Raw genomic sequence first — 72,089 nt, forward strand, 5'->3', positions numbered from 1 at the left:
CCACTTGATCTTGATAATAATTAGGGCGTCCTCTACCCCTGCCTCTGCCGGCATACACAACGCTTGCCTCGCCTTCTTTTCTTTGCTGACCGTTACCAGCAAACGGTCTCTTGGGACCTGATGAGTTGGAAGCACTATTGTCTTGAATTCGGCCCATCTTCAACAGACTCTCGATTCTTTCTCCAGCAATTACTATCTCTGCAAAGCTGATTGACGGGCAAGCAGCCAATCTCTCAATATAATTGCCTTAAAGAGTGTTCATGAACATGTCTGCCATCTCCCTTTCAGACATAGGGGGTTGGACGGACGCAGCAATCTGTCTCCAACGCTGAGCATACTCTCTAAAGGTTTCCTTGGCAGTCTGAGACATACCTTGCAACAAGGTCCGATTTGGAGCCATGTCCAAGTTGTATTGATATTGCTTGACAAAAGCCTCTACCAAGTCTTTCCAGCTCTTGATGGTAGTACGAGACAAATGAGAATACCATTCACGAGAAGCTCCAGTTAGACTGTCTTCAAAATAGTACATCCACAACTTTTCATCTTCCGTGTGAGCTCCCAACCTTCCCAGATAAGATTGGAGATGAGTGCGTGGGCAAGAAGCCCCATTGTATTTCTCAAAAGTAGGGGGTTTGAACTTGTGAGGAATCCTTACTCCCTGAACCAGACCAAGATTTGTGACATCAAAGCCTAAGGAATTTTGAGACTCCAAAGATTTGAGCTTCTCAGCAAGCTCATCCATACGGCGAGTGGTCTCGAGGGCCTCGTCGTGCAAAGAAAATTGATCATACTGATAATCTTCAGTAACGGGGCGCCCGTCAATCCGAATTCCTTGATTCACATTGTACCTTCCGCCAATACCATTTCCAACATTCCCTGTGTTGCCAACATTACCCGGGTTTCCATCAGCATTTGCGTTACCCGCGTTACCAGTGTTCACAGGGTCATCAGCGTTCCCAGGGTTACCAGGGTTTCCCTCAGCATTTGGTATCTCCACCTCCGGATCGGGTCTCGGTTGCTCAACCAATTCCCTCAGCTTTTCCTGGCCTTCTGCCATACCAGTCATCAATGTCATGAACTGATCCATCCTTTCACGCATATCAGCCAGCTCTTTCTGTACTTGGTCCATCGCTAGCTGCGGACGATTTTCCTTTGTCGGGTACCTGTGGACTCGCTTGGGACCAATAACTGCCTGATACAGGGAACAAACATTAGACACTCCGGTGACACCTACAAAACAGACAAGGGTTAATATGCATGGTATGCGATGCACTGCTTGTTCAGTTTTAAGGCACCCCCGTTTTGAAAGGGAATACCCTGCAAATGAATAAGCATGAGATGTTGGATGCAAATATGCAGATGATGTTATGCAATGCAAAGGCATGTCAATCAGAATTGATGGATCCGCTTGAACATCTGTCAGGTTGCACTGCCTGGAGAGAAATTCACTGAGGAATATGATACGAGACCAAAACTCTGCTCCAGAAAATCGGGTTGGTTGGAGGTTAAGGTTTCCTGAATTTAGCCCGCCCCTCACTGGTAGGTTCTAAGAACAGAAGTTCGTCAGCTTCAGCCCTTCAGTCGCGAATAATACGTTTACCACTGAAGGTTTGGTATTATTATGGGACAAAAGACCTCCATTGACTCCCCTCAACAGGACATCCTAATAGCAAGTTCCCAGTCTCGGGATCCTCGGATTGAGCAGCGAGAATGCGCCCACCAGAGCTAACATAATCACGTCTCGGAGGAGAGGCCTCGACTGAGTTCTCGGGAAATGGTCACCAGAGTCGACGATTTCTAGAGGAACATCCTGCCGTTACGGAACACCCGTAAGACATAATATATCCAAAAGAAACCTCGTCTGGGTGTGGTTCTTCACGAACGACTTAACGTAGCAACACGCCACACAAGCCTCATGATTATCCACTCTAAAACCTGTGTACACTCAAGCCTGGGTAATGGGCTTATCTCTCATAGAACACCCCATCCCAACAAACAAACAAACAAATAGATCCAACAGATACAACAGATGCATGCAAGCAGGTAAGCAAATAAAGGTACAAAAGCATGAACACCCAATAAACAAGAAATCACACAAGCTAGGAGGGACTCGCTTAGGGAAGATGGACCAGCAAGAGGTCAACTTCTTTCAATCCCCAGCAGAGTCGCCAGCTGTCGCAACCTGAAAAATACAGTGCGCGAAAAAACAATCGGCGAAAGAAAATGACAGAAGAGTCGCCACCGTGTGTTATTCATCCCAAAGGAGGGAAAGGAAACGCTCAAAGTAAACCTGAAAAAAGGAAAGGACAAGACGGGGTCTCGCAACCAAATCTTGGGTTCGGGAGTCGGTTATGCGAAGGGAAGGTAGTAGCACCCCTACGCATCCGTAGTACTCTACGGGATCCACTTGTGTAGTTCTTGTCTAAAGGGTGTGAGTTTATCTTGTGCTGTTTACCAAAAAAAAAAGGGTTAAATGAAAATGACTCGCGCGGATGTCGCATCCACTGCATACGTATCTCATCTGAATATGAGAATCAGAGTCTTCGTAGCTCGGCTGACCTATGGGTTGGGGGGATGTGTGCTCGCTAAGACATCGCGTCTTATGCCTACGTATCTCATCTGGAATGAGAATCAGAGCAAGCCGTAGTTCGGCTAACTACGGGGTTATGGAGTGGGTTTTGGACGAACGACGTTACTACGCAATCTACTGGATGCTCGACCTTTAGAGACTTACTCGCCTGTAGTAGAAGGAGTTAACGTGTTGCTTTGGGTTTTAGGGTTTGGGATGCTCAAGGGCAAAAAGGCAGTCCTTGACGAAGGAACCGCGCTACCTGCAGGGATACGAACACATACAAAACAAACATGTATAAAGTAAATGTGCCAACAAGGGGCTCAGAAGTAAATAAACAAAAGAAAACAAATGCCTCCTATCGAGGTCTTCCAGCTAAGAAAGCGATAAAATGCGGAAAAGAGGTCAAAGTACCACACGGATAAAGATCCGAAGTAACAGCAATTAAAGGAGTAAGAAACCCAGGGATCTCCCAAGCTAATGCCATCAAAGAAAGGTGAGTCAGTACAGGTAATCGGAATGAACCTCCAGGGGGTATCCCACAAATAAAGTGGGAAACCACGCAGGTTATCCCTGCAAAAGTCACGCGAGCCCTCACAAAAACTCAACAAACAGGTTAGAGACAAAAAAAATAGGTTAATCAAGGGTTGCCCCCAAATCAAAATGTAACCACATGAATCATGCTCTTTCAATTCACAAAAAAGCTCACAAAAAGCAACCAAGGGTAGGAGGCCTAAACCTCTTGTCAAACACATGCATCAAAAGGGTATCAAATTCACCCATAATACCTCATACATTTAGAGCATTCAAATTAAAGGCATAAAGATGATGGATATAGGGCAAACCTGATTGGAGAGTGTCGCACCTCAAAAAATGATGATAATGCGATCCCTCGCGATAGGACGCGGAAAAAATGTTCGAAACAGAGTCGCCACCGAACTTTATTCATTCCGATGAAGGAATAGGAAAATATCGAGAAAACCTCTAAAAAATAGAATAATGGTCGTCGCAACCATATTCGGGTTCGGGAGTCGATTACGCAAGGGGAAGGTATTAGCACCCCTCACGTCCGTTGTACTCAACGGGAACCTCTTAGTCTGATTTTGCTATTTGACTGTTAATTGACTGTTTATCTGTTTGCTTCGAGTGATTAGAATTTATGATAGATATGGATGAAGACCTCAGGAGGGGGAAATGGGAAGTTTTTTATTAGTGTGCTCGCGAAGATACAGTAATCTCCTGCCTATGTATCCTTATGGTGCAATAAGGAAATCAGAGCATTCGTAGTTCGGGCTACTACGAATATTTGGGTGTGTTTTGTTTTGATGAACGACTGTGTAGGTCGGCGTTCTAACGGCTAAACGCTGGCATGTCTACTCTCGGGGGAGGCTCTAGCACTGGTTTGTTGTGCGCATTAGAAAGGATTGACAGTGTTCTTTTTGAAAGGGTTTTGGTCACGCGGGGGTGACAAGTTGGATTGATGTGTTTGAGATGTTTTGGAGAACGACGAAAGATTGAGCAATGTGGTGTTCACCAATCGTCCAATTCTTTCGAGGAGTAATAAGGCGTCCGCCTTCTACTCCTTTTTCGTTCAAATTATTTTGAAAGTTTGTTTGTGGATGTTGAATATGCACGGTAGTGAGGCGTACGCCTCCTACTTGCTTATTCAAAGAATAATGAGGCGTACGCCACCTATTCTCTTATCCAAGTTTATTTAACGTGTTTTAGTCGGAAGTCGATAATTTGTGCAATATGGCGTACGCCAATTATTCAAATAATCGAGAGAGGGTGAGGCGTACGCCTCCCCTCCTTTATCATCCGAAGTTTAAATAGTAAAAGACATGTTTAGATGTCGTATTCGATTGCGTTTATAACTTGAATTTTGGTAGGCTTTAATTTGATGACGAAGATTCGAGCAATATGGCGTACGCCAATTATTCGAATAATCGAGAGATAATGAAGCGGATGCTCACTATTCTCCTTTTCATCTGAAATGTGGAATTAAAAGGATTTGGGATTTGTAGTTGATTTAGAAGATGTGATTTGAATTTGTAAGATTATTAGGGTTTTATTTGAATGACGAAAATCCGAGCAATATGGCGTACGCCAATTATTCGTATAATCGAGAGATAATGAAGCGGATGCTCACTATTCTCCTTTTCATCCCAAGATTAATTAAGAGGATTTTGTAGAAATGATTTAAAATATCATGATTTGAAGTCTTTGGTTTGAATGATTTGAATTTGGAAATTATATATGATTTTGAAAAATGATTTGAAATTGTGGTTTAAGATTTAAACGGGTGACAAGAACTCGCGCAATATGGCGTACGCCAATTATTCGAGTAATTGAGAAATAGTAAGGCGTACGCCTTCTATCTCCTTTTCATCCCAAATTTATATTTGAAAGAGAAAAAACTTTAGAAATTGAGTTGATTGGAAAATGATTTGAATTTGTGCTGATTGAATAAATGAATTTTATTTTGTGTATTATTTCATCTACTCGATTAATCAATAACCAAGTAGGTTTCATTGTAAGGAAGCCCAAGAGTAAGCTATGTGAGGTTGATGGCGATGCTAAGAGCAATCGACTTACAAGGGTGTTTGAAAGAGGACTCGACTTTGAATCGAGAATTGTATGATTTGTGCTTTTTGAAATTGGTTTGTATTGATAATGAAATTGAATTGGAAATGAATCGAAAGCGATTATGAAAAGATGGTTTGGATTTGGAATGAAATGGTTTTCTAATTAACCAAATTAATTTCTCAAAATTTGATTGAATTAATTAATTGATTTAACTAAAACTAATCACTAAAATTATTTACTAAAAAAATAAAATAATCATGTTAATTAAAATTAATTAATGTTAATTAATTAATTAAACAACATTTAAATTAATTAATAATAAAAAAAAAATATATGATAACATTGATTTACAAAACTCGAATCATGGTAGTCACAAAATGTGCTAAAAACCAGTTATGGCGAGATGACAATATTGTCGATGTCATACGCGAGGTCGTAACGCGGTGAAAAAATTTAATTAATATATTGAAGCTTGACGGCATATCGACATGAGATTGCCGAATCTGTAAATCAAAAAACTAACTTTCATCGCGATAAATAAAAATACAGCAGCAACTCAGCATTATTATTTCAATAATCATTCCAAAAACTATTAATTCATAATTATTGTAATCGAACTGAAAAAAAACTTATGAGAATCATCTTTAAACAATAACGGAAAAAACCATGGGGTGCCAACAATAATGTCTCAATGGGCCTAATATTCCTCAGCCAAAACAGCCCAAACGTAACAGGATTCACGGCTGACAAGCATGACATACATCTTAATACTTCAAAAATAAATCACCCTAAAAAACTCTTATAGGATAATAACTACAGCCCGATAAATACATACGATTTTCCTAAACAATAATCACTTGGTTTGATTCACATAAACACGACAAACCAACAACCAAAATATTTGTATTTATTCAAAGATTAATGCGAAATACCCTGCGTCTCAAATACTCAAACACTGAACTTCACAGTACTTATAACAACAAAATTTAACAATGATATGCATAATACTTCACACAGACAATTGACAATATGTGAGGCAAAATCAGATTTTGTACAGTCCAAAGATCAAATTAAAAATTAAAACTTGAAATGAAGAGGTTACCAATGCTGAAACAGGTCAATGTTGTTATTGTGCTTTTGTTTACCGTCTAGGTGGACCTCGTGAAGACTACAAACTGAAAGAGCCCCCATCTCCACTTGTGGCCGGTAGTTTTCATTACATCGGATGCACACATTATGTCTGAAATGCAATCCCCATGTGCTTCAAATGAATTTCAACGCGAAGATCCTCTGCTATCCTAACCTTAAAAACAACCATCGCCATCTCCAGAATCAATCGGTTGGCTCGGAATCTGGAAATGAAGGGATGGATAGTGAAATGGAGGCGTAAGGGTTTGTAGATGAGGGACAAACGGCGAGGGTTTTTTGGTGGCGAGGAAGGGTTTGGTGTTGCTTGGAAATCGCAGGTTACGGAGAGGGGGTTTGTTGAAGATGGAAGGTTGGAATCGAGTGAGGTTTGAGTTGGTGGTAGGCGGTGGTTTGAAGGAGTGTGAGAGATTTGAAGGTGGTGGTCGCGAGGTGATGGAGGTCGATGCGCGGTGAAGCCGGTTTGTGAAGCGGAGGGTTTTGTGAGTGAAGATGAAGGTGACGGTGGCGAGAGCGATGGTCGAGGGTTTGCGATGAAACCGAAGGAGCTTGCGGAGGGTTTATGATGAAGAACGGCGGCGGCTGAAGGTTGAAGGGGGTTAACGGCGGAGTTTCGTGTGGGTTTTGAGTGTGGGTTGCTTCTGTTGAGAGGTTACGGTAAGGGCGATGAAGGAGGGTTTTGTGGGTTGTGCGAGCTTGAGCTCGTGGCGGTGGAGATCGTGGATTCGCCGGTAGATTCGCGGCGGCTGAGGGTTTGAAGCGGTTTGAAGATGATTGACGGTGGAGGAGGGTTGTTTATGGTGTGTGGCCGCGTGATTTTGTGAGGAAGAGAGGGAATTGTGAAGGGTTTTTGGAGAGTGAATGAAGGAGTGTTCGTGAATCAGAGAGGAGAGGGAATTTAGAGGGAGAGAACATGTGAGTGGTTTTTGAGCAAGAAATCAGAGAGTGGGAAATACGTCTGTGAGGATAAGAGGACACGTGGAGGAGATAGACGTGAGATTTGTGAGAGAGTGAATAGTGAGTGTGTGAGCGTTATGAAGACGTTGGGGAGCCAGATGGAAGAGATCTTTTTAGATCTTTTTTTTTATTTTTTTTTCTTGTAGTCGTTAGAGGAGAGAGATATAAAGAGATTTTTTTTGTTTTTTATGCAAAGAAGGAATCCAATGCACACAATATATACATTTATTAATACACTTGTTATTTATTTAAACAAACTAAAATCAACAAAGAAAAAACTAATTACTATTTGATTCTAATTAATATCTAAGAAAAACTAACTAATATTTAATTAAATACCATTCTAATTTCTTTAATTAAATATCAAAAAATATTTGACCAATTAAAAAAAAATCGGATGTACATTTTATTCGGAAAAATTAAACCAATCACACTAAAATTGTCAGCACAAAACCTATTATTAAAAAATACACTACTTCCTCAAATTTTGACGATTCGACCGATTTGTCTGTATTCTCAAATAAATTCAATCTGACTGACATTTCAGGCGTTGTTCATGATGCAAATGTATGTCATGTTATGCATATGATGCTAAATTAAAAATTGAAATTAATTCTACGAAAATTCAAATATGCCCGGACAAAATTGGGGTATGACAGCTGCCCCTATTTAATTAACTTGAACCAGAAAGTAAGAATGACAACAGTCTTCAGACATTCGTGGTGGAAGATAATTAAATACGAAAAGATCCAAATTTTGTCCTTCGGAATGCAATGGAGAAATGCAGAAAGAAAATGCAATGGATTCTAACAGCACCAAGGTAATAGGGGTAGAATGTCCGATCAATGTCAACCCTCGAGTCAACATTCAAATCTTGCAAAGGTCGTTTCTGATGTAAAGACAAAACTGTACAAGTTTTCTGGCACCAAAAGGATGACATTAGGACTTGCTATTACCAAAAGGATGATAGTAGTTCACCATGATTGTCAGGATTGTCATCACCAAAAGGATGATGGATAAACCGAGCTTCAAAAGTAGTCATCACCAAAAGGATGATGGTTATAGTGGCTATAACAAAGATCTCCATCACCAAAAGGATGATGGTAGGATCAACAACAAATCTCGCTATCACCAAAAGGATGAAAGCTAGACACAATCCAAAGATTCCCATCACCCAAAGGATGATGTCCGTCACCAAAAGGATGATGGTTATTCTGATAGAGTTTCCATTAATAGAGAGTATAATATCAAGGCTATCACCAAAAGGATGATAGTTGACTCATCAACTTCAAAGATCACCGTCACCAAAAGGATGAAGGTAAGATCCAACAACAAAACTTGTTATCACCAAAAGGATGATAATAAGTCAAATATCTTCAATGATCACCATTCACCAAAAGGATGAAGGAATAGTCATACAATAAACTTGTTATCACCAAAAGGATGATAATAAGTCGAAACAATTGATCACCATCACCAAAAGGATGAAGGTAGGATCAAGACACAAACTTGTTATCACCAAAAGGATGATAATAAGTTAACAATCACCATCACCAAAAGGATGAAGGTATTGTCAAACGACCAAACTTATTACCACCAAAAGGATGATAATAAGTACACACGCAATTGATCATCATCACCAAAAGGATGAAGGTAGGATCAAGACACAAACTTGTTATCACCAAAAGGACGATAATAAGTCAACAGTCACCATCACCAAAAGGATGAAGGTATTGCCAAACGACGAAACTTGTTACCACCAAAAGGATGATAATAAGTACACAACGCAATTGATCACCATCACCAAAAGGATGAAGGTAAGACCAAGACAAACTCGTTATCACCAAAAGGATGATAATAAGTCAACAATCACCATCACCAAAAGGATGAAGGTATAATTAAAAGACACAACTTGTTATCGCCAAAAGGACGATAATAAGTCACACAACGCAATTGATCACCATCACCAAAAGGATGAAGGTAAGATCAAGACAAACTTGTTATCACCAAAAGGATGATAATAAGTCAACAATCACCATCACCAAAAGGATGAAGGTATTGTCAAACGACAAAACTTGTTACCACCAAAAGGATGATAATAAGTACACACGCAATTGATCACCATCACCAAAAGGATGAAGGTAGGATCAAGACACAAACTTGTTATCACCAAAAGGATGATAATAAGTCAACAATCACCATCACCAAAAGGATGAAGGTATAATTAAAAGACACAACTTGTTACCACCAAAAGGATGATAATAAGTTAACAATCACCATCACCAAAAGGATGAAGGCATTGTCAAACGACAAAACTTGTTACCACCAAAAGGGTGATAATAAGCACACACACAATTGATCACCATCACCAAAAGGATGAAGGTAGGATCAAGACACAAACTTGTTACCACCAAAAGGATGATGATAAGTCGACAATTACCATCACCAAAAGGATGAAGGTATTGTCAAACGACAAAACTTGTTACCACCAAAAGGATGATAATAAGTACACACGCAGTTGATTACCATCACCAAAAGGATGAAGGTAGGATCAACAATAGAACTTGTTACCACCAAAAGGATGATAATAAGTCAATAACCTTAAACATCACTGACACCAAAAGGATGACAGTAAGATCAAACAAACCGAACTTGTTATCACCAAAAGGATGATAATAAGGACAGAACTTCAAAACTTGTTATCACCAAAAGGATGATAATAAGCTGAAACAGACTCAATGATCACCATTACCAAAAGGATGAGGGTAACATCAAAACAAAACTCGTTATCACCAAAAGGATGATAATGAGTCAACAAACACCATCACCAAAAGGATGAAGGGGGGATTATAACTTCGAAACTCGTTACCACCAAAAGGATGATAATAAGTTATAATAACTTCAAGTATTGCTAACACCAAAAGGATGACAATGGGATTGGACTTTCCAAATGTCACCATCACCAAAAGGATGATAGCTTAAACCAAACTCCGTAATCTCTATCACCAAAAGGATGATATTTAGATTGAACTGGACGACATCACCAAAAGGATGATGGTTGAACCAGAATGACAAGGATTTCTTATCACCACAAGGATCGCCGACACCAAAAGGATGACGGTGATCGTAAACAGGGTGATGATTAATATTATTTCTCAATGAACTTTCACCAAAAGGATGATAGTGAGAAAATACTGGAAAAATAAGGCTACTGTCAAAGTTCAGTATCTGATTTACTGGGTAGTGTTGGAACATTACTGGGTAAGATTTGCCTGGGGTATCAACAACAAAAGGTTGCAGAACCAATATTCTCTGGGGAGATGTAGTTTCTGTCAACAAAAGGTTACAGGAAACGACTCATTGAGGGACGCTCAACGTGAAAAGAGGTAAGTGTTTGGAGAAACATTGTTTAACTTAGCTGAGGATAACATCTTATCAACAAAAGGTTGAAGGATGTAGCTCAATGGGGAACGCCCAATGGTAGGGTAGGAACTCATTTAGAGGAAAACAATGACTCAACTGAGGGTTGGCCTGAATGCCTACGACTAAACCTTGGATTTTGATTCGTGTTATGCACATGAATGATATGTATGTGTTATGTAATGAGGTGATGCATATGATGCATGTGATGCATGTTTGAATGCAAAGGATGCTTGGTTTGTTTGGGATTGGCCCCCCTTTCATAGGCGATGTGTTTTCTGGAAACCAGTGTTGGTTGTATTTGTTTTTTGTGAGAATGCCAGCAAAGTGGACTTTGGGTCGTTTGGTAATTGTCAACATGACTTGGACTACTGATTTGATGGAAGGATCTGACTTCCCGACACTCGGTAGTTGATGATGTGATGAACACGCAATGGATGTGGATACTCCTGGTGCCCCAAGTTTGATCTCTTGCTAATACGTTGTGTATTTGTCTTCGAGAAGATCCTGATTTCTTCTTCAGACGCATTTGGCCAGCCTGTAACTGAGCATAGCGACGTGATCAACGCATGTTGGTTATGCCTTTGATGTGCCCCAAGGATTCTTGTCAAGATATGATGTTGCCCTAGTATGAACTTTTGACATTTTGGTTGTGAATTCAAGCAGTTACTAGTGTCTGATGCAATCTGTTTGACTGACTTGAAGATATGAAGGGAATTTGCCCCTTGCAACTTGTCTTGCCCCTGACTAGCCTTTGCGGGATTTGCCCCAGACTAACTGAGTATTGAAGTGTTTTTCCTCCCTGATCGACCGATGCTTGGAGATTTGTCTTATACTGACTTCTTCTTAAGTCAATATGATCAAAAAGATGCCATGCCCCTGATTCATAGGATGGTCTCAATTTGTGTCAGCACCAACGATCAAGTGCCTCTTGAATTACCCCTTGTTGGAATTTTCTCGATGTCAAGTACTGACTGACAATTAAGATTTGTCATTCAAGAAATGGTGATTTTAATGCAACAGTTATGCAAGTTTTGAAAAACAATCATTCATTTGGAGTGTCGTGGTAGTGTGTGGCGAATGGATTACGTGTCCAATCGCGGTGCTTGATTTAGCTAGCGCGTGAGTGATATAGTGAGAAGAGAATATTAGCAAATCTTTCGGAGTCAGTTTACTCAACCTTGCTATAGTATGCTTTCAGAACAAACCTTACTTCAATTAGGTCTTTTGAAGGTTGTAACGTGGCTTGGTTCATGGTTATTGAAACAAAAGGATATAAGGCTCAAAGTTTATTTTAACCCACCCCTTCTTCATGATGATCTCCAATCCTACGTTCAGTTAATTCCCACACATTCGTCTTTTGCAGGTGTAAGGATAAAGATGGTAATTCAAGGTCTCTTGGAGTGGCAGCCACCTTATTTCGTTTTTTTTTTATGTCGGTGACCCTTTGATTTTGGTATGGTGGTCACTGAATCTTGTTTTGTTTTGTTGGAGACTTTCATTGTCTCTTTTGATTTTGTTTTGATCCCTAACTTTTGCATGGACTGCTTTGTTTGAAGCTTTAATCCATCGGGATTGCCCCTGTTTTTGCCTAAGTCTCCTTTTAGGGTGTTGGACTTAGCGGGCTCTTTCTTTGAATGATTTTTTTTTTAAATTGTGACTGCCAAGTCATTGGTCACTGAAGAACAACTGACATAGATTTTGGATTCGTATGGTTCCTTCGACACTTCAGGATGTGTGCGAAGAATGTCATATGGTTGACCCTTGTATGGGATGTTTCATCTTTGTAATTCGTATGTGTAGTTAAATCAACTGAACACTACCCTGCCCCAGGATAAGCGTAAGGGTTTTGTAGATCCGAAAGAAACTCCTACTTCTAGGCTCGAAGTGGTTGACTAGGGATTAACTCCTTATCTCTCCAGTGTTTGGGGATTTGAAACAATGCCTGTACATCATCAGCAAGGTTTTATCCGAAAGCATTCAATCAGCAATTATGAGTATTTCGTTTTCGTCATCCTCCTTCCAAAATTTACTAACAATAGTGAGATAAAGGAGGTGAAGTGGAAAAGTGTGTTTGTGATTTGCAAATGTGATAGATGAGTGAAGATGAAAGATTGATTCAAAGCATGCATAATCATCCCATTAATAAGACCAAATGCAGATAACAATGTTTAAAGCATACAGTACTTAAACAGACAAGAACAAATTACAAAAGTGCGGAATGGTAAAAATGGCATAATGATTGCCTTCATTCTAAGAAATCAGGTTTGACAGGTTGTGGCATGAAGAAAGCGTCATACGGATCTTCAACACCCATCATGGATCCATGGCGAGCAGATGCAGCAGAATGCTCATGGGGGTTCATGTTGTCCATGGGAACAGGAATAGGGATCGGTCCTCCTTCAGGATGGACATGATTACCATCGAGATCAGTTGCTCCAGGGATACTTAGCGATGGTGATCCAAACTGGGCAGCAACTTTCCTGGCTTCAGCGTTAGTCTCAGCATCCTTTTCCTTATGGGCCAAGAGTAACATGGTCTCAAGCAGACGGTCCATCTTTGCCTGCATGGAGTCAATGTCCGTTCTCATCGAAACCTGGTTAGCTTCAAGCTGTTCAAGTGTCATCTTGTAGTTGCGGCGGGTCTCGTACCGGTGTCGAGTAGTCAGCGTTTACTGGACAAAGGGTAGACTATGGTGTAAGTTTTTTTGTTCTGGACAATGATATGCAATGCATGTTGATGATGTGCAAATGCATGAAATTCTGCCATGTTTTTCGCAGAGGAATACAGACTCAAAATCATTCACATGTCGAGTACATCAGGATAACAGGAAGAAGTAAAGGTTTCTCTGATCACAAGAAATTCCCAAAGGTAGGTTCTAAAGTTATGTTTTCAAGGAAGGAACTTAGACTCACGGATCAAGTTCAAAACTTCCTCGCAATGGTGGGCTAGCCACATCGTGATGGGAGTTCTGAAATGATCTAATCTAAGTGGGATTCTCGTATTGTACGAACAGGGTGTAGACCCTTCGGTTCAATACTACATAATCGCCAATTATGAAAACAAAACTTGGGTTTAAGGCGAGGTCCCTAGAGTCACGGATCGTATTTAGAACCTCCCCGCAATAATGGGCTAGCCATATTGTGATGGAAACTCTAAACAGATCTACTCTAGGTGGAGTCTTCGTATTGTCCCAATGAGGTGTACACCCCCCGGTTCAATACTACACAACTCCGGGTTCTAAGTTTTTTTCTCGAAGCTCGGGTATGGAGCTTATCTCACAGCAAACATTAAGCCCCATATCATAATATCAAAATACATTACATATAACACAAGTAATCATAATAAAATACAGAGAGATAAACATGGAAAGAAAGGATATCTTCCAACAGTCATAGCAAAACCAGACTAAGTTAGGCTAGACTCTCTCTTGCTTAGAGCTTTCCCCAGCAGAGTCGCCAGTCTGTCGCACCTCAAAAAATGATGATAATGCGATCCCTCGCGATAGGACGCGGAAAAAATGTTCGAAACAGAGTCGCCACCGAACTTTATTCATTCCGATGAAGGAATAGGAAAATATCGAGAAAACCTCTAAAAAAATAGAATAATGGTCGTCGCAACCATATTCGGGTTTGGGAGTCGATTACGTAAGGGGAAGGTATTAGCACCCCTCACGTCCGTTGTACTCAACGGGAACCTCTTAGTCTGATTTTGCTATTTGACTGTTAATTGATTGTTTATCTGTTTGCTTCGAGTGATTAGAATTGATGATAGATATGGATGAAGACCTCAGGAGGGGGAAATGGGAGGTTTTTTATTAGTGTGCTCGCGAAGATACAGTAATCTCCTGCCTACGTATCCTTATGGTGCAATAAGGAAATCAGAGCATTCGTAGTTCGGGCTACTACGAATATTTGGGTGTGTTTTGTTTTGATGAACGACTGTGTAGGTCGGCGTTCTAACGGCTAAACGCTGGCATGTCTACTCTCGGGGGAGGCTCTAGCACTGGTTTGTTGTGCGCATTAGAAAGGATTGACAGTGTTCTTTTTGAAAGGGTTTTGGTCACGCGGGGGTGACAAGTTGGATTGATGTGTTTGAGATGTTTTGGAGAACGACGAAAGATTGAGCAATGTGGTGTTCACCAATCGTCCAATTCTTTCGAGGAGTAATAAGGCGTCCGCCTTCTACTCCTTTTTCGTTCAAATTATTTTGAAAGTTTGTTTGTGGATGTTGAATATGCACGGTAGTGAGGCGTACGCCTCCTACTTGCTTATTCAAAGAATAATGAGGCGTACGCCACCTATTCTCTTATCCAAGTTTATTTAACGTGTTTTAGTCGGAAGTCGATAATTTGTGCAATATGGCGTACGCCAATTATTCAAATAATCGAGAGAGGGTGAGGCGTACGCCTCCCCTCCTTTATCATCCGAAGTTTAAATAGTAAAAGACATGTTTAGATGTCGTATTCAATTGCGTTTATAACTTGAATTTTGGTAGGCTTTAATTTGATGACGAAGATTCGAGCAATATGGCGTACGCCAATTATTCGAATAATCGAGAGATAATGAAGCGGATGCTCACTATTCTCCTTTTCATCTGAAATGTGGAATTAAAAGGATTTGGGATTTGTAGTTGATTTAGAAGATGTGATTTGAATTTGTAAGATTATTAGGGTTTTATTTGAATGACGAAAATCCGAGCAATATGGCGTACGCCAATTATTCGTATAATCGAGAGATAATGAAGCAGATGCTCACTATTCTCCTTTTCATCCAAAGATTAATTAAGAGGATTTTGTAGAAATGATTTAAAATATTATGATTTGAAGTCTTTGGTTTGAATGATTTGAATTTGGAAATTATATTTGATTTTGAAAAATGATTTGAAATTGTGGTTTAAGATTTAAACGGGTGACAAGAACTCGCGCAATATGGCGTACGCCAATTATTCGAGTAATTGAGAAATAGTAAGGCGTACGCCTTCTATCTCCTTTTCATCCCAAATTTATATTTGAAAGAGAAAAAACTTTAGAAATTGAGTTGATTGGAAAATGATTTGAATTTGTGCTGATTGAATAAATGAATTTTATTTTGTGTATTATTTCATCTACTCGATTAATCAATAACCAAGTAGGTTTCATTGTAAGGAAGCCCAAGAGTAAGCTATGTGAGGTTGATGGCGATGCTAAGAGCAATCGACTTACAAGGGTGTTTGAAAGAGGACTCGACTTTGAATCGAGAATTGTATGATTTGTGCTTTTTGAAATTGGTTTGTATTGATAATGAAATTGAATTGGAAATGAATCGAAAGTGATTATGAAAAGATGGTTTGGATTTGGAATGAAATGGTTTTCTAATTAACCAAATTAATTTCTCAAAATTTGATTGAATTAATTAATTGATTTAACTAAAACTAATCACTAAAATTATTTACTAAAAAAATAAAATAATCATGTTAATTAAAATTAATTAATGTTAATTAATTAATTAAACAACATTTAAATTGATTAATAAAAAAAAAAGAAATATATGATAACATTGATTTACAAAACTCGAATCATGGTAGTCACAAAATGTGCTAAAAACCGGTTATGGCGAGATGACAATATTGTCGATGTCATACGCGAGGTCGTAACGCGGTGAAAAAATTTAATTAATATATTGAAGCTTGACGGCATATCGACATGAGATTGTCGAATCCGTAAATCAAAAAACTAACTTTCATCGCGATAAATTAAAATACAGCAGGAACTCAGCATTATTATTTCAATAATCATTCCAAAAACTATTAATTCATAATTATTGTAATCGAACTGAAAAAAAAACTTATGAGAATCATCTTTAAACAATAACGGAAAAAACCATGGGGTGCCAACAATAATGTCTCAATGGGCCTAATATTCCTCAGCCAAAACAGCCCAAACGTAGCAGGATTCACGGCTGACAAGCATGACATACATCTTAATACTTCAAAAATAAATCACCCTAAAAAACTCTTACAGGATAATAACTACAGCCCGATAAATACATACGATTTTCCTAAACAACAATCACTTGGTTTGATTCACATAAACACGACAAATCAACAACCAAAATATTTGTATTTATTCAAAGATTAATGCGAAATACCCTGCGTCTCAAATACTCAAACACTGAACTTCACAGTACTTATAACAACAAAATTTAACAATGATATGCATAATACTTCACACAGACAATTGACAATATGTGAGGCAAAATCAGATTTTGTACAGTCCAAAGATCAAATTAAAAATTAAAACTTGAAATGAAGAGGTTACCAATGCTGAAACAGGTCAATGTTGTTGCTGTGCTTTTGTTTACCGTCTAGGTGGACCTCGTGAAGACTACAAACTGAAAGAGCCCCCATCTCCACTTGTGGCCGGTAGTTTTCATTACATCGGATGCACACATTATGTCTGAAATGCAATCCCCATGTGCTTCAAATGAATTTCAACGCGAAGATCCTCTGCTATCCTAACCTTAAAAACAACCATCGCCATCTCCAGAATCAATCGGTTGGCTCGGAATCTGGAAATGAAGGGATGGATAGTGAAATGGAGGCGTAAGGGTTTGTAGATGAGGGACAAACGGCGAGGGTTTTTTGGTGGCGAGGAAGGGTTTGGTGTTGCTTGGAAATCGCAGGTTACGGAGAGGGGGTTTGTTGAAGATGGAAGGTTGGAATCGAGTGAGGTTTGAGTTGGTGGTAGGCGGTGGTTTGAAGGAGTGTGAGAGATTTGAAGGTGGTGGTCGCGAGGTGATGGAGGTCGATGCGCGGTGAAGCGGGTTTGCGAAGCGGAGGGTTTTGTGAGTGAAAATGAAGGTGACGGTGGCGAGAGCAATGGTCGAGGGTTTGCGATGAAACTGAAGGAGCTTGCGGAGGGTTTATGATGAAGAACGGCGGCGGATGAAGGTTGAAGGGGGTTAACGGCGGAGTTTCGTGTGGGTTTTGAGTGTGGGTTGCTTCTGTTGAGAGGTTACGGTAAGGGCGATGAAGGAGGGTTTTGTGGGTTGTGCGAGCTTGAGCTCGTGGCGGTGGAGATCGTGGATTCGCCGGTAGATTCGCGGCGGCTGAGGGTTTGAAGCGGTTTGAAGATGATTGACGGTGGAGGAGGGTTGTTTATGGTGTGTGGCCGCGTGATTTTGTGAGGAAGAGAGGGAATTGTGAAGGCTTTTTGGAGAGTGAATGAAGGAGTGTTCGTGAATCAGAGAGGAGAGGGAATTTAGAGGGAGAGAACATGTGAGTGGTTTTTGAGCAAGAAATCAGAGAGTGGGAAATACGTCTGTGAGGATAAGAGGACGCGTGGAGGAGATAGACGTGAGATTTGTGAGAGAGTGAATAGTGAGTGTGTGAGCGTTATGAAGACGTTGGGGAGCCAGATGGAAGAGATCTTTTTAGATCTTTTTTTTTATTTTTTTTCTTGTAGTCGTTAGAGGAGAGAGATATAAAGAGATTTTTTTTGTTTTTTATGCAAAGAAGGAATCCAATGCACACAATATATACATTTATTAATACACTTGTTATTTATTTAAACAAACTAAAATCAACAAAGAAAAAACTAATTACTATTTGATTCTAATTAATATCTAAGAAAAACTAACTAATATTTAATTAAATACCATTCTAATTTCTTTAATTAAATATCAAAAAATATTTGACCAATTAAAAAAAAAATCGGATGTACATTTTATTCGGAAAAATTAAACCAATCACACTAAAATTGTCAGCACAAAACCTATTATTAAAAAATACACTACTTCCTCAAATTTTGACGATTCGACCGATTTGTCTGTATTCTCAAATAAATTCAATCTGACTGACATTTCAGGCGTTGTTCATGATGCAAATGTATGTCATGTTATGCATATGATGCTAAATTAAAAATTGAAATTAATTCTACGAAAATTCAAATATGCCCGGACAAAATTGGGGTATGACAGAGAGCTTGATTGAAATTGAGTTGCACCCGTGAGGTTTACAAAACAACCTTTAGGGTTTATGTGAGGCAAATGTGATTCTGTGCAGTTGAGTTCCCTTCAGGGTTTGGAGGCTGCTCTGAACTTTGTTAGCTCTTCTCTCACTATCTTTTTCCTCAGGGTTTTGTTCCAAGGAAACCTCAGAGTATTTTAGCTTCTCTTTTTTTTCTCAAGTGAAGCCTTGGTATTTATAGACTGAATTTCATGGTTTTGTGGGCTCAAATGAGAGAGGCCCAAGTCCAAAAAAATTTGTTATATTTTATTTATTTTTTTATTATTATTTTTATTTATTTATTTTTATTTATTTATTTATTTATTTATTTATTTATTCGTTTTTTTTTTTTAAGTTTCTAATTCTGATTGACATGATGAAATGCAATATGAAATGCTAAATGAATGCATGAATGAGGAGGGCAAATTTTGGGGTGTTACAGTCTTGAACTTTGGTCTTCAAAGGGTAGCGATTCTCCACGTCGTGACCGGGAGCACCAGAATGGAAAACACAGTGTAATTCGGGCTTATACCACCACTGGGGGTTAGTAGGTATAGCCGGTGGGTCTCGCGGAGTAATCAACTTCCTCTCTATCAAAGAGGGATATAGCTCTGCATACGTCATCGGAATAGGATCGAAGGTGACCCTTTTCCTCTCGTAACTTATGCTGGTTTGATTATTGTTTCGAGGCTGGTAGGCCTGCTGTTGTGAACGGTGTTGTTGTTGTTGATATTGCGGATGTGGTGGTTGCTGATTGTTGTTGTGATGCTGAAATTGTTGATTATCTCTGAAGACAGGTGCTATATGAGCCACCTGGTGCTGGTTACCGTCGGGACGCCATATCCACATTGTACTTGTATTGCTTGACGAAGGCCTCGCCAAGATCGTTGAAGGATCGGATGTTCGTACTGTCTAAACCCATGTACCAACGCAAAGCAGCACCGGACAAACTGTCCTGAAAGTAGTGGATGAGCAGTTGGTCATTGTCGGTCTGAGTCGACATTTTCCTGGCATACATGACCAGGTGGCTGAAAGGGCAAGTATTTCCTTTGTATTTTTCAAAGTCAGGGACCTTGAATTTCACAGGGATCTTCACATTAGGAACCAAGAAGAGTTCGACAGCAGACTTGCCGAAAAGATCCTTTCCTCTGAGAGTTTTCAATTCCTTGCGAAGCTCAAGAAATTGATCGTTCATAGCGTCCATCTTCTCATAGACATCTGGGCCCTCTGACGGCTCAGAATGATAGATGGTGTCGTCTACTCTAGGCAGAGTATGCACGACAGGAGGAGGAACAACAAGGACCGAGCTAGATGCCGACATAGAAGCAAAGGTAGGAGCAGGACCCTAGGGCATGAAATTGGGAGGCATCCCCCACGGGAATCCGGCTGGCATGGCCGTTGGAGAAAAGTATGCACTGGCTGTGGGCATAGTCGAGGAGATAATCTCAGAGATGACTGTCCTTTGGGGAGGAGTTGAAGGTGTCGGAGAAGACTGGCTCTGGGAAGCCATGAATGACTCCATTAAGGCACTTAATCTGGCCACTTCCTCTTTCAGCTCGCGGTTCTCTTGTTCCAAATGATCCATCAGTCTTGAAATGTTGGCTCTGGTGTAGTACCGGTGAGTCAGCTTGTCTTCAAAATAAATGAAGAACACAGAGTTAGACCACAGGACAAAAAGTCGGGAACAAAACCTGCTTATGCACATGATGCATGCAATGCTTGTGCACATGATTTGTTTTTTTCTTTCAAAGGAACTTTAGGGTTCTATTTGCAAAGTTTAGAAGTATTAAACATTTATCACATATGGAAATATCTCATTAAATAATATCTGGAAACATTTTTACACTAAAGAAGTACAGTTTTGGTAACCAGATACAAGAGAGAAGGGAAATAAACATCTTATGGATCTCTAGAAGCAATCGTCCAAAGCTCTGGACACAGGAAGATAAGATGCACGAAGCCTCTTCACCTCCCTCTCGTAGGCTGCCTCCATATCTGCCTTCTCCTTGGCGAGTCGATCGTACTTCCTCTTCCAGAACTTGGAAGACTGAGGAAGTAGATAAGTTCATGTATCATCAGGATCATCAATAACCTGATGTTTGAGGAACTCTATCAAAGCATCCTTCTCCTTGATCTGTTGAAGCAACTTCTCTCTTTCACGGATCCAAGCACGTGATCGGTCTTCGTCTCTCAACTCCTCTACTCCTTGGTCAGGGAGGGTTGAAGGCCCAGCCATAACCAAAGGTGTAGGTCTTGGATACTCGTAAGGCATGAGATACTCAAACGCTCTCTTCTTAACCCAAGCAGTGTAAGGCTCCATAGCAACACAATTCTTAGGACCCAATTCTTTCCTTCCTTTCCTATGAATCTTGCGCCAAGCACGGACCATTCTGCCCTTCAGGTCTTGGGGATCTTTACCCTCCTGAAAGAACACACCCTCTAACAGAATGTTATTAGGGTTATCCTTTAGGGGGAACCCAAGCTGACGACGTGCCAAAACAGGGTTGTAGTTAATCCCACCACATATACCAAGAAAAGGTACATTTGAGAATTCACCATAAGAGTCGATAATCTGCACACCATCATACACACGGTTGTACCAAGAGATATCATCATTAGTGAGAGACATAAGTCTCGTGGACCACCGTAGACATCCTTTGTTCTCCTTGAAGGCGACCGTCTGCGGTAAGTGAGAAATAAACCACTTATACAACAAAGGAAAATAGCACACAATGGCGCCACCACCCTTTGCATTCCTCATATGCAAAGAAAAATAAGTGTCACCCAACAGAGTCGGAACGGGATTAAGAGTAGAGAAGATCCTAATAGCATTCATATCCACAAACTTGTCGATGTTGGGGAACAACACTAACCCATAAATGAGAAGCACAAATATGGCCTCAAAGGCGTCCTCACTCATGGCCTTCCCATACACAGTAGCTTGAGCGATGAGGAACTCAGAAGGGAGACCTTGAATTCCACCATTGGTAGTCATATGAGCACTAACCAGAGATTCATCTATATGCAACATGTCTGCTATCTCTTGAAAAGTAGGAACATTCTCCAAGCCACTGAACGACAACTGGTCTAGAATAGGTATGCCCACAAGATAGGCATACTCCTCAAGCGTGGGCAAAAGCTGAAAATCCGGAAACGTGAACGATACAAAGGATCATAAAACTGCACCAATACACTCATCAACCCTTCATCCACCTGAGTAGTCAGAAGCGGAAGAAGCTTCCCAAAACGAGCCTTGAAACCCAAGGGATCTAATACATAAGATGTCAAATTCCTTAACTCTTTCAAGTCTGGTTGTCTGAAACTGTACTTCTTTGTATTCCTTCTTTGTCTTTCCATGTCTGAAAATTTTGAAAATAGACCTCTTAAGTTCCTTGAAAATTTTCTTATTATTTTGATGATATGAATGCAAATGGGTACATGAATGCATGAATGCAACAATCACACTCAAGGATCAAGCAAAGCACACCAAACAAAGGTCATGGGATGGATCATGTTATCCTTAATATCAACCATCCATTTTGGTGGATTATGGTTTACACCTTATCAACACCCAAGTTCCATTGATATTAAGGATACCTGAACGGATCAACCATGAATCAAGGGTTTGTTGCAAGTCACGAGCATGGAGTTTAGGTTAAGAACCACCCAAAGGGAGTGTACTAAGGTTTAAACCTGCCAAACATGTTCTACAAAAGGTTCCCATAGTCATCATCCCATCTTTTGGATATTATCGGAGAAACGACTACTCGTATTCCAAAAATATTCTCAAGAGAGACTCTTATGAGTGTAGTATCGCGTAACAATCGTATCAAATCTTACACTTGAACGACTTTCGCACTACATCCTACGAGGCTAAGATGGGTTTGGTAAACTAAGGTCCTTGGCTTCTAAGGTCTATATTGGAAAGAGTAATGTCTAACCACAACTACTTGTGTGACATTATTGATCCCAACATAACCTCCACCATGTGAATGGACTTGCAAGTCAACTTGCTAAGGAATAACTCCACACAAGTCAACAAGACTACGCCATTCTCCTATCCTAAGTGCACTCGAGTCCGGGTATAGAACTCATTTCACAAAGATCACCAAGCATACAAGGAATTAATATTCAAACAATTCAATCATTACATACAATACAGTAATCCCAAATTGCACAAAAATATGTCACAAAAAAAATAAAAAATAAACCCCTTAAGTATTCCTTAACTCTTTCAAATCTGGTTGTCTGAAACTGTACTTCTTTGTATTCCTTCTTTGTCTTTCCATGTCTGAAAATTTGCAAATAGACCCCTTAAGTTCCTTGAAAAGTTTCTTCGTTATTGATGATTTGGATGCAAATGGGTGCATGAATGCATGAATGCAACAATCACACTCAAGGATCAAGCAAAGCACACCAAACAAAGGTCATGGGATGGATCATATCATCCCTAATATCAATCATCTATTTTGGTGGATTATGGTTTACACCTTATCAACACCCAAGTTCCATTGATATTAAGGATCTATGAACGGATCAACCACGAATCAAGGGTTTGTTGCGAGTCACGAGCATGGAGTCTCGGTTAAGAACCACCCAAAGGGAGTGTACTAGAGTTTAAACCTGCCAAACATGTTCTACAAGAGGTTCCCATAGTCATCATCCCATCTTTCGGATATTATCGGAGAAACGACTACTCGTATTCCAAAAATATTCTCAAGAGAGACTCTTATGAGTGTAGTATCGCGTAACAATCGTATCAAATCTTACACTTGAACGACTTTCGCACTACATCCTAAGAATAGGCCAAGATGGGCTTGGTAAACTAAGGTTCTTGGCTTCTAAGGTCTATACTGGAAAGAGTAATGTCTAACCACAACTACTTGTGTGACATTATTGATCCCAACATGACCTCCACCAAGTGAATGGACTTGCAAGTCAACTTGCTAAGGAATAACTCCACACAAGTCAACAAGAATATGTCATTCTCCTATCCTAAGTGCACTCGAGTCCGGGTATAGAACTCATCTCACAAAGATCACCAAGCATACACGAAATTAATATTCAAGCAATTCAATCATTACATACAATACAGTAATCCCAAATTGCATAAAAATATGTCACAAAACAGTACAACAAGTATGAAAAGTAGGCAAAACCCACTAGGCAAAGTGTCCCCAGCAGAGTCGCCACTTTTCTGTAGCGGGGTATTCGTTACCATTAGAGATATTGACTAAATCCAAGGTAAATCATACAAGTTGAGTCGCCACCGCACTTCTATTTATCCAAAGGAATGGTTAGAAAGCGAACAAAAACCTAAAAGTTTTATCGAATCAAAAACTAGTGAAAAAGAGACAGAGATCTGGGTAAGGGGGTTGGTAATGCAATGGGAAGGTATTAGGCACCCAAAACATCCTAGGTACTCCTAGGGAGCCCTTTTCACACTTGTGGTAAGGTTGCTGTTTTTTTTTGTGAAAATTTGTTTGTGCAAACATGATTGAAGAGATGAGAAGAGAATATACAAGTTATTTACATTTTGTGTTTGGATGGATGAACCCATTGCCTACATACCATCTTAAAAAAGATTAGGTTCAAAACCTCGTAGTTCGGGGTAAAAATCTCAAAATGAGTTGGTGAATTGATTGGTCCAAAAGCCTTAAGGTCTTTTGTTATCCAAGGGAGAAAACTCAACCTAAAACCACAAGTCCACCATGTGAGGATAGCTTGGACATGCTAGTGAGGGGTTAACCCTATAATAAGCATGGAAGACTCATTGTCCATCACTAAGGATATAGGTGAGTATTACATCTACCACAAAGATAACTCAAACCTAATAGCTAAAGGTTATGAAAGATTTGATTAAGGAAGTGGCCATTGGAACCACAAAAAAGACATTTGAATGTGTTATATTTACCAATTAGAAGTATATACAAAATGGTCAAAGTTGACTTAAAGATTCAATCCAAAATAAGTGTTATGAAAAGAAGGTTTGAAAATCAAAAGCATAAGGCTTAGGCTTCTAATGTTGAAAACAAATGTTAGATGTTTGCACAAAAGTTTTGGCTTGGGTTAGATTGGGAAGAAGAAGAAGAAGGGCTAAAGTCCTAAGCATGTAAGAGGGTAAGGGAAAATAAACAAAACCAAAATTGAGTTCCTCTCTTGAGATCATATTGATGATCCAAGTAGCTCTCATCCTTTGGAATAAGCAAGCAAATAAGCATAAACTCAAGCAATCAACAATCAAATGAACTTGGAAAAGCTCCTCAATGCATCTTGGATCTCTCTCACTTGGAAGCTCATGGTAATGGTTCCTTAATTAAGCTCAAGTTGGAACTCCTAACACAAGAAAACACACATTAAAAGGTTCTATAATACAATCAAAGAATGGACAAGAGGGAGTTTAGAATATGGTCCTTTCAATGTTCATCTTCAAGCTTAAGCATTCTAAAGGCCCAATGCCTAGTTGCTCTCTGACTTTTTATAGCACTCTAAAGGCCCAATGTCTAGTTGCTCTTTGACTCCAAATTTGCATAGGGAATGTCCTAGAAACTAAGTTCATTTTGTCCAATTCTTTGCATTTGGTTCACAACAAACAGACAAACACAAACACAAAAGATATATACACAATTATGTGCTCAAATGAGCAAAAAGCAAATGGCATTAACATAAACATGTGCTCAAGTGAGCAAAGAGAAAAGCAAATGGATAATATGTGCAAGAATATTAAATTGCATAAAAGTAAAGAGCAAAAAGTAAATGTTAATGGTTAATGGTTAGTGTTAGTAGTTAGTGTGCCATAAGGCAAATTTAGCGCTATGTTAAGCAATCGTAATTGGACTTATGTAGAAGTCACAACTATCTGAGGCCGGTCAATAATAATGTAGGCAACAACACAAGTTAGAAATCTTGATTAGTGAACCAAGTTCCAACAACTTGCCATGCCAAAAAGAAAAAAAGAGAATTGATCTTGTATTGGTTTAAGTCTTTTGTATGTTTAGGAAATAACCTATCCTTAATGCAAAGCCATTCACTTGATCAATTGATCAAGATGAATTAGATTTGAATCAAGGAAGATTAAGCCTCCCTAATCAATGCTAACTTATCAACCTTTAACTCATTGATCAAAAAGAAAGAAGAAGAAGAAGAAGAAGAAGAAGAAGAATGGATTATGAAATGGAAAGATTAAAATGCATAAGGTGAAATAAAAATGTACCAATCCATGTGTATTGACCAAATGACATTGAAAGTCAAAGTCAAACAATAAGAAATCAGAAATGAAATGAAGATTGGAGGTCAAACAATAAGCAAAATATTTTTGGCATTTTTAATATTAAAATAAACTTGAATTAAAAATAAAAGAAAAGGTCAAACTTCAAAATCACTTCAAATCAACCTTGAAAGGTCCAAGTGATTTATCCCAAGCTCAACAAGGTCAAACAAAGTTTGACAAAAAATTTCAGCATTTTTAAAAGTCAGAAACTATTTTTAATCAATTAAAAATGAATAAAAATAACCTAATTGAACTAAAATCTCAAATAAATCTCAAATCAATTAAAAAATTGATGAGAATATTTTTCATAGATTCATCATCATTCAAATAGGTTAGGAAAATATTTTTGTATTTTTTGAATATCAAAAACTATTTAAAATGAATTAAAAATAACCAGAAAAGAGAAAATTCACAAAAAATATCAAATGGTGAAATAAAAAATATTAAAAATCAAAATCAGAAACTAGAATTTATTTGGAGAAGAATGCAATTGGTCCCATATTTTTTGGATTTAAAATGAAGAAGATATGAATTTTTGAAAATAATGGAAATAAAAGAAATAAAATCAGAAAATAAGAAATAAGAAAAATCAGGAAGCGTTGGATTGGAATTCATTAATTGACGTGGCGCATTAGAGGGTTGGGAGACGCGCGCGCATGGTGTACTTGAGTCAACAACATCACACATGGCATTAAATGAAGTCAATCAAACGGAGCGTTGAGATTAGATCAGAGTCAAAGGATCTAATGGCCATGGACTCATCCACGTGGGGACGGTGGTGGAAACCACCGTCTTCTCCGGTGAGACTCACCGTCCGACCAAAATTTGCAGGTTTTTAAAACTCAATTAAAATGCACGATTCATACATCGTTGGAAAGCTGAGATGATGTACATCATCCCTATACCACTCAATTCCACTCTAGATCTCTATATTGAGAGAAATCAGAGATGGAAATTCTATGGTGTTCATGTGAACTTCATGGATTTCAACAATTAAGCACTCAAAACAATTGCCTATATGAAGAGGACTTCAACCAACACAATATCCAATCAAATAGATCAATAAATGGTGAGTTTCGAAGAGAAAACCAGTTGAAGAACAACCTTGAATTCTGGAGATTTGAGCTTGCTTCCTTTGGCCAAACAAAAGATCAATGGAGTGTGAGAGAGAGGTCTAGGAACTTTAGATCTAGAAATTCAACCTGATTTAGTTGAATTTCAGATATGAGAAATTGAAGAAAATTGAAAGAGTTCCTTTAGGTGTGGCTCGGTTTTCAGTTCAGCAGCATTTCAGGTTAATTCATGGATGAAATTTGAATGGAGTGAGGCTCTTATTTATAGATGGAAAGGCAAGGTAAGTGTGATCAAAGTCGTGTGCATGAAATTGGATATTCATTGCATGGGCTTGCATGATCATTCAAAAGGCCCAAATTCAATGCCAAATGCACTCTGAAGCATAATTGAGCTGAAATGGTCGTGGAATTGGCAATGCACAAGCTTGTATAATGAGTTCCATCATGTTATGCATAATCATGCCTAAAACTTCTCCTCTTCGAATATGCCACTTGCCAAATCCAAACATGAGCATGTGAGTAATGGTTGGAAAGGTTTTGATGTAAGGAACAATTGTTATGTTGGGAAAAAATCCATTTGAAGTGTGGAAATTGGTGAAATTTGAGTTTAAAGTGCAAGGTGCAAAACATGTAAAGGCAAAGTTTCTAAATTTGGCCAATGTTCAAGCCCTTCTGTTTTGATGATGCAAGCCCCAAATGAAAAAACCTCCAACATCAAAGTTGTATATCTATTCAAGACAATCAAAATGGACTTAAATTTTGAAGCATTTGGATTTTTGATGAAAGAGTTATGGGCACTTGAAGTTGGACTTTTTTGCCTTTCAATGCATTTGGTCCAAAGTGACCTATAATGTTTTGCATTATAACATGTATTTCATTTGAGATTTTGAAATTTTGTTCAACATAACATTTGAAGTAGACATCTTAAGATTTCCAATTAATTTGATCCCACCTTAAAATCATAAAAAATGAATGAGTTATGTCCTTGGGAAGTTGACCCATAATTAGGGTTTCAGTCAAAATGCCCTATAATGTCTTGGAATGGGAGATGACCTTCCCAGCTTCAAATAAATTTTTGATGAACATGAAAGTTGTTCATATTGTCCTTAAGAACATGTTTTCTTTTGGTATCATCTCCATTTGACCAACACATAAAAAGTTAGGTCTCAGTGCATTCCAAAATAGTCAGATGAATTGACTGATCAACTTCTCAAGTCCACCACTCATATCTTGATGAATTGATGATTGAGGATACTCAAATAAGTTCAAATATGCATGAAATGATGAATTAAAGAACTTCCCTTAATTGTATTTGATCATGGGCTGAGGTTGCTTCAAGAGCAAGGCATTGTGGTGCACAAATGAATTGGGGTTTCTTTGGGGGACAAACCTCAAACCCTTTGACTTACTTTGATCAAAATGATGAATTGAGATGCTAGGGAGGCATTTTTGATGGAGGAGAGCTTTGGGAACCATTACCATGCTTGATTTCATCTCCTCTTGACCTTATCATTGCACAAAAGATCTCCTAGAAGTTTTGGACCTTGTGATTGCTCAAGCTACAAACAAAAGATATTAGTGACATATTTTTGTGCTTTTTGTTAGTAAAAAAAGTGAGAAAAGCAATAATATACAATTCAAGCATGCTTGGTGATCTCAAACCACTACAAGAGGTCCCACCCAAAGGCAAAGGGAACCAAGATGCTTATGATCCTTGAGGCAATGCAAATGCAATGTTATGATGCCATGAGGGATCTTAGGGACAAAATTAGGGTCTTACAATAGGGTTGACTATGATGAAACCTTTTCACCAGTTGCAATGTTTAAATCTGTTTGGATTTTACTTGCTATCGCTGCATATGATGATTATGAAATATGGAAGATGGATGTCAAAACTGCTTTCCTTAATGGGAATCTTCTTAAGGATGTGTACATGACCCAGCCTGAAGGATTTGACATACCAGAAGAAGACCAAAAGATATGTAAGTTACAAAGATCAATCTATGGATTGAAGCAAGCTTCCAGAAGCTAGAATCTTCATTTTGATGAAACAGTAAAACAATACGGATTCATCAAGAATGAAGATGAGCCTTGTGTCTACAAGAAGGTTAGTGGGAGCATGATCGTCTTCCTGGTATTATATGTAGATGACATATTACTCATTGGAAACGATGTCCCTATCCTACAACAAGTAAAGTCTTGGTTGGGGAAATGCTTTTCTATGAAGGACCTGGGTGAAGCAACCTATATATTAGGAATCAGGATCTATAGAGATAGATCATAAAAACTGCTTGGCCTAAGTCAGAGTACATACATAGACAAAGTGCTGAGACGCTTTAATATGCATGATTCCAAGAAAGGATTCATACCTATGCAACATGGCCTATGTCTATCAAAAACACAATCCCCTTCAACTAAGGAAGAAAGGGATCGCATGAATAAGATTCCATATGCATCTGCAATAGGACCTATCATGTATGCCATGTTATGTACTCGACCAGATGTCTCGTATGCTTTAAGTGCAACGAGTAGGTACCAATCTGATCCCGGTGATGCTCATTGGGTAGCCGTCAAGAATATCCTTAAGTATTTGAGAAGGACTAAGGACTCATTCTTGATATATGGAGGTCAGGAAGAGCTTGTTGTAATTGGATACACCGATGCTAGCTTCCAGACAGATAAGGATGACTTTAGATCGCAATCTGGTTATGTGTTTTGCTTAAACGGTGGCGCTGTGAGCTGGAAAAGTTCAAAGCAAGATACAGTTGTTGATTCTACAATCGAGGCCGAGTATATTATTGCCTCAAGTGCAACAAAGGAAGTTGTTTGGATCAAAAAGTTCATTAATGAACTTGGCATAGTTCCTAGCATTGTGGATCCCATTGGTCTCTATTGTGATAACAATGGTGCTATCACACGAGCTAAGGAGCCTAGATCTCACCAACGATCCAAACACATACTTAGGCGTTATCACCTCATTCGAGAGATAATAGATAGAGGAGATGTGAAAATATGTAGAGTACCTACACTTGACAATATTATTGACGCACTGACAAAGCTTCTTGCGCAGCAGAAGCATGATGACAATACTATATCTATGGGCATTAGGGGTATGCCTGATTGGCTCTAGTGCTAGTGGGAGATTGTTGGTGTAAGCCCTAGAGGCCAATACTTTTGATACTTGTATCGAATTATTTATTAATAATAAAAGGCTTTTTCTTTATTATGTTTGTTTAATAAAGTCCCTAGAATAGCTAGTCCGTTTAATGTATCAAGTGTGACTTAATCATGATATCACATTAAACATAAGGACATTATTCTTAAAGTATCTGTAGTCGAGCTTTATTGTGAAGTGGGATAACATTAAAGCATTAAGACTACTATGTATATAGACTGATGATCACATCTCATGGATCATGGATAAGGAGTTATCAACTCTTAAACACAGGTATGAATATTAATAGTAATATTTATACTGGATTGACCCGCTATGAGAATACTATATAGAATGTTATGCAAAGTGTCATAAGTTATTCTCATGGTGATAATGGTGTATACCACCCTTCGATCTGAAACCACTATAGACCCTAAATGTAGAGTCGAGTGCCTTATTGCTGATCAAACGTTGTCCGTAACTGGATGACTATAAAGACAGTTGATGGGTACTCCACGAAGCATGCTGAGGGACATGAGTGACCTAGATGGAATTTGCCCATCATGCGTAACAGGATAAATGTCTATGGGCCCAATATTGAACTGGACAAGGATGCCACGGTTTATGCCTTGTGTTCAATATAGACATAAGGGCAAAAGGGTAATTGCACACATAAGTATTATCACAAAAGGATTTGTCAGATCACATGACATTTTCGTGTCTTGGATAGCAGTGATGTGTTGCTAGATACCACTCACTGTTTATTATGTTAAATATGTGATTTAATATAATTGTCAATGTCGCGAAAACCTACAGGGTCACACACAAAAGGACGGATTGATGAGAGATGGAGTAACTAAGGAACACTGTAAGGTACGGTGCACTTAAGTGAATTGTAGAACATCGTAAGGTACGGTGTACTTAAGTAGAATACGAAATATGGTAAGGTACAATGCACTTAAGTGATTTTGGCATAATATAAGATATGGGCCACATACACTTAAGTGGGTTTTTTAGCTTGCAGCCCACACAAGTGGTTCTATAAATAGAACCCTTGCGCAGAAGCATTTGTGCAGTTGAAATTTCGTTTCTCTCTCTATCTCTCTCACTCAAAGCCTTCATTCGTAGTAGATAGCACTGAGATTGAAAGAATTCGTTCGTGTGGACTGAGTATAGGCGTTGTCACCATTCAACGTTCGTGATCGCTCCGTAGATCTGCATCAAAGGTTTCAATCGCCACAAGAGGTAACGATTCTATCACTGATCATGCTCATTCGTAAGGATCACTAAAGGAGAAATTTTTAAATTCCGCTGCATTTTGGATCGCTCTTCTCCTTCACAAACCAATCTATATTCCAAAGTCGAATCTTTATCGGAGGTGTGACGGCTGAAAAAATTAAATCGGCATTTCTCTTGTGAATGTATTCAAACATGATTAAAGAACAAAAAAATGAAAGAGATTGAAGTAGAATGAAAGAAAATGGGGTTGGAAGGTAAGAAGTTGTGTGAAAAAATATGGGAGATGCGCATGGTATTTATAGATGAACCATGAAATGCATGCGCCAAAGGCCTAGGCGTCACACGCACATGGCACAAGCACATGCATGCATGCGTCGGATGCATGGGCGCATGTGCTAAACTACACATGCATACGCCAGCAACCATGGTGTCTCCATGCAATGTCATTGGAAGCATGCGTCAATGGAGTTGGCGCCTCCTTTGAAAGTTTAATGGATGCACCAGTTCAACTGACGCATCTCTTTAGAAAGGTGGTTATTTTGATTATTTTTTTTGAAAAAATGATTATTTAGGGATTTAATTTGAAAAACATGATTATTTAAAAAAATCATTTTTTTACCTAACATATTTTTATTTAATTTTTGACTTTCAGAATAAAAAATTCACATTCATTTCGAACAATATCCTAAACAAATATTCATATACTTTACGATTTTTGCCTAATTTTTAATAATATATTCATAACAATAATATTATTCAATTAATTTAAAATATACAATTTTAGTTAAATATATTATTTTGATTAATTATAGGTAAATATATAATGATATTAAAATTTGTTTTTCGAAAAACATAGTGGGGACACATGCCCTATTACCAATACATGTGTCTCCGTCCTTACCCTAATCCAATATAATTTTTGAGTTCTTCCATTTTAAGGGTTTTTTTATTGTAAGAGCACCTTTTTTTTTTCTTTTCTCCATCACAGATTTACAATAACAAGTAAATATGGCTAGAACCTCAACCAAAAATACACGTAGTAGTAATAACTAAAAAATATATGAAGTGGTGAAAACCCCAGATGGTTCTCCATTTTGCACTTCATTGAACTTCTTCCACCAAAAACAACCACCACCCATGTAAAAAGTTTGTGAAACTTTCAAATTCATTATACTTTTAACATTGAGATTATAGAACCATAACTTGAATATCATAATCATAACTAACAATGATTTCCTAGATTTACAACCCCCCCGTATGCTCGGTTTGTCCTAAAAGAATCAGAAAAAACTATATATACTTAGATAACAATCCAGTAACTCATCAATGCACACACTACAAACATCATTTATATAAGACTATAACATATCAACACTACAAATTAAAGCCTGCACCAGTGGCATTAACTATTGCCCATCATTTCAGATTTCACCTGTCCCAAGAGGTTGTCTTGAGGCATTTCCAGAGGCCCAGGCTTGATAATCTTTCACAAGCTGTTCAAGAAAAATAACTCGCATAAAATAAATCAAGTTTAATAATTTGCTAAGTATCTAAAATTAGTTACAAAATTTCAAGTAGCAAGCAATCTATTGTAGAATCATAGTCAGCATGCCAGAATCGGTAGCAGCAATAGAAAACCAAAAGACTGAGGAAATAAAAGTTTAACTCAGCATTTTTACTTTGTTATATAGAAACATTGTACATAATACATTAGTAGTATATATTTATATAACTCTTAAGATATTTTAAAGAATATATTAGAACTAATCAGGTTGAGATTTTATAGTTATTTATAAAACATTCATACGGTACTGTACATCGTCTGTACAGTCATTATTCATCACCCGCTGTGGCTCGATAAGGTTGTAGAATAAAAAATTCACACCTTTCTTTAGATTGCTCGTGCCCTCCTCATTGATGTCAGTCTCAGACTCATATCCGGGGGGAAGTTGTAATGAATGTTGTCTGTATTTTCAATCGAATGTTGTCTCGTGTTCCAGTTAATGCTAGTCCTATACAGCTTATGATCTCAGTTTTCTTTTGTTCCTATCATTTTGAATATGGAGCCCAGATTCTTTGGGCGATGCTTTTGTTCGTGTACATAAACAATACCGGACTATGTTATGTTGGACACTGGTGTTGTGAGGAGTATCTTTTTGGATTATCCACGTAACAAAAAGGGTATAAAATGCTATAATCTTCCGAGTCATTGATACCTATTCTTTCCATAGATGTTACTATCTTTCATGAACATGTGTCCTTAGTTCTATAGATATGATTTAGAATCTGAGCCCGAGTTTCTCCTCCTTGGTTCTTTCTTTTTAGGGTTAACATATGAGTCATGTGTTTCCATTTGTTCCTCCTTTTCCTCCCTTTTAATGTGTGAAGAAAAAGTGTATGAGCACCAAAGAGGAGAATATCAAGGTTGACAAGGGTCAATATCAGAGATTAGTGAGAAGTTGATTGAATCAACAACACTCAATAGACCGGACTTGGTATATGCATTCAGTTCATGCATTATCGAAGGACGGGAGACTTGGAAGTTGTAAATCGTGCTTTGCAACATTTCAAAGTCTCTCCAAAAAGAGGACTCTAGTTCAAAAGAGGCGGAAGCTTGACTGTGGAGGCTTATATTAATATAGATTATACAGGCTCAATGAGTGATAGAAATTCCACTCCAGCTACTGTACTTTTTAAGGGGGGATCTTGTTGCTCGGAGGAATAAGAAACAAAGTGTAGTCTCTCAATCAAATGTTGATGTAGAATTTAAAGCTACGACACAGAATATGTGAGCTATTGTAAATGAAAATTGTGCTTGAACTTGATGACAAAGTATGAAAGTCCTATAAAGTTATTGTGGCAATAAATCAAATATTTATATTGCTTATAGTCTTGTTTAACATGACATGATAAAAACATCATGAGGTAGACCGGCACTTTATCAAGGAAAACGTGATACCTTATGGGAACTAGTAAAAAATGTGTGAACAAAGGCTTGCAAACAGAACAAATTAGAAATCTTGCAAACTATGAACAATAAATATCCACCCACCAGCTTGAGGGCAAGTATTATAAATATGTAATTATTATTAGGTCTATTATTTAGACCCATAAGTTAAGTTAGAGTTTGTCAATATATTTTCATTAGTGCTTGTACTTGTAATACAATAATATTCAAAATATTTTTTCCACAACATGTGAAACATACTAACAAGTTAATGCAAAGTTGTATTGATGCCTGTCAAACTTCAAATTTTACACAAAGTTTGTTAAGTGCCAATTGATAGCTTCGTCCAAATTTATGGCATGCCTTCCTATCACACCCTCAGGCAAGAAGCAACTAGCAATCTAAGAAACAACTAGCATCATGAATAGCATAGTAACATACATGCTAATTGATCATTGAGCAAAAGCAAAACCTTTAGACAAGCATATAACTAGTTGAGCAAACAAACAAATCATGGATCAAATTTTTAAGATGCATTCAGAAATCGTCAATATATGTGGCAATAAAGTTAACAATTGGTTCAAAATTGTTAGAGCTCCATAATATAACCCTCACACATTTCCATTCTAACTAACCATCCACTTGGCCAGTTTGTTACAAATTTCATCCCATCCTCTCACGAGCTAGACAAGTGGAGTCTATTAAAGTGATTTTGCAGAGAGATGCATAGAATAAAATATTGCAGAAGGTAATGTGAGACACAAAAGAGCCAAATGGTTTTAATGATAAGCTTTCTAAGGTTTTCTATATAAAACCCAAGGATATTATAGTGTATTTGAATAATTTTGGGCAACTGGCCTAACCACATAGATGAGGGACGAGACCTCGAAACACCTCTCTCTAGTAATAATGTTTGATAGGTTTCACATTTTAGACTGCAATTAATACACCATGCTACTTTGTTGGAACAAATTACAATATTGCAAAACAAAATCTTCTATCTTTCCCACTCTCTCTATAAACTCTGATACAGGTAGCTCGGCTGAGCTAAACACCTGCAATATGAATACATATATAAGGACTGCCCATGAAATGTAGCTTTTAAACTTAAATTTGCAGAAACACCCACTCTTTCATTCATTTAAATATTTGTGTAAAATCTGGCAGAATAATCTAACTGAATCATTTTCTTCTGTATTTTTTCACTATGTGACTTTGTCTGTGAACAGTTCAACTCTACCAAAATTTTCAATTTGATGCAGGTCAAAATCTGTAAGGAGAGGCTACTGGTCATGTACATGAAATCTAAAAGATAAAGAAATCAGAGATGCTTTGATAGAACTGGAACTAGGGATTGATCAAGAAGCAATATCACAGTAGGGAAATTCCCTTTGTGTAAGTATGAAACTTTTATTGATTTTTATTGAAAACACTTTACAGATTTTCGAGGAATATGAAACCTCTCAAATACAATTCTAATTTATCAAAATGGATTCTTAATATCTACAATATATTCTCTTATTTATAGACTGATTTCCTATTAACAGTGTCACTTCTACCTACTTACTGACAATTACAGCCGTCAGTTACACTAACCTCCTAACTACTAACTGCCTAAAGACAGTTATACAGATGCCAGTTAAAGGATAAATATGTTATGGCCCTTTATATGGCTTCTTCCTCACATAAACTTGTTTGATAGGAGGCTGCTGTACTCTATCATGCTTCTCAGAGGCCAGGTTTACAGTTATTTGTCTTCCTAGATTATGTTATGTTATTGTCAGAGTTGAAGTTATGTAGATTAGGTTAATAAAGTCACATACTAATTCCCTTCCCTGTAAATATTTTCAGGTTTAATATGTCAAAGTGGAGATAAATACCTTCCCCCAGAGGACGACAGAAATAGCACAGTCAAATTTTGTTGTTCTTTCTAGGTTGAGTATTGATATCTCATTATGGTGCATCTATTGGATGGGATATGATGACTATACTTATGAGATAGGATACCTTGGCTAAAAATAAAGTTAGATTTATGTAGGATAAACAATTTTGGCTATTGAGTCTATGTTAGAACTTAAGTCCACAAGGAGAATCCAATCCAACAGACTAGTCCATTAGGTGGCAGAGCCTCATGGCTTGTAGTGAATACAATAAACGTTACCCTGCCTGCGATAAGATGTGCAAGGGGCTTTTGGATTCTGATATGTGTAAAAATACGATCCTCTGACCTAACTATTAAGTTAGGTATTTGTAATACAGGTTCCTCCCTGAGGGAATCTGTTTCCTTTGCCTATTATTTCAGCCGTATGAGGCAAGCTTGACCAAATAGTGAGTGTACTGGATGAGTCATCCATTTTAATATAGAAAGACGTGGTTAGTCAATCAGCTTTGACCAGGAAAGTCCTCTCAATTGTTGGAACATGTTTCGTAAGTCACCCCTTATAAAGCAGGGGACGTGGATGACTCGCCCCACGTCTGACATGTCATCGACCTTACAAGATGATGGGCTAATGGGCCGAACCCTTTGACACTTGTTGGATCTGAGTTATAACATAACGGTCCACAGTCTCTTAAGCACGAGGTCTGTAAGGGCGAAGTGGTCAAGTGAGAGACATGACAGTCCACAGTTCTTCAAGCACAAGGCCTGTAAGAGCGAAATGGTAGCAAGTGACATGACAATCCACAGCACATCAAGCACACAGTTTGTAAGGGAAAAATGCTTAAAGAGTCATTTAAAATACTTCATTTATTGTAAATCCTAACGGTCTATGCATGACAATCAACAGCCCATCAAGCACACGCTTTGTAAGGGAAAAATGCTTAATGAGTCATTTAAAATACTTCATTTATTTTCATTTTCAGAGTAATAATGTTTTCATTTAAAGACGATCATCTACGTGTTTGGGATTGAAACTAAAGCAACTCTGGTCAGTTGTACCACAAACTTATCTTCACAATATTTTATGCTGCAGGGACATCAACTCAGACGACAACTATGTAACTTAATAGCATGGACATTAGGCGGAGGAGATTTACTGTCTAATTTATGATACTAAGCAGTATGATGAATATACTGAAGTATGTGTAGAGAAATAGTATTACGTTATAATACAATAAAGAAAAATAATTAAATCTACAGGTATTTTGAATTGTCAAATTATGTAACTTGAACTCAATTTTTCTATACTTGTAACTTCACAGTTCACAGACCCTCAAGTGAGTAAACGTTCAAACTTCTATACTTATTCTGGTTTCTTCTGATACATGTGATAATTTATCGATCTTTTGTACTTGGAAACTTTGTAGGATATTGTGATGTGCCCTTGAGGCCTGGACACATTTATGCTTATTAGATTTCATGGATATGGTTGAGTGAAGATGCAACAGTGCAAAATTTCTGTGCCAAAGTGCAAGTGCAAGTGCAACCTGTTACACTTTGGTGCATTTGGTTAGAGCATAAGTTACTTATGAAGCAAAAGTTGATTTGGAATAAGATTAGCCTGTTTTGATTGACTTATTTGAACTTATCTACTTACATAAGTTTTCTAACACTGTTTGGGAGACCTTATCAAAACAGTTTGACATTTTTATCTAAACTTGTTTATCTTATTTTTATAAGTTCTCCAAGATTTCTTATGAAAACAACTTACACAATATATAAAACTTATGCAAGCTTATCCATAAGCGCTTCTGCTATAAGTTGTTTATCAACTAGGTCCTAGGTGCCTCACTTTTGGATTCGCACATGTCCTTTTAAATGGGGTTTCTAGCAGATACGGATTGGGAGCAAGGTAGTCAAGCACTAGATTTTAAGTAGGATTGGACGGCCTATAAAAGATCGTAAAACTAGATTCGTAGCATGACACTTAAGATATTACCGAAGGGCAAAGCGGTAATTTGACATACATATACACACAAAAAAACATGAAAATTATAATACATGGACAAAATAACCTATAAATGACAAAATTCAATCAATTTAATTAATAATACATAACCATCATTTCATAATTTAACAAGTTTCAAAAGACTTTGTTCAAAATAAGCAGCTCAAAAACATAAATCTAACTAACAAGTCTAATCATCTAAGATATTATGTAATTCCCATATCAACATAGTCATGTAAAAGGCAACTTCGGCACGTAAGATCGTAAGATTTTAAGACCCAGCACTCAATCTTGACCACAAAGTGCACGAAAAAAGTTTTTTCTCAAATCGTAGCACTAAAAGGCAATTTCAGCACGTAAGATCGTAAGATTGTAAGATCTTAAGACACAACACTCGATCTTGACTATACACTAATTAGGAGTATGTTTTTCTCTTATGTTAAGGAGCTACTCCTTTGTAATCTGTTCTTTGTCAAAGTAAATCTCTTCTTTCATCCAAAAATAGAAACACATCTTAAAATCAGAGTTGAATATAATAAATTAAGCTTCAACAAACCTGTGACATAAAACGGGGAAGCATAATCTTGAGTATCTGTTCAAGGACTTGAGTCCCAGCTGATTCAATTGCTTGCTTTGGTATTGCTTTGAACGCAAAAGGAATTTCAATGCTTACCTGAATTCAACATAGCAATGAAAAGAAAGTTTTAACCGAACCGCCGCAAATCAAAAATCACAAGAAAACATTAGGAAACTTAAAAGTACTACGACCTCAATTACAGTGTCGGATGAGAGTTGCTGCACCAGTGACTCATTTGAGTCGCTATCACACGATATCCGGTTCACCATTATAGCTGCATTACCATTTACCATTACCATATTAAAGTATTGAAAAGGAATTCCTGAAATTGTATATCATGACAGTTACAAAGGAAACAAACAATCCTCACCATCAAACTTATCGTTCTGCGCGGCAACCATCGGCGAGCCCTCAAGCTGTAAAGTAAGAAACGATAAGAAAGGGGAAACAAACAGATAAAGGTTAAAAAAACAGTGAGATAAGGAAATGTGAGAGTGAGAGTGACCTTGCAGGATAAGAGCTTAATGCAACAGCCATGAGGTTGCTGTTCAACCTTGACGAGCAAAACGGGACAAACCTCAAAGGTGAAAAACTTAATTGTGTAAACATAACACCTGAATGTATCTTCACTGACACGCACAATCCTCTCCGCATCCAACACTGAATATTGACTCGCCGGTAACTTCATGTATTCAACTACACAAGCAAAATAAATCAAACTATCACTCTATCTGTGTATCTATGAATGATTCAAAATCGATTACCTTAGGACTTACTTAGGGGACGTTGGAGTTGTTGAACTGAAACGGATTCCTTACGGCGAGCAACGAAGCGGGCTTTCTGGGACGGAGGAAGAGGAGTTGCGGAAGCACGAATCGGTTGAAAACAGGAAATGGGAAGAATGGTACAGTAAGCCATACAATTCCGACTGTCGTGGGAAGGTATGGATAGCTCGCCAGTCTCTTGTGGATATGGTCAGTCTGGTCATGCGCACGTCACTGCTAACTTGTTTCAAATATTTCACTTTTATTATTATTTCAATTAAATCCTATTATTATTATTATTACTAGCGTTCAGACGGGCACGGGAGTGCCCGTCTGCCCGCTTTTTTTAATGCGCACAACAGAGAAAAATAACTGCAGTTTTTCTTTTTATGAGGTTTCTATTGTAGGTCACATTAAAAATACTATTATTACATTTTGAAAATGGTAAACAAAGATATTAAAAATTATATCGAAGCATGCAAAATAATATTGATACTATGTAATCAATGACGTTCTTTAAGAGGAATGTCGAACATGATATCTTTACTCGAAGTATTTTCTTTTTTCCTGCAATTGTTTTCCGTAGTAAAGAGAAAATGTAAGATTCTCAAATTAGAATTTTTTTTAGAGAAAAAGATAGTAAAATTAATAGTAAGTAGTGTAATATAGTTTTTTTTACCTTATAAAGATTCGAATCAATTCTTCGTACATCCCTTTATCAATGCGCTATTGAGATTTAAAAAACTACAAATATATGACGGAATGTCATATCATCATAGAAATACATTTAAAACATTTGACTCGCTTGAATATAATATGGGTTATTGTGACAAAAAAAATGTATACCTGGAGAATAAAGATACTTTGTTTTAGTCTAGATTTGGTAGAACAACAACTATGACTTGTTTATGAATTACTTGAATTCAAGATCTAAAACTCAAAAATGCAATAACTCTCCCGCCCAAAAGTGCACGTAACAACTTGTTAGTGTATAATATATAAATATTAAAAGAAAGTTTACTAAAATCGATGTGGGACTTGGATTCTACATAAATATCACTAAAATAATTCTCCTAGCTTCTTCTCCGTAATATTGTTACCGATAGTTGGCAATGCAATTAAACATGCATGAGCTATCATATTTTTCATCAAAATAGAACCATATCTTTACATGTTAAGTTAACTCTATAATCATTACTTCCAATATTATGTTGCTAACAACTAATATCCAACTTTATTTGTTGTCATATCCAACTTTTAACAACTCGCCCATAAATGATGAATGATGAACTTTAATTTTTCATCACGCCCTTATATTCTAGTGCTACAAGATTGAACTTGATAGAACCACTTGGAGCAGCATTGTTGCAGCATCAAGTTGTTCTTATTGTTGAAGTTATATTAGAAAAATGGATGAATCGTGATGTTGAGGAAGCTTGTCAAACTATGCATCTTCTAGATACTGTGCAAGGTTACCATGGTTACTTGTTTTTAAGATTGTTTTCATCATAGAAGATGATCATGTGCTTTTGCTATAGAAGGTGAAATGTGTGTTTATGCTATGAAATAAGCTCTAATTAATTTTTTTGTGAAATATTTTTGTTGACAGTAAGGCAAAAACAACGATTATGATTGGTCTTTCTACATGCATGACAAGCACTTTGATAAAATGGTATTTGTCTTGTTGTAGATACGTTACTTTCAATGTACTCCCTCCGTCTCATAAAAAATGTCTCATTTGCACTTTTTCTTCGTCTCAAAATAATTTTCCATTTACATTACCAATATAGCATTTATTATTATTTTTCCACTACTATACCCCTATTCATTAACTTTCATTTTATTCAACTACTTTATTAACTACATTTAATAGGGGTATTTTAGTAAATGACATTAACTTTTTTACTAAAACCAACACTTCTAATCATTTTTTTAAGAACCGCGCATTGCTCAAATAAGACACATTTTATGAGACGGAGGAAGTATATTGTAATTGTAATTGTTGTATTGATGGTTTTTCTATCATGAATTTAGTTGTTGCTTTTTGGAGGTTTTGTAGAATTCATGGCTTACCGAGTACATATAAGAATTAATTATTTGCGTTTATGTTTATATAAGTGGCATTATTGCTTTTTTGCTGCTGAGGAAATCCTCGATTGATTATTTATCATGTCTGCAGAGAATCTCAAAGTCTATTGTAGAATTTGTATTTCGTACACCTGCAATTTCAGAGGATGAAGTTGTTATACTTGCACCTTTTAGTGATGCTAGGCAGAGTGTTAGAAATATCATGAGTGCGAATCATAAGGATTTAGCTGATCCAATCATCATATATTTGAGGATGAAAGAAATGGTGGTGTTGAATAAAATTGAATCGGAGGAATGGAATGGAATTGAATGGAAGGAGACATAGCAACAACAAATGAACATCAATTAAATATTTTTTTATATTTTTGTCTCACATCGAATTTTTAACTAATAATAAAGTGTTTATATATCTCGTATATACATGATATGTTCAAGTGATGTTGAAGCGGTATTGTAAGTAAATGGGCTTAGGCCCAAAAGTTTCTTTTCAATATTTTAATTAATTAATTTCAAAAACTTAATTAATATTATTAAATATTAATTTAGTTAAAAATATTATTAAATATTAACTTAGTTAAAAATATATTAATTAATAAAATATTTTAGTCATCCTTTTCAGCTAATTAAAAACAATTTTTTATTTTAATCACCACTCTCATGTATGCAAAAATGGAGGGAGACAAAAAAATTCAAAGACCATCAAAATTAAGGGATCAGAATCGTTGTTTTTGTAATATGAGGCTAATTGTTTAAAATGTCCAAACTAAGGGGACCAAAAGTGCACTTAAGCCAATTGTTTAATTTCAAAATAGTCTTTTTGTTCCGTACTGAACTTAGAATTGTGTTAGATTCTTGATGTGGTGATATGGATTTCTGACGTAATATCGTGAGAGTGGATCTGTAAGGTTAACACTCCAACGTCCAAGTTAGTTACAAAGTTCAAAATGAGTAAAAATGTAAGTCTGAGATGAGAGTGTATCTTATGTCTTACATATTCCAATTATATATGATGGATAATTTAATGGGCTTTGTCTTTTTTGGATTTAGCACTTGGGCCTCAACTGAATTTGACCTTTAGTCGGCCAAAAACACTTACTCTCTAGGCTTGATGGATGTTTTATCAGTCGGGAAGCCATTCACAATTGAGTTTGACATCTTATCATTAAAGTCAACCATATAGAGAAGTGGGAATGACATAAGACAATTGTAGAAGAAATGGGGAACAAGCACAGTAAATGCACGCCACATCATTGAGACGTTTCACTGAGTTTCAAACACATGACCTTAGCTTCACAAGCTAAGGCGTGGTGCTATTCTCTAGAGTATTCGAGTGTACTCAAGTGTGGATGTATTCCCAATGTATGATCTAGCCTTCGCTTTTTGTGTTCTCATTTTTCTCTAATCTATACTATTTGTTGTTATTCGTTCAGCTATAAAGAGATGAACTAGTTTTCAAATGTTCTTTTTGCTCTCTGAGTTTGTACTAATATGTATTCCTTCGGTCAGATTTCTCCATAACTGGATGAACTACCTCAAGTAACAAAATGATGGTCTCCTGAAAATGCGCGTGCTAAAATTTAATTTAAATATGATGTAATGATAATGCAAGCATCATGGGTTCACAAGTGCCACATGTTCTGGATAAACGGTAAATATTACTCTGCATAGGTTCAAAAGTCTGACATTGCACGAGAACAAAGGTATATAGGGTCTTGGTTTCCTGTAAAAGAACCCAATATCCCACTCACATGTGTGTACTAGTCTTCAAAGGTAACCCTAAAAATATCCCTAGAGTCATGGATCCCCATTGAGAAACCATTGTCTGAAATGAATGACTCGTCAGACAATGATGCTCTCAAAAGGTTCTACTCCAGGTGTGACGTCTCATGTCAACCATGAACGAGGACTAACTCCAAGTAGGTCTCCACGACTATAGTCACGACATTATCATGTGTTTATGCTCAAGTTCGGGTATAGATCTCCTCTCATGGAATATCAGCGCCAACCCACAAAGAGTACAACAGTAAAATCCAGAACACGGTTAGCAAAAATGAAAATTTAAAACAATAAAGATAAATGCAATAAATAACATAAAAGCTAAAATCGGTAAAACACAAAAGTAAACACCCAAGCAAACAAGGAACAAACAAAACTAGGCTCGACTCCTTCTAGCAACTAGGTTGATATATGTCCCTAGCAAAGTCACCAACTGAAGCTAGTTAAAATATGACCACCGAACACATCGCACGCTCGAAGGTACAACATAGTCGCCACTGAACTTTATTTATCCCAAAAGAGGGAAAGGAAAACATCAAGAAAACCCAAGGGAAAAGAAACAGAGAAATGGATAAGGGAATCAGTTATGTGAGGGGAAGGTATTAGCACCCCTCACATCCATGGTACTCCATGGTAACCATTCTGAATGCTCTTGATTGGATGGATGTTGCTACATTCATGTACCTGCAAAATAGAAAAAGGGTTAGAGAAAATGGGTGCTCAAGGAGGATTGTGGGCCTCATCCCTACGTATTCTCATGGTACAATGAGAAAGTCAGAGCCTCGTAGTTCGGAACCAAAGAAAGAAAAAGGGGAAAAAGAAAGAGAAGTGATCGCCAAGGATTCAAATCCTCGTGCCTACGTATCCTTATAGTGCAATAAGAAAGTTAAAGCTCCGTAGTTCGGAGAACAAAGACTGAGAAAAGATAATATTGGGGGTGGTGTTCAACCAAAAGGAAAGGAATGGGGTTAACCATAAATGTGTGTCCCTGAAAAAGGAAAAGAAATTGCAATGGTGTTTAAACCAACAAAGATGAAACTTGTCAAATCTGGAGACTTATATGACAAGGGTCTTACCAAAGCATTGGGTCTAACATGGTAAGGAAGAAAAGCAGGAACTTGTCAAAGCCTGAGAATGACATGACAAACCAAAGCACTAAGACTGATATGGTAATGAGGAAAGAAGGGACTTGTCAAACTGCGGGGACTGACATGACAAGGGTCTTACCAAGGCGCATGGACTGATATGGTAATAAGGAAAGCATGAACTTGTCAAAGCGCAGGGAATGACATGAAAATGGTCTTACCAAGGCACATGGACTAATATGGTAAGGGAGTGGTGTCAAAACCAAGAAAATGAGAATGACCATAAGGTGTATCTCAAAAATAAAAGTGGTGTCAAAACCAAGAGATGGGAATGACCATGAAGGTGTATCCCTGAATAGTGGTGTCATAACCAAGAAAATGAGAATGACCATAAGGTGTATCTCAAAAAGAAAGTGTAGGGGTTTAACCATGAAGGTGTTTCCCAATAGATAAAGAAATTGCAATGGTGTTTAAACAAAAAAGATATGAAAAGAGAGGCCATAGAGGCTAAGTGTAGACTTGACAAGGATTTGAATAGAATTGCACTAAAGTCCATTAATAGAAATGAATACTCTGAGCATCTAGGGTCTACATCCCGTGCACAGAGGTACTCTAGACAAGGGTAGGGAAGATCTCTTCTCATCATTTTCTACTACTTAAGGCTCGTGGCATGCAATCCTAGTCAAGGACTGACAAGTTATTGAAGCAGGGTTCCCAAAATGCTTGCTTGTGGGGGTGATTCAGGTGAATGACTGTTGAGGAAAGCTATAGTCTACTGAGGGTCTTGAACTTTTTGGGAGGACTGAAGCTCCAAAGTGTAGAGGCAAGTCTCATCAAGTGACCAAGGGACTTATGGTCACTTGACAAAGACAAAAGGTAAGTGTAATAGATGAAAGGATTCAGTAGATCAAATGTGAATTTGATCTGGCCAAATCAAAGGAAAGGAGTGATGAACAAACAAAGATGCATGATCATACAAAAACCATCCTAGGGTCTCATTGTTAGGTAGCCCAAGAGAAAGCCATGTGTGTGAAAAATGTATTGTCCTATGTCTCATTGTTAGGTAGCCTAAGAGAAAGTCATGTCTGTGTAAGAGTGTGCTAATCCTAAGCAGATAAATGCAAGAGGCATAAAGCAGATGAAACAAAGCACAAGCTCAAAAGCTCAATAGGAACAAAGGCAAGTCAGAGTGTTCACAAGGTCTCAAGGCCAAGGTCAATCCAAGTCAAGCAAAGGGCCTAAGTCCCAAGTTAAAGCTCAAAGTCCAAAAGGTCTCCAATACTCTAGATCAAGCATAGGATTAAGATTAGGTCCAAGTTACTTTATCATATTTTGATTCATTAAGATTAACAAGCAGATCAAATCAAACAAGATAAGAGCAAAAAATGAATAAGACAATATGAATAGAGTATGGAATTATATGATGATTAATGGGACATAAAAACAAAGTGCATCAAGTAAATGACATAAACTTAAATGACTTGTATTGAATGGCAAGAAATGAATAACAATAATGTAAAGAGCAAAAATTAATGTTAGGAGTTAATGGTTAGTCAATTGTGTCAGGACAATTTAGCATTGTGTTAAGCAATCGTAAGTAGGCTTATGTAGAAGTCATACCTATCTGAGGCCGATTAATAACAATGTATGTGTCAGACATGTTAGAGAATTAACACAAAGTTAATCTCCTACGACATGTAACACAATGATTAAAGCAAAAGCAAGAGATGAGGATAGAAAGAGTGAGAAGGGGAATCAAGTCAATTACATAGGGATTATTCTATCCACAAATCAAAAGACTCAAAATATGGCGCATCGAGGGTTAACCTATCATTGATGCAAAGTATTGAAGATGATTCATGATCATCTATCAACAGTTTTGGACCAAAGAAGGTTGATCAACCTCAAGTCCATCTATCAATGATTTGAGATGAGGAAGAAATCACCAACCAAGCAATCAAACTCAATTCAAAACATCAAATGGTCATCAAAAGAAAATAAAAATGAATAAAAATGATTTAATAATGATTAAATAAAAAATAAAAGGGAAAATGTCAAAGATAGGTCAAAGCATCAAACAAAAGTGCAAGAAAAATATGGAGGATCAACAAAATTAAGAGTGAATTGACCTCAAAAGTTGGGATAAAAAATACTTAAAAATGATTAAAATAAAAATGCAAAAAGGAAATTAAATGGAAAATAAAATAAAATATGCATTAAATGCAAAAATGATTTTTAAAAAATGCAAAATATGGTATGAGGCAAAAAATATTTTTATGGAATTATGGAAAAAATGGATTAAAAAATGTTAAAGGAGTTATTTAAAATTAATTTTGGAAGAAAAGGAAATAAAATGAAATAAAAAAATTAAAAGATTTGAATGTAATGGATAGGTTGAGTGGCACATTCTAATTGGACAAGGATTTGAATTTTCCCACTGAAGCGCGCGAAGCACTTCATCTTCAACCTTCGGATTTGTGATTTTTCAACCTCATGAACTCATGTTTTTAACATGAATCAAACATGGATTCAGTTGCTAAACACCTCATCGTTCATGTTTCCCTACATTAGAGCAATTGATTTGCTATGAGAAAGGAGAATTTGCTCAAGAACTTAAAGAACCCTAGTTCTTCAAAGTAAAATTAAATGATAAATACTAAAAATAAATTACAAGTAAGAGAGGGTTTTTGATAAGTGGAACAATGCGAAGACTGTGGTAACTTGTTTGCTCAAGGTTGTAACTTGTATTTACCTATTCGAATGAAGCTTCAGAAGTCAACAATGGTGGATCCAGAAGCTAGGTTGTAGGAGGATTCAGACCAAGGCAATGCTTCAGACAACTTCAGAGGATGCCGATGAAGGATTATGGGCAAAGAAATGGAAGTAAAAGAGCTCGAATCAAAAAAGAGCTTGACTGGTTATTTGAAGTATCAGGCTTCACTGGTTTCAGAGTTTTCTTGGCTTTCAAAGCTTGTAAATAAAGGCAAAATCTTCCTATATTTATAGAGAATGTGTTGGGATTCAAATACGTGTGAAATGGATTTGAATTCGTGTGAATTGGCTTGGAAAATTTCAGATCTCGATCGTGTGAAATTTTGATGCCAAACTCGTGATTTTGGAGCTTCTCAAGTCGTTTTAAGTTGTCATCATATGCGTTTGGTCATAGGTAATTAGTTTGCACGCGTGACAAGTGGCCACAAGTTGATTTTTGCATGATTCAACATTATAGGTCATAGACCAAAACAGAGTTTAGGTCATCATGTTCAAGTTTAGGCTAAATCTAATCCATTCGTGTGTGTTCCAGTTTTGTTTGAGCCAAACTATCACTTAATAGAATAGAATAAGATGAAAAAAGAATCAATCCAAAATGATATTTGAGGTAAAAGTTTCAAGCTTGTGAAGTTTAGGTCGTGACTTATAAAATTGGGTTGGGCCATTGGTCAAGCACTTTGCAGTATGCTTGGTCATTTTGAGGTCCCTTGTTCATGATGCCATATATTTTGATTCCCTTGTGAATTTTGAACCAAACTTGGTACAAATGATCTTTGACACAAGCTTAAAAAAATTCAAAAATAATAGGATCAAAAGAGTGCTTGAGCTGGAAATGGAAAGGGTGGGAAGTAGGGGTCATGACAAGGTTTTGGCCCATTTTGGCAACTTGGTTCTTTGCACAAATGAAGTCCTTAATGAATGAATTGATGTTTCACCCTTGAATAAAAGTTGTAGAGGATCCCAAAAGGAACATTTGGCTCAAAGAAGCTTGGCATTTTGATGAAAATTGAGGAAGTTATGGAGTTTGGACCAAAGGCATTGCATTAGGTCAAACCACCTTGCAACCTTTTTGCCAATTTGAAGTTTCCTTGCATTTCAAGACATGATAATGATGGAATAAACATCCATTTATGAAATCATGATTAGGGATTGAGTGATCTTAAAGATATCTTGTAAATTGAGTGATGTGGCATGGAAATAAACACATGAACCACCTTTAAATCATCATGAACAAACTTGCATTCCCTTGACCAAAAGACCTTGAATTTGCCTTGATTTGAAGCATGATTACCTAAATGAACAAAGTGTCAGACAAGTACCATCGCTCCATGAAATTAGGGTTAGTTGACAAGTAAAACAAAGTGAAACCCTAGGGTTGAGAGATCATACACATTGTGGCCATGCTTGTGATTCTATGACCAAATGCAATGGTCATGCATGATATGATTTGATGTATGCAAATGAGATGTGCGAAAAATAAAAAAGGAAGAGTAAATTTTGGGGTATTGTCGCAACGCGAAAAACAACCGGCGGGAAAAAGCAAACAAACAGAGCCGCCACCGTGCGTTATTTATCCCAAAGGAGGGAAAGGAAACGCTCGAAGTAAACCTGGAAAGGAAATGGTCTTACGACCGGAGATTACAAGGTACGGGAGTCGGTTACGCAAGGGGAAGGTATTAACACCCCTCACGTCCGTCGTACTCGACGGGATCCACGCTCAAAAGAATAGAATAAGGTTGCTAAATAACTGCTCAAAGAAAATGCACACACACTGGAATAAAACACAGATGGAAGAAGACGGAGAAAGCGGACTCGGCAGGATGTTGCATCCTGGGCCTACGTAGTTTGTCAGAATCAAACATCAGAGTCGACGTAGTTCGGGGAAATAGGGAACGGGCTCGCTAGGATATTGCATCCTATGCCTACGTATCTCATCTAGAATGAGAATCAGAGCTACCGTAGTTCGGCTAACGCACGCCGAAACAAACACACGCACAGACGCTGAGACGTCAAAGCAAACACGCAAATGGAAATAGACTGCCAATGGTTGGTCTTATGTCCGACTCCAAACAACAAACACAAACAAGGAAACCGAATGCCAATCGCTGGACTTACATCAGACTCCACACACACAACCCACAGGAAACCGACTGCCAATCGTTGGACTTACGTCAGACTCCAAGCACACAACAAACAAACAAGGAAACCGAATGCCAATCGCTGGGCTTACATCAGACTCCAAACAAACAAACACACACCAAAAAAAGAAAAAGGGTGAACACACAGACTAGAAGGGAGTCGGGAACTCGGACCTAATAGCTGTCAAGCAAAACACACGCAAAAAAGGAAAAGGGTGTCCGGAGAGATCTCACACGATCTCCTGCCTACGTACCTCATCTGGTATGAGGATCAGGGCAACATAGTTCCCCTGAACAAGGGAGAAACTTTCTCCTAAACCAGAGACCGAGAAATAACAACTAAAAGGGAGACTGACTCGAGCCTAAAAATTGTCATGCAATCCACAATAATCCTAGGTTAAGGTTTCTAACAAGAGTTTGACTCACACAGGCAGTGAGTCAACTCAAGTCTATCTCTGCGTACAGTCAACTTCCTTGAAAGTTGATTATACGACTCCTACAGAAAGGAGATGAGAAGCAAAACAAATAAACATCAAAATCAAAGAGCACACACTATACACAACCAAGGGGGCTCAAGCAAGGTTGGGCTTTAGTCAAGGGGTCATATCGACCTTGACAAACAAGCCAAATACTGGAATGGTAGTCAGGCTCTTAACCTCTAACATTGAGAGTTAGGGTGAGCAGATGAAATGGAGATGAGGGTTATGCCTCATAGCTCTTAACCCGGGCCTGGGTGAGCTTGAATCAAAGAATGTGTGGGAGTCCAGAATGTGGGACTCTATTCCACATGACTTGACACAACAAGATTTTAGGCATTTATTCAAAATGCATCAACACATGGTGTGAGCAAGATGAATGACTCAACTGAATAGCAGGGGATGGATTGCACATCCCTTCTATCTGCCAATGCCTCTTCACTTAGGAGGTCTTTACATGTACAAGGCACAAATATAAACAAACACAAACATTGCCTTTTAAGGAGGGCTTCAGACAGGTGCCTGCCAAAGTAACATGACAGGTCTTCCAGACTACATGAAAAATAGGGATTATACCTAAGTGGTATGCCAACCACAAGAAAAGCAAAGCAAAGTTCAAATGAACTTAAAGCAACTTAGGTACCTGTGTAAACAACTAAACAAATCAGTACAGTATTCAGACAAACAGACAACAGTCAACAACAAACAGACAATCCCAATGTACAACATATAAGCCATAAGGCAAACACAAGTGAATTATCCTCAACCTACAAAACAACCAAATGTTAGCAATCAATAGCAAATATCAACATTCAAATGAGGAAGCAACATCAACCATGGAGATTAGGTGCTTGGTCCTGAAATTCAAAGCTCACATGTAAGTACAAACCACTAGGTCAAAGCCTAGGGTCAAAGGTGAAGAAAAAACTCAAAACAGGAGCTAATATTCAACACAATGCAACTTCAAACACATATTAACATGTCCTAAAAAGGACCAAAACAAAATCATCATGCAAAAGCATTTTATGTGCAAGGGAAGTCAAAGACAATTTCAAAGCATTCAAATGGACATTGACAATGAAAATTCCAAATAAAAACAGAAATGATTCAAATAATTCTGGAAAAAATCATGAGCATCCAACACATCCAATACAATCATCATACAAAAAATCAGAAGCATCAAAGATCAATTGGCATGGAAATAAAATGGCACAAGTTGATCAACCAAATGTGTGACACAAATTGTCACACCATGCAAACATGTGTAGAAAACAGAAATGGCAAATGAGAAAAATACCAAACCAAGACTCAAACATCCATTAACATGTTAGGAACAATCATGCAAAATTTCAGAGCATTTGGATCAATATCAAGCATTTCATGATAAGATGAATGGAGCAAGGTCACAAATGTACACATGTTCACAAAGTCTAGCACAATCCAAAATCCAGCCATGCACAACTTCAAAATTTAACATCATCAAATAGAGGACATCTCAATGAACAAGTAGCAAAAAACCAGAGATTTTTTGGAGCATTTTTCAAATTGTTATGAATTTTTGAAGTTGACTAAAAAAATGAAAATCAAAATGATCATAGCATGGAAAATAAGGAGGGAAATGCATAATTGATGACAACATTTGAAAAAATGATGGCGCCAGGGATCGAACTCGGTTGAAATTTGAAAGGAAGCGTGCGCCATGCTGAAATGCAGCGTTTCATTAAGTCTAGGTGGCGGTCAAAAGGATGCGTGGCAAGGTCAAAAGGATCAGGACCAATCAAAGCGCTTGCAAGGCATTTACATGGACGAATAGGACAAAAGCCCTAGGCCAGCGTCAACATGAACCAGACGGACGCAAAGCGGTCACAAAACAGACGCTACATCGTCTTCCTCGCGAAGACGATGATGAACAGTACACATGCTCAAACAAATTTTCCAGAATCATGAAATGAATACATCAATCGACTCCTTATGCAACGTAGGTTAAGAATCCAGCATCAAATCATGTTAAATCCTCACAACAAATTCAGATCGAACAAAAACAGTTTTGTGCACAAAAATTCCATCACACATATCTCAGTCAATAATGCATCATTTCACATGAAATTTCCATCAGATTAATCAGCATCATGAGATCTACATTATCATGGCAATGAATTTGAGAATTGAAAGCTTCGAAAAACCTACCTCTTGAAGAGCAGGTTCTGGATTCGCATGATTCAAGGCTTGCAATGATCCAAATCAACTCTAGAATACTTGTGATGATGTTTGATGAAGAAAAGGAAGCTTGAAACCGTGTAGATCTAGCTTAACAATCCATTTCCATTCTTGAGTTCTTGAGCTTCAACTGCTTGATTATGCTCGAATTCTTCAAACAAACACTGGATTCACACTCTATCCAACTCACTGATCATGAATCTTCAACAAAAACCAGTTGCTATGTTGAAGAAATTTGAATTGTGATTAGAAGAAAATTTTGGAGGGAGAGAGAATTTGGATCTAGAAATGGTGAAAAAGTCCCAAATTCTGTTATGATTAGAGTATTTATATGCTCTCTTAATCATACTGAAAGTGCAATTAGCAATTGGTTAATGGTGATTAGCAAGATAAGGTGTTTTGACAAAATTTGAAAATTGCATGGTGCATGTAGTAAATGGACGTGAACAATGTCATGTGCTTGATCAAAGTCACTCAAAATCATTTTTTAAACACATTGGCAATGGTAGAAAGTTCTCATGATGCACCATTTTTAAATTTATGATTTTCCCTCCAAAATCTTCTTGAATGCACAAATGATCATATGTTCAAATTTCATGCAATGTGATGGATGTTTTAGAAACTACATGTCATGAGAAGCAAAATGCAAAAAGAACCACCAAATTTGGAGTTATGAATCAAAAGTTATGGGCTTTTGAAGTTCCATGCATCCTTGGCAATGATTTGATCATATCTCCTCAACCATTCATCATAAATTCATGATCTTGGACTTTTTGGAAATGGGAGAGAGAGATATTCAACTTTCTTGTTGGACAAAATTTCATTTGAAGCTTCTTTGATGATGCAAGATCAAGTTGGATTTGAACCAAAAACTTTCCATTTTTGGAAACTTCCAATTACAGGTCATTTTCCATTTTTGGAAACGTTTGATCTGACCTCAAATTCTTCAAGATATGCATTTGACATGATTAATAAGCCTCTTTTGAACATGAATGAGATGTTGAAACTCATTTCTCCACCTCCTAGCCCTCAGTTGACTTTCTGTTGATTTTCTAGGTCCTCAGATGACTTGAACATGCTCAGATGACTTTGAGCCTCAACCACTTGATGAAATGGCTCCAAAATGAAACCCTAGCTTATACAAGCTCAATAAAATCATATGATGATCTCCTTCTAAAGAAAGACCTCATCTCCTTGAAAATCCCTGACTGGTATAGAAGTCACTGATTAGGGTTGACCAGAGGTCAAAACCCTAATCCTAAGGAAACATGATCATGAACAATGAACCCCTTGATAATGATAAAACCATGATGATGGTGATATATTCATGCAAGCAGGATAATGCTCAACCCTTGAGGAACCAATAAAACCCTAATTGAAGAGCAACCCTCAGATGATTGATCATCAATTCAATAAGACCCTCAGGCATGAATCTCTTAACCTCTCTATCTTCTGAGAAGACCTTAGAGAATGACCTTCTTATTATTCACATGATATGCAAAGATGCAATGCCTAATGTCCTAAGAAATGAAATGCAATATGCTAAACTAGTCCCAAGAAGAGGAGGGCAAATTTTGAGGTGTTACAGATATCACAAACGGATGTGAGGGGTGCTAATACCTTCCCCTTACATAACCGACTTCCTTACCCTTTTTCTCTTCCCCCGAGTTTTATCGATGTTTTCCCTTTCCTTAGGGAATAAATAAAGTTCGATGGCGACTCTATTGCATCTTTGAGCGTGCGATACACTCGGGTATTTTTTGCATAGCTTCATTCCTATAGAAGAAAAATGGTTAATTGAGTTTAGACCTCCTCCTTCTCCAATTATTTGGGAACTGTTGTGCCATACCCCAAAATTTACCCTACCCTTCACAATGTTCATCTAGGTCCATAACCATAGTTCATATGCATACATTCATACTCAGTCATTTCACTTACATTGGAATTATGTAAGACAAGAAGACAAATATCTTGGATTCAAGGTATAGTTGTGTGTACCTAGTGAAATCTAGGGTTTCCAGGCATCTTGAGGTTGCTCAACCAAGATAAACCCTAGTGTGTTTACATCTTTGATCCTTTATGTGTGCATCATGCTTTGAAGATTAACTTATATCATTATGGCCAAGCAAAACCCTAATTTCATCTGATTCACTACCATTCCTTGTGTTAGGTTTCATATGGTTCATTGTGCATGTTTCATTTGCTTGATCAAGATCCATTTAAGGCCTACTTGTTCTTGGTCCATTATGAGGTTTCATTGGTTTGATTAAGGCTCACTTCAAGGCTTTACATGTTATCTTTTGCTTGTTTATGTTCTTTGGCTCAATATCATTACAAATTCTACAAGATCCACTTAATTCAATTCATTTGTGGCATTTCATCTAGTCATTTTTAGGTCATAGTTGTTCATGTGTCCAATGGTTCACCTATGTAATCTCATTATCCATTGGTCCATGCTAAGGACTTTGTTCATCTAAGTCTTGTGGTCATTCAAGTCAATTTTCAATACCAATAATTGGATTTTAAATATCATTCATTGGATCATTCATTTCATTTCTGTGCCATTCATTTATTCAAGTCCATTTATCTTTCATAACCAAGTATCATTTACATTCATACAATTCACATCAAAATGTCCATACATAGAAAAAAGATTACAAATTTGACAATTTTTGCAACAGTTGATTTTTGGTCAACCAGTTGCCTATTTTTCATCATCAAAGTCCACTTGCCCATTTTTCATCATCAAAGTCCATGATTCTTTTCTTTCACCATTTTTGTCCAAAGTTAGTTTTTGCAATCCATGTCCATCATGTTATGGGTGCATCCTACAAGAGGTCATAACCAAACCATTATAATGCATTCAAACCAAGCAAAATAAAACAGTCAATGACAAGTTATCAAGCAACAATTCAATTCACAATGAACCTAACATACCATGTGTCATACCCCAAAATTTGCCTGTTAATTTTTATATACTTTCAACAGATTCAAATAGGGTCTATTCATTTTTCAAAACATTAATCTCAAAGGAACAAAGATCCAACGCACAGGCTACTAAATCCAGAAGATGACCTGAGCTGTCATGCTCGCTAGGCGAGCAAAACCTTCGCTAGGCGAAGCCCACGCTTCCTCATTCGCTCCAGCGAACCTTGTTAATTTTGCTACTGGAATGCTCGCTACCTGCTCGCTACCTGCTCGCCTAGCGAGTAAGTACTAGCTATGCTTTTATCCAAGTCTGGGAGTGTTCGCTAAAGCCTCGCTGAGGGCTCGCCTAGCGAACCCTTCGCTACTTCACTCGCCTAGCGAGCCTACGGATATATCAGAATATTTTGGGCCTGAATTGCCTTCATTCTGAGCCAACCAAGCCACAAAAATCAGCTATAAATTCCAGAACTTCATTTGAAAAGGATCAGAAAAAACAAGGGAGAGAACCCTAGAAGCTAATTCAGAGTAGCCTCCATATACACTGAAGAGAACTCATCTGCACAAAGGTTACCTCCACCAACCCTATCAGGCATAAACCTTAAGATTGCCCTGCAAACACAACGGTACAAATTCAATTTCATTCGATCCCTCCAATCAGGTTTTCCCTATTCCCACTACTTTATGCTCCAAATTTGAAATTTCTAAATGTATGAGGCATTATGGTTGAATTTGGAAAGGCGGATATCGTTAGGATTTGTATGTGGGTCTAGATGTGCATGAATGTGTAAAACAATACTTTGAATGTTCAATCACGTAATTTTCGTAATGGATGCCATAGGGTTTGGGGTTTCTGAAATCGTACTATTATCAAAGAAGAATCCAGAACCCGCAGACGTTCGCTAGCACCTCGCTAAGCGAACATGTAGTGAGGGTTCGCCCGACCTTCGCTAGGCGAGGCAATAGCGAATATGACAGTAGTTGATTTTTTCTGTTTGCATTCTGATCTGTTATGTACTCGTTTGACATGTTTTATATTGCATTTGCATGTTGTTTGCCTGACACTATTGTTGCAATGATTCTTTTGTTTGGTGCAACTCTTGATTGCACCCCATCCCGTTATTCTAACATATTTGCTGAGTTTTTGTGAGGGCTCACATGAATCGTGAAGAGATAGCTTGCTTGGCATTCCACTTTATTTGTGGGATGTCATCGTGGAGATTTATTCTGATTACTTGGCTAATTACATTGCCTTCGAATACGTGATCTTGTCCCTCTCTTTGTTGCCTTACGATATTACGGTCATGTCCCACGAATGTGGGGATACCCTTAGCAAAAGCCCCTTTCGATTAAATCATCATCGTCCCTAAACAGATAAGTCATTGTTCCTTCGATCAAAATGTCAATGTCTCTACGAGATGAACCTTGTCCCTCGAATGTTGCCTTCGAACATATGACTTTGTCCCTCGATGACCCTTCATTGTAGCCTACGATTAAATGATGATCATCCCTTAGAATGCTAAGGTATCCTTACAAATGTTGCCTTCAACGACCAATCGACGACCCCACGATGTCCCTTTACATCCAAAGGGTAAGACTACTTACTTCTCAATAGTAAGGACAACTTTACCCTCCTAAGGATAGGAAATATCTGTAAAGACCTTGGGTAGGTATAACTCTTAAATGCTTGCTCACAGCTTAAAATACTTTTCACACCTCACACTTTTCAAAACATCTTTTAGAAAATCACCACTTGGTATACATTCGCACCAGAATCATCGCCGAGTTATATTTTTCTAAACATCTTTCAAAATCAAACGAGATAAACACTTTGTATACATTCGTACAAGAATCATTACAAAGTTAAACTCTCCTTTCAAAATATTTTCTAAACACACCACATTTCTCAAACACTTTCTCAAACAAGGAAAACATAAGCGAGTTAAGCAATTAAGAGCCCATGGATAACCATGGATACAAAGGGTGCTAACACCTTCCCTTTGTATAATGTACCTCCCGAACTCAAAATATAATCAAGGTCTTTCCTGTTCTTTTCCGCCTTTCCTTATTGGATGAAAGAAAAGTCGGTGGCGACTCTTGCTATCCGCAACATTGCTTTTCAAAGCAAAAACACAAAGTCAGTTCACCGTATCACAGAACTGGCGACTCTGCTGGGGATTCTTAAAAAGAGAAGTTACCTTAAAGATAAGATCACTTATGTTTTCGAATTGTTTCTTTGTCTGATTTACTTTTAAGGGATTGTTTGGGTATTCTATGTTTGAGTGAAAGATCCTACACCCGGATCTAGTGTACCTTAGGTAAGTAGCAAGAGATCATCGCGACTGTCCGGCGTATACTGGAATGGTTAAAATGATGGCTACGGTTAATGTGACACTTTGGATGTCCTGATGTTCCTCATGTTTACTTGAGGAAAAATTTGGCGTCTGCGTGGTGTCATCAAAGCATTAACCAGACCTTTAGAACCCTAATTGACTCATCCTAGCCATTAGAAAGTAGTGAGATAACCGACTTCGGTTCCGACTGGGGTTGGTTGATACTCGATACTACACTCTTTGAGATTGGACTTTAGGGAAATTTTGGTCAACCGCTTAGTGTTGCACTGAAGTGGACTTAAGGAAAGGTCAATGATTTGAGATCCTTCTGGAACCCGATTACTATTCTAGGACAAGTTGAACCAACCAAACTTCAGTGGGGAGGGTACTTGCCTATGGAACTCATGCAAGCCTTAAAACCTAGGAATGACTGTGGTGTGACTTGTTTGTGCTTGTTACTTACTTGACATCATAACATCATAACATCATGACATCATGGCATTGTACTAACCATTTTGAGGACTTAGGGATTTAACTTTGCTCTGTTTTGTAGGGCTATGGCTTCCAGGAAGACCATCCGGATCAATTTTGTAGCGACCTCTCCTCAACTCAAGGATTTAGTGTCGGAACTTCCCGATCATGCTCAGTTCATCAATAAACATGGTTATCTCCTCAATTTAGTTACCACCGGTTTCAAGGAAGATATGATGAGAGTTCTATTCCAGTTCTTCGATCCTAAACATCATTGCTTCACCTTCCCAAATTATCAGTTGGTACCCATATTAGAAGAATTTTCCAGGTTGCTGGGGATACCTATCCTTGATCAAACACCTTTCAGTGGTTTAGAAAAGATTCCGAGGTCTGAAGAGGTTGTCGCGGCTTTACACATGACAAAGTCCGACATTGAAACTAATTGGGTAACAAGAAGTGAAGTTAAGGGTTTACTTGCCAAATTTCTGATAAATAAGGCCCGAGAATTCCTAAAAGCTATGAGTGTCCACGCTTTCGAAGATGTTCTAGCATTACTAATCTATGGTTTGGTGCTATTTCCTAATCCGGATCAATTCATAGACATGAATGCTGTTAAGATATTTCTCACTCATAACCCTGTGCCCACCTTGCTTGGAGACATTTTGCATTCCCTTCACACTCGTACTATGAAAAGGCAAGGGACTCTCATGTGCTGCGTACCTTTATTATCTAGGTGGTTTATTTCGCACCTTCCTCAACCAGTCTTGAAGAATGAGCAAAATTTGAAATGGTCTCAAAGGATAATGTCGCTCTCCCATTCAGAGATCCATTGGTGTCCCCAACCCAAAGAAAATGTTATCATCATTGACCGTTGTGGAGAATTCTCTAACGTACCACTCCTGGGGATAAGAGGAGGTATTACTTATAATCCTGCTTTAGCCATACGTCAGTTTGGTTATGCTCGAAGATATGGTCCACATGAAATAATTATCCAAGGCACTGTGTTTGACTATGACAATGATTCTCAAGGTCTCCGTCAAAGGTTTGTACGAGCTTGGGGCATGGTGAAAAGAAGTACTTTAGGACAGAAAAACTCTATTCCTATGGAACCTTATCTCAGATGGGTACGCGCCAGAGCTCGTGAGCTTATCATGCCATATCTTGCAATCGGACCTCTGATTGTTGAACCAAAAGTTGAAGGAGGTACCCCTCAGATCATTCCTTATCCAGATATGCCTACCAATGTTGAAGAATTGAAGAAATCTTGGATCCAGTTGAGAGAGGAAAGGGATACTTTTGAAGCTCAGTTCTATGCTGAAAGGAAGAAAGTATTAGAGCTCACCAGCCAGCTTAATGAGGAACGAAGTCTCAATGCATATCTCCGCCCAAAAAGAAGTCGTCCCTGGGAGACTTGAGCTTTCATTTTTTCTTGTAATGAACATTGATTAAAGAAATTATTAATAAAAGTTCCCCTTTTTGGTGGTTTACGCAAAGTTAAATTCCAAAAGTCCTTGAAAACATTTCATACATTGCATAACATAACATAACATTGCATAACAGGTACTCTAAAGGATCAATGTTCTCATGGTCTTCCTCTCAAACGAAAAATGGCCCTCGAACAAACTGTCAGGGATCTCCAGGCTTAGAATGCTCAATTCCAGGAGATGATCTTGAACTTATCCAAGGGGCAGGAGGAACTGAAGACTCTATTGCTCGAGAAGAAGAAGGACAAGAAATCTGTGAGTTACATTAACCCGGGAAGAAGGCTTAAATGACAGGCTCCAGGAGTCAAGATTGGAATTCCGAAGGATAAAGAAGATGAGACAGAAAATGATTCGGAAGATGAGAATGCTGATCCCTTCAACCCTGAGGACGACTATGAAAATTATGAAAATGAACAGTACTCTCCGAAAGATGATAAGTATAAGTTGCTGGAAGAACGTATGCTAGCTATGGAGGGTCAGAAGGCGCCCGATCTGGATGTCAAAAGCTTAGGTCTGGTCTCTGATGTGGTCATTCCTTGCAAATTCAAGGTCCCCGCTTTCACTAAGTATGATGGTGCGTCTTGTCCTCAGATGCATCTGAGAGCTTATGTGAGAAAGATCCAGCCGTATACCACTGATAGGAAGCTATGGATCCATTTCTTCCAAGAGAGTCTGTCTGGCACACAGTTAGAGTGGTATTATCAGCTCGAGAGCTCTAACATCCGCACCTGGACTGATTTAGCGACAACTTTATACAAGCACTACCAGTATAATTCTGAATTAGCGCCTACTCGGCTACAGCTGCAGAATATGACTATGGGCTCTAAAGAAAGCTTCAAAGAATATGCTAAAAAATGGAGAGACTTGGCTGGCAGAGTCAAACCCCCTATGACTGATCGGGAATTAGTGGACATGTTCATGGGTACACTGAATGGCCCATTCTACAACCATCTATTGGGAAATTCCTCATCGGGTTTCACTGAACTTATATTGACGGGTGAACGTGTTAAAAGCGGCATTCGAAGTGGAAAGATACAGGCGGCTACCTCTGCAAGCACCAAAAAGTCCTATCAGGGGAAGAATGAATCAAATGCTGTGTACGGTCAAAGGGGTCATAACAAGAAAAATCGTGACCATACTGTTGGAGCAGTTATGATTGCAACACCGCCATCTCAAAACTTCCAACACAGACAAGACAGGCCAAGAAGGCAGTTTACCAAGATCAATATGACTTTAGCACAAGCACTGCAGGGTATGCTAAAAGAAAATTTAATTACCCTCAGAGATCCTCCTGCAAATCCCAACACTACTTCTCCTCGTTATAATCCCAATTCCAGGTGTGCATATCACTCCGATAGCCCCGGGCATGATACAAACGATTGTTGGTTGTTGAAGAATAAGATTCAGGATATGATCGACGCTGGAGAAATTGAATTTGATCCTCCGGAGACTCCTAATGTCATCACTGCTCCTATGCCTAATCATGACAAGACTGTTAATGCTGTGGATGACAATTCTCACATTACTAATGTAGCTGACTTAGCATCTCCTCTCCTGATCATCAAGAAGAATTTATTGCAAGCTGGTTTATTTCCAGGTTGTGCTGAAAATTGCGATCTCTGTATACTCCGACCCAATGATTGCTTGGAGTTGAGGAATGGTATTCAATGGCTGATGGATGATCGTACAATTCTCTTTGAAAAGATTCCTAACGTGGAAAACCCTATTGAAGAAATATCTGTGATTGCTAGGTCCAAAGTTCCAGTGAAGATTACCGCTACTAGAGTGCCTGTGAAGATTACTCCTGAGCCCAAGGTAGCTCCCCTAATTATTACTGCACCTGGCCCAGTACCGTATTCCTCAAGCAAAGCCATCCCGTGGAATTATGGAGGTGATGTTTACATCCACGACATAAAGCAAGATGATAATTCTGCTAATCCTAATGACGTTGACATTGTTGGGACTAGTAAAATTACTCGAAGTGGAAGGATCTTCTCTCCAGAAATCTCACCTCCCGCCCCTGAAACTCGAGGAAAGGGACCAGTAATCAATCCTTCTCAGTCAAAGACACCAATCAAAGTTACTACCGAAGATGTTGCCTAGCAGGAAATGGAAGAAATGCTGAAAATCATCCGTAAGAGTGATTTTGATGTGGTAGAACAGCTGGGGCATACTCCGTCTAAAATTTCGATGTTATCCTTGTTGTTATCTTCTGAATCTCATGCCAGTGCGTTGATAAAATTCTTGAAGACCGCTCATGTACCTCAGGAGACATCTGTCGATCAGTTAGAAAATTATGTTGCTAACTTGGGTGTTGATAATGGCATAGGCTTTTCTGATGCTAACCTGACACCAGCAGGAAATAATCACGATAAAGCTCTGCATATCTCCATTGAGTGTAAGGGGATCACCTTGTCTCATGTGTTGATCGACAATGGCTCTTCTTTGAATGTGCTACCGAAAGCTGTGCTCGATAAGCTTGACTGTAAAAGCATTGAACTAAAACCTAGTGACGTTGTGGTGCATGCTTACGATGGTGCGAAGAGTGTTGTCCATGGTGAATTGGTTCTCCCTATCAAAATAGGACCTCAAGTCTTCAACACTACCTGTTACGTAATGAACATTCGTCTTGCCTATTCCTGCTTGCTGGGACGCCCTTGGATCCATGGGGCAAGTGATGTAGCTTCGTCTCTCCATCAAAAGCTGAGGTATCCAATAGAGGGCAAGATTGTCACTGTGTGTGGAGAAGAAGAGTATATTGTCAGTAGTGTGCATACCTTCAGATATGTCGAGATGGATGGTGAATTCTTTGAGACTCCTTCTCAGTCATTTGAAGTAGTTCCTCCGACCAGTCTTGTCCTTAAGCCAACTTCCCGTGTGCCCAAGGTTATTCGTGCTCCTCCTGCTATGATTTCTCTGAAAGATGCTCAAGCCGTGGTTGAAGATGGTCGTCGTACTGGCTGGGGTCAACTGATCGAGGTATCGTACAAGTCTGATAAATTTGGCCTGGGGTTTAGCTCTGAAAAGATAGTCAAAGATCAGATTAATGCTGTAGAAGATGCTGATAGCGATTGCGACTTGGATAGCTGGATTTTCCCAACAATTGGTGACAGACTCAATAATTGGAAGGCTGAAGACACTATCCCGATTTCCTTTAGTCAGGAGTAATTGTTATTGCTTATTTTAGTGTTTCAAATTTTGTAATTTTTATTATGAACAATTGAACTTCTTAAAGCATTGTGTCTATGCCCGGGGCACAAGAGCTAATTTGTTAAGGGTTTTGTCATTTTCATAAGCATATTCACATTCAATAAATCAATGGACTTTTTGCATTCAAATATTGCGCTCTTTATCTTTCCTGTCATCTTTCAAATAAGCTATGTTTTCTTACACACACTCACGTTACAAATTGCAGATCCATATCCACTCTGGATCCTGTTGATAATAATTCTGCTACTGTTAATTATGGCTTTAAAAATCCGATCTACCAAGCCGAGGATGGAAGTGAGGAAGATTGCGAAGTGCCTGGAGAGCTTGCCAGACTGTTACTGCAAGAAGAAAAGACTATACAACCGCATGAGGAATCAATTGAAATTATAAATCTGGGTACTGAAGTAGACAAGAAAGAAGTCAAAATAGGAGCAGGCTTGGAAAACAGTGTCAAAGAAAAATTGATTCAGATGTTACATGACTATGTAGAGATTTTTGCTTGGTCTTATGAAGACATGCCAGGACTGGATACTGATATAGTAGTACATCATTTGCCGATGAAGGAAGATTGTCATCCTGTTAAGCAAAAGGTTCGTCGCATGCGTCCTGAAATGTTTGAGAAAATCAAAGCCGAGGTTATAAAATAATTTAATGCAAGTTTTCTAGCTGTTACTTCTTGTCCTCAATGGGTTGCTAATGTGGTACCAGTTCCAAAGAAGGATGGTAATGTGCGAATGTGTGTAGATTACAGAGATTTGAATAAAGCAAGTCCCAAAGATGACTTTCCACTTTCGCACATTGATGTTCTGGTAGATAACACCGCTCAACACAAGGTATTCTCATTCATGGATGGATTCTCAGGTTATAACCAGATTAAGATGGCACCTGAAGACATGGAGAAAACTACATTTGTGACGCAATGGGGCACTTTCTGTTACAAAGTAATGCCATTCGGTTTAAAGAATACAGGGGCAACATACCAACGTGCTATGGTGGTTTTGTTCCATGATATGATCCATCATGAAATAGAGGTATATGTGGATGACATGATAGCCAGATCTCATACTGAAGAAGAACATCTCGATCATTTATAGGAACTGTTTGAGAGGTTGACCCGGCTAAGGTGAGAGCTATTCAAGAAATGCCAGTTCCCCGTACAGATAAAGAAGTCAGAGGTTTCTTGGGACGCTTGAATTACATTGCCCGATTTATCTCCCATTTGACTGCTACTTGCAAACCCATCTTCAAATTACTGAGGAAAAATCAAGAGATAATATGGAATGATGAATGTCAAGAAGCTTTTGACAAAATCAAGAAGTATCTCCAAGAACCTCCAATTCTGATGCCACCAGTTGAAGGAAGACCTCTAATCATGTATTTGACCGTGTTAGAAAATTCAATGGGGTGTGTGTTAGGGAAACATGACGAGTCTGGTCGAAAAGAGCATGCAATATACTACCTTAGCAAAAAGTTTACCGACTGTGAAACAAGATACTCACTGCTTGAGAAAACTTGCTGTGCTTTGGCTTGGGCTGCTCGCCGACTAAGACAGTATATGTTGAATCATACCACTTTATTGATTTCTAAGATGGATCCTATCAAATATATATTTGAGAAATCTTCTCTCTCCGGAAGAATAGCAAGATGGCAGATGATTTTAACAGAGTATGATATCCAATATACTACCCAGAAAGCAATCAAAGGAAGCGTGTTAGCTGATCATTTGGCTCATCAAGCAGTTGATGATTACCAATCTATGAATTTTGAGTTCCCTGATGAGGATGTTATGCTTGTTACTGATTATGAAGAACCTGGACCGGATGAAGGACCCGAACTGGGATCCCGATGGACTATGGTTTTTAATGGATCTTCTAATGCATTGGGCAATGGTGTTGTAATTATTTCTCCCAAGGGTTGCCATACGCCTTTCACTGCTAGACTATGTTTTGATTGTACCAATAATATGGTTGAGTATGAAGCATGTATTTTGGGACTCAGAGTTGCTATAGACCTGAGAATCAAGTTTTTGAGTGTGTACGGAGACTCAGCCTTAGTAATCAGTCAGATCAAAGGAGAATCGGACACTAAACATCTGAATCTCATCCCTTATCGAGAGCGGGTGTTGACATTAATCCCATACTTTGAAGAGATTACATTCGAACATATTCCACGAGAAGAGAATCAGTTGGCAGACGCATTGGCTACCATGTCATCTATGTTCAGAGTCAGATGGGACAATGAAGCTCCCATGATCACCATTGAATGATTAGATGAACCAGCATATTGTTATGAACTTAATGCTGATGAAGTAGAAGAGAAACCTTGGTTCCACGAAGTAAAAAGATATTTAGAAACTCAGGAATACCCTGAAGGGGCATCCTTCAATGACAGAAAATTTCTGAGGAAGTTCTCCGCTAAATTCTTTTTGAGTAATGGAGTATTATACAAACGTAATCATGATTCGACTTTGCTTCACTGTGTGGATAAAAAGGAAGCAGAAAAGATTATGGAAGACATGCATGACGGTATTTTTGGGACTCATTCTAGTGGACATACGATGGCCAAGAAGATTCTGAGATCAGGGTATTATTGGTCTACCATGGAAGCTGATTGCCACCATCACTCCAGAACTTGTCACAAGTGCCAGATCTATGCGGACAAAGTACATGTACCTCCTGCTCCATTGAACGTGTTGACAGCCCCTTGGCCCTTTGCAATGTGGGGCATTGATATGATTGGAGAGATTAAACCTACTGCTTCTAATGGACATCGTTTCATTCTTGTTGCTATTAATTACTTTACGAAGTGGGTAGAGGCAGCCTCATTTGCTTTTGTCACCAAGAATGTGGTGGCACGGTTCATCAAGAATAGTCTTATTTGCCGGTATGGCATCCCTGAAAGAGTTATCACTGATAATGGTACTAATTTGAACAACAAGATGATTACTGAACTCTGCACGCAGTTCAAAATAAAACACCATAACTCTTCTCCGTACCGGCCAAAGATGAATGGCACCGTAGAAGCTGCTAATAAGAATATTAAGAAGATTATACAAAAGATGACAGTAACATACAAAGACTGGCATGAGATGTTACCATTTGCTCTTCATGGTTATCGCACTTCAGTACGCACTTCGACAGGGGCAACTTCTTTCTCTTTAGTCTACGGAATGGAAGCCGTTTTACCAGTGGAAGTTCAGATTCCCTCTCTAAGAATTATGAAAGATGCAGGCTTAGATGAAGATGAATGGATTCAGACTCGATTCAATCAGATAAACTTGATTGATGAAAAGAGACTTGCGGTTGTTTGTCATGGACAGATATATCAGAAGCGCATGACCCAGGCATTTAATAAAAAAAGTCAAGAGACAGGTATATCAAATTGGCGACTTGGTGATAAAGCGTATCATTCTACCACAAGGTGATCCTAGAGGCAAATGGACTCCCACATACGAAGGGCCATTTGTAATTAAGAAGGTATTCTCTAGTGGAGCCATGATGCTTGCTACAATGGATGGCGAAGATTTCCCGTATCCCGTGAACGCAGACATAGTTAAAAAATACTACGCATTAAAGAGACCCGCTAGGTCGACGTATCTAGGCAAAAGTAAGGGCATCCCGGCGAACCAAAAGGGTTCGGGCAAAAATTAGGGATAAACATATAAAAATGTACGCCCGGCAAGTCGAAAACCTGAAAAGGCGGCTTGGGCAAAAAATGGTATCCTGGTGGACTGAAAACCTGAAAAGGCGGTCCAGGCAAAAATTAGGGATTAAAGCGTATGACTATGTCCCGTTCTCGACCAGCCTCACCAAAGTCAAAGGGACTGAGCAAGCCAATCACTTCTATCCGACAACAAGGGATGAGATGCTTGAAGACATAATGGCAGTAGCAGAATTTAAATCAATAGGACTTTTTCTCATAGCTGTTTTCTTTGCTTTCTTGACTATTTCCTCTTACTAGGATTTCTGTCTCCTTGTATTAAAATTGCTTGTTTATAGGCCCTCTTTCAAAATCAATACAATTTTATTTCCAAAAAGATACTTTTGTTTTACTTTCTCCGTTTTGTTTGCATAAACGTCCATTAATTTAATTCGAATTAATATATGCATTTGAATATGATTGATGTTTACCGAAAATACATGCATAAAATAGAAATAGCAATTACTAAAAGACTTTAGGATCGAGGATAAGGTCTAACCATGCTTTCCAACAAACCCGGTTGCAAATCCTGTTCCCTAGCAAAACCAGTTATTCCCAGAAGAAATTGGCAGTATTAGACAGACTGATCATCTTTGTTATCCCCAGTCAGGTTCTGTTGAATATTTCTACCATCAGACAGAAATCGAATATCCCCAGCTAAGAAAGGGTCATCAATACAAATGTCTCCAACCAGAATGTCGGGATTTATTTTCCCATGGCAAATTTTTCAGACGCATAATTCATTCATACATCATTTCACAACATATACATGCATGCAATGTTCGCATTTATTTTTAAAGGCATAAAACATCTCATGCATCATAACATGGCATGAGGCTAACTTTCTTTTCAGGTTAATTATCCTCCTGATACAGTCAAAATAAAGATTCATTCAAACGGATCTTTATCAATTACATTCAAGATTCAGATACATTTTTCAGATATAATCCATATGAATATTCATTCTGACAAGTATTTTGATATCCTCCTAATGATGGCATCCTTAAGCCCATCCCAGACATTTATTTCCAAAGACAACATATACAAATATTATCAGATAGAGCCTAATGTACGGCTCATTCTGATTCAGCCTGACGTATGGTTCCCTCAACTGTTCCAGTACGGTCTAGCGTACGACCCCTTTGGATATTCATCCCCTCAGATACTGCCTAGCGTACGGTACATTCTAAAATGTAGTCTAGCGTATGACTACCCCTTTTATCATCAGATACAGCCTAATGGACGGCTCATTCTGCTATTAAGATACGATCTAGCGTACAATCCATTCTGATCTTTACTTCTCCAGATACAGCCTAACGGACGGCTCATTCTGCTACTCAGATACTACCTAGCGTATGGTACATTCTGAAATGTAGTCTAGCGTACGGCTACTTTTTATCTCAGATACAGCCTAATGGACGGCTCATTCTGCTACTCAGATACGATCTAATGTATGATCCATTCTGATCTTTCATTCTCAGATACAACCTAATGGACGGCTCATTCTGCAACTCAGATACGATCTAGCGTATGATCCATTCTGATCTTTCATCCCCAGTGAAGTCACCAGCCTAATGGACAACTCATTCTACTACTCAGATACGATCTAGCATACGATCTATTCTGATCTTTACTTCTCCAGATACAGCCTAACGGACGGCTCATTCTACTACTCAGATATGATCTAGCGTACAATCCATTCTGATCTTTATTTCTCCAGATACAGCCTAACAGACGGCTCACTCTGCTACTCAGATACGGTCTAGCGTATGACCCATTCTGATCCTTATCTCATCAGGTTCAGCTCACCCTAATATCACCTAATGGATGACTCATTATACAGTCTAGCGTACGACCCAATGTGACAACCATGTCTTCAGATATGGTCTAATATACGACGCACTCTGAAGCTCTCATCATCAAGCTTTCTGGATGGCATCTTTAAGCCCATCTCCATCAAGACTATCTTTTAATTAACAAGTGCAAATTTTCGGGGCATTCTAAGTGTTCAATAATCTTCCACCTCCAGATCACGAACGGCATACATACCATTCTAATTCTCTCGGTTTAAGAATATTGAACAGGGGCAGCTGTCATACCCCAAAATTTGCCTGTTAATTTTTATATACTTTCAACAGATTCAAATGGGTTCTATTCATTTTTCAAAACATTAATCTCAAAGGAACAAAGATCCAGCGCACAGGCTACCAAATCCAGAAGATGACCTGAACTGTCATGCTCGTTAGGCGAGCAAAACCTTCGCTAGGCGAAGCCCACACTTCCTCCTTCGCTCCAGCGAACCTTGTTGATTTTGCTACTGGAATGCTCGCTAGCTGCTCGCCTAGCGAGTAAGTACTAGCTATGCTTTTATCCAAGTTTGGGAGTGTTCGCTAAAGCCTCGCTGAGGGCTCGCCTAGCGAACCCTTCGCTACTTCACTCGCCTAGCGAGCCTACGGATATACCAGAATATTTTGGGCCTGAATTGCCTTCATTCTGAGCCACCAAGCCACAAAAATCAGCTATAAATTCCAGAACTTCATTTGAAAAGGATCAGAAAAAACAAGGGAGAGAACCCTAGAAGCTAATTCAGAGCAGCCTCCATATACACTGAAGAGAACTCATCTGCACAAAGGTTACCTCCACCAACCCTATCAGGCATAAACCCTAAGATTGCCCTGCAAACCCAACGGTGCAAATTCAATTTCATCTGATCCCTCCAATCAGGTTTGCCCTATTCCCACTACTCTATGCTCCAAATTTGAAATTTCTAAACGTATGAGGAATTATGGTTGAATTTGGAAAGGCGGATATCGTTAGGATTTGCATGTGGGTCTAGATGTGCATGAATGTGTAAAACAATACTTTGAATGTTCAATCACGTAATTTTCGTAATGGATGCCATAGGGTTTGGGGTTTCTGAAATCGTACTATTATCAAAGAAGAACCCAGAACCCGCAGACGTTCGCTAGCACCTCGCTAAGCGAACATGTAGTGAGGGTTCGCCCGACCTTCGCTAGGCGAGGCAGTAGCGAATATGACAGTAGTTGATTTTTTCTGTTTGCATTCTGATCTATTCTGTACTCGTTTGACATGTTTTCTATTGCATTTGCATGCTGTTTGCCTGACACTATTGTTGCTATGATTCTTTTGTTTGGTGCAACTCTTGATTGCACCCCATCCCGTTATTCTAACATATTTGCTGAGTTTTTGTGAGGGCTCACATGAATCGTGAAGAGATAGCTTGCTTGGCATTCCACTTTATTTGTGGGATGTCATCGTGGAGATTTATTCTGATTACTTGGCTAATTACATTGCCTTCGAATACGTGATCTTGTCCCTCTCTTTGTTGCCTTACGATATTACGGTCATGTCCCGCGAATGTGGGGATACCCTTAGCAAAAGCCCCTTTCGATTAAATCATCACCGTCCCTAAACAGATAAGTCATAGTTCCTTCGATCAAAAGGTCAATGTCTCTACGAGATGAACCTTGTCCCTCGAATGTTGCCTTCGAACATATGACTTTGTCCCTCGATGACCCTTCGTTGTAGCCTACGATTAAATGATGATCATCCCTTCGAATGCTAAGGTATCCTTACAAACGTTGCCTTCAACGACCAATCGACGACCCCACGATGTCCCTTTACATCCAAAGGGTAAGACTACTTACTTCTCAATAGTAAGGACAACTTTACCCTCCTAAGGATAGGAAATATCTGTAAAGACCTTGGGTAGGTATAACTCTTAAATGCTTGCTCACAGCTTAAAATACTTTTCACACCTCACACTTATCAAAACATCTTTTAGAAAATCACCACTTGGTATACATTCGCACCAGAATGATCGTCGAGTTATATTTTTCTAAACATCTTTCAAAATCAAACGAGATAAACACTTTGTATATATTCGTACAAGAATCATTACAAAGTTAAACTCTCCTTTCAAAATATTTTCTAAACACACCACATTTCTCAAACACTTTCTCAAACAAGGAAAACATAAGTGAGTTAAGCAATTAAGAGCCCATGGATAACCATGGATGCAAAGGGTGCTAACACCTACCCTTTGGATAATGTACCTCCCGAACTCAAAATCTAATCAAGGTCTTTCCTATTCTTTTCCGCCTTTCCTTATTGGATAAAAGAAAAGTCGGTGGCGACTCTTGCTATCCGCAACATTGCTTTTCAAAGCAAAAACACAAAGTCAGTTCACCGTATCACACCATGTCAAACCATGCACCATCCATGACCAAACAAAACCAAGGTAGCAAAAGCAAGTCATGACCACTCACCATCCACAAACCTTGGCACTAGCCTTGTAAGGTGATAAACCTTGACACTTTTTCTTCGCCTTGAGAGGTGTTAAACCTTGGCTATTCTATTTAGTTCTTTGCCTTGTAGGTGGTAAACCTTGGCACTAGCCTTGTAAGGTGATAAACCTTGGCACTTTTTCTTCGCCTTGAGAGGTGTTAAACCTTGGCTATTCAATTCAGTTCTTTGCCCTGAAAGTCATGGACTCCGGTATCTGGTTCTTTGCCTTGTAAGGTGATAAACCTTGGTAGTACAACTTATTCCTTGCCTTGTAAGGTAGTAAACCTTGGCTATCAGATTCAACTCTTTGCTCAAAGAGTCATGGACTCTGGCATCTGTTCCTCTTCGCCCTATAAGGTGATAAACCCTGGCAGTTCAATTCCTTGACATCATCAACATTATACTCTGGTAGTGACACCTTGCCTAGAAGGTTGTGAACCTTAACACTCCTTTTTCAACCTTTAAGGGTAATGTACCCTCTCAAATCAATCTTGTTCCCTTTTGTTTCAACTGTAGTAGGCTAAACTACGAAAGCTCTGATTTTCTCATTGCACGATGAGAATACGTAGGCAGGAGAACCCAGATTCTTCGCGAGCTACCTTATTTATTAACACTTCATTCTTCATTCATTCAATCAATACCATCTTTTGAGATCAAATATACTTCTCCTTGGACTCATGTACATCCTTTTAGGATGATATAACGGCAATCCATCTCATGAATCAAGAGTTGTTTGAGTCATCCCCAAACATTTAATTCATTCTTTTTTTGGCTAAGATGTTTGTTTACTCTTCGGTTCAGAGTCTATCTCCTCCATGGATCCAAGATACCATTCTTTTTTTATCTCGAACAGTTTGTCCCCCGGCCAGTGATATACGATTCCTTGTACACATCAATACTTTCTTTTGGGCCCCGTATATACCCTTTTAGGACTATATAGCGGCAGTCCACCTTGTGAACCAAGATTTGTTTGGATCGTACCCAGACATTTAATTCATTCTTTTTGGCTAAGACACCTATTTACTCTTTGGTTCAAAGTTAACTCTCCCTTTGGGGTTCCCTTGATACCATTCTGTTGGTGCAAGTTATACTTTTCATCACTTTCAATCTCCTTCTTTATTCTCGTAGTTCCACGAACTACGATTGCTCTGACTTTCTCGCTACACAATGAGAATATGTAGGCACGAGGATGCGAATCCTTGGCGAGCATAATCCTAATTATTCTTTATTCCTCCTTAGGACACCATTCATATCTTTCACTATCCGTGATCTACCTTTAATCATTAAACCGTTCACCCTAGTGACATATTATTTCTTTGAAATTAGATGGATTTCTTTGGATATCCATATACACTATTTTAGGACCATATAGTGGCAAATCCGCATTTGTACCTAAAGTTGTTTGGCTCATACCCAGACATTTAATTCCTTCCTTTTTTGGCTAAGACGTCATTTCACTCTATGGTACAAATTCCATTTCTCCTATGGATTCCAATGCACCTTGACCTTTGGTTTAAAACTATACATTTTCA

At 38.3% G+C, this 72,089-nt stretch overlaps 1 protein-coding gene across 1 annotated transcript; it reads right to left on the reverse strand.

Annotated features, from left to right (window-relative positions):
* Positions 1 to 32,443: 32,443 nt before the first annotated feature.
* Positions 32,444 to 39,833, reverse strand: LOC127091620 (uncharacterized). Its single transcript, XM_051030305.1, has 6 exons — positions 39,588 to 39,833; positions 39,317 to 39,507; positions 39,182 to 39,227; positions 39,003 to 39,085; positions 38,791 to 38,907; positions 32,444 to 32,893 (listed from the first exon to the last, which is right to left on the reverse strand). The coding sequence occupies exons 1-6, from the start codon at positions 39,727 to 39,729 to the stop codon at positions 32,822 to 32,824; spliced, it is 651 nt and encodes a 216-aa protein (XP_050886262.1). The 5' UTR covers positions 39,730 to 39,833; the 3' UTR covers positions 32,444 to 32,821.
* Positions 39,834 to 72,089: the final 32,256 nt, after the last annotated feature.

Source organism: Lathyrus oleraceus, chromosome 6 (genome assembly GCF_024323335.1).
Source record: "Lathyrus oleraceus cultivar Zhongwan6 chromosome 6, CAAS_Psat_ZW6_1.0, whole genome shotgun sequence".
Classification (NCBI taxonomy): Eukaryota; Viridiplantae; Streptophyta; class Magnoliopsida; order Fabales; family Fabaceae; genus Lathyrus; species Lathyrus oleraceus.

Coding starts and splice junctions, on each gene's coding strand:
- LOC127091620 (XM_051030305.1), bottom strand. CDS start 39,729: ATGGCTTACTGTACCATTCTTCCCATTTCCTGTTTTCAACCGATTCGT. Junction 39,228..39,316: donor TTAAGCTCTTATCCTGCAAG/GTCACTCTCACT, acceptor CTTACTTTACAG/CTTGAGGGCTCGCCGATGGT. Junction 39,086..39,181: donor GCAGAACGATAAGTTTGATG/GTGAGGATTGTT, acceptor ATGGTAATGCAG/CTATAATGGTGAACCGGATA.